The following is a 72089-nucleotide window of genomic DNA, read 5'->3' as shown; positions in this document are numbered from 1 at the left end:
TTGCAGCTAGATTTATTATTATTATTTTATATTTTTTTTGTGTGCACTTCATAGGCATGTTAGATAAAGGTCCTTAGATTGCGTGTAGAATGTTTCATGCAAATTGCAAAAAAAATCCTAGAATAAAAACGGGTTTAAGCGTTTTACAAACTGCTCAAAATTATATAGCGCCCCCCTTTGGCCATTTGGGGTAAGATTGGTTTCAGTGATATTTGAACTAACCCTCTACACTATTTTGTCATGAAAATGTGACTTTGTATGTATGTTTTAGAGGCAGAAGAATAATTTGCATAAAACTGCAATATTGTTTGAATTATTTAAAAAAGCATGTTTCAATGTTAAAGAAATCCGATCTGACAGATCTTTAGATATCGGTCCAAAGTTCACGTAAAAAAAGTTTTGTGCACGTGACGCGAAAATTCCAGAATAAAAGCGGGTTTACGCGTTTTACAAACTGCTCAAAATGGCGGAAAATCGAAGGGCGGAGCTTACTTAACAACAACACAGATGTCTTCCGCTTGAGTCAAAGCACGCGTGTAACAAGTTGCATGTCTTCAAACGAAACGAGTCATGACTTATGCCTGTTTGAAGTTTGAATTTTCAGACGCTTCGTATAGCGCCCCCCTTTGGCCAATTGGAATAAAATTGGTTTCAGTGATACTTTGACTAACCCTCCACATCTTTGCCAAATGCCATGAACGTGTAACTTTGCATGTATGATTTAGAGGCCGAAGAATAATTTGCATAAAACCGCAACATATATTGAATTATTAAAAAATCATTATTTAACATACAAACTTCTCACCACATAGCCTGTGTAGATATAGGTTCAAAGTTCATGTGAAAAAAGGTTTCGTGCACTTGACGCGAAAATCCCAGGAGGAGATAGATTTTTACTGTTTTTCATATAATTCCGAATTGTGGGAGACCTAAAGGTCAGAGGTCAAAAGTTAGAGGGTAAAAGTTGTTCGGCATGAGGAGACGCATACGTGTATACAGGTTTCATGGCTGTACCTAAAACACAGCATGAGCTATACCTGTTCAAAGATCGCACTTTCGAAGGCTTCCTACAGCGCCACCATTTGGCCGATTGCTATAGAAAATGATAGCACACTTCGCCACTGTAAACTGAACACATTGATGTTTTTATTTTCATTTTCTCACTAAGTATGTAGGAGTAGAAAGGAACCGAAAATCCCGTCTACTTACTAGATAAACAAATAAATAAATAAATAATGACAATATCTAAAGTGTGCTCGCCAGGTACTGGCGAGCCCACAACTAGAAAAATATTGTTCCTTCGAAACAATTGTGGGCTCGCTTCAAGCCAGAAAACAATGGCTATAAAAGCACAAAATGTCAAGATCGCAGGCAGTGCTCTCTTTGACGTTACTGACGTCAAAGATTGGTCCATTTTGTTCCAAATATGTGTTATGCAAAAGTTGACCCGCTGGTGGCGCTATAACAGGCCAATGTGAGAAGGTTGGTATCTGTTCTTTGACCTATTGGGAATGTGCTTGCAAGATTTCACGCACATCCCAGGCTGTGTTCATGATTTGAGGTGTTTTTGGCTTTGGACACTTTATCGCTGCTTGCAGCTATATTTATTATTATTATTTTATATTTTTTTTGTGTGCACTTCATAGGCATGTTAGATAAAGGTCCTTAGATTGCGTGTAGAATGTTTCATGCAAATTGCAAAAAAAATCCTAGAATAAAAACGGGTTTAAGCGTTTTATAAACTGCTCAAAATTATATAGCGCCCCCCTTTGGCCATTTGGGGTAAGATTGGTTTCAGTGATATTTGAACTAACCCTCTACACTATTTTGTCATGAAAATGTGACTTTGCATGTATGTTTTAGAGGCAGAAGAATAATTTGCATAAGAATGCAATATTGTTTGAATTATTTAAAAAAAGCATGTTTCAATGTTAAAGAAATCCGATCTGACAGATCTTTAGATATCGGTCCAAAGTTCACGTAAAAAAAGTTTTGTGCACGTGACGCGAAAATTCCAGAATAAAAGCGGGTTTACGCGTTTTACAAACTGCTCAAAATGGCGGAAAATCAAAGGGCGGAGCTTACTTAACAACGACACAGATGTCTTCCGCTTGAGTCAAAGCACGCGTGCAACAAGTTGCATGTCTTCAAGCGAAACGAGTCATGACTTATGCCCATTTGAAGTTTGAATTTTCAGACGCTTCGTATAGCGCCCCCCTTTGGCCGATTGGAATAAAATTGGTTTCAGTGATACTTTGACTAACCCTCCACATCTTTGCCAAATGCCATGAACGTGTAACTTTGCATGTATGATTTAGAGGCCGAAGAATAATTTGCATTAAACCGCAATATTGATTGAATTATTAAAAAATTATATTTCACTTTAAAAAAAATCTGGTTGATCAATCTGACCGTATTGGTCCAAAGTTCATGTGAAAAAAGTTTTGTGCACTTGACGCGAAAATCCCAGGAGGAGATAGATTTTTACTGTTTTTCATATAATTCCGAATTGTGGGAGACCTAAAGGTCAGAGGTCAAAAGTTAGAGGGTAAAAGTTGTTCGGCATGAGGAGACGCATAAGTGTATACAGGTTTCATGGCTGTATGTATAACACAGCATGAGCTATACCTGTTCAAAGATCGCACTTTCGAAGGCTTCCTACAGCGCCACCATTTGGCCGATTGCTGTAAAAAGTAATAGCACACTTCGCCACAGTAAACTGAACACATTGATGTTTTTATTTTCATTTTCTCACTAAGTATGTAGGAGTTGAAAGCGGACAAAGTATTGAGGAGAACTTGATATGTCTGATAGATAAATAACTAGTAAAATATTGTTCCTTCGAAACAATTGTGGGCTCGCTTCAAGCCGGAAAACAATGGCTATAAAAGCACAAAATGTCAAGATCGCAGGCAGAGCTCTCTTTGACGTTACTGACGTCAAAGATTGGTCCATTTTGTTCCAAAAATGTGTTGTGCAAAAGTTGACCCGCTGGTGGCGCTATAACAGGCCAATGTGAGAAGGTTGGTATCTGTTCCTTGACCTATTGGGAATGTGCTTGCAAGATTTCACGCACATCCCAGGCTGTGTTCATGATTTGAGGTGTTTTTGGCTTTGGACACTTTATCGCTGCTTGCAGCTATATTTATTATTATTATTTTATATATTTTTTGTGTGCACTTCATAGGCATGTTAGATAAAGGTCCTTAGATTGCGTGTAGAATGTTTCATGCAAATTGCAAAAAATATCCTAGAATAAAAACGGGTTTAAGCGTTTTACAAACTGCTCAAAATTATATAGCGCCCCCCTTTGGCCATTTGGGGTAAGATTGGTTTCAGTGATATTTGAACTAACCCTCTACACTATTGTGTCATGAAAATGTGACTTTGCATGTATGTTTTAGAGGCAGAAGAATAATTTGCATAAAAATGCAATATTGTTTCAATTATTTAAAAAAGCATGTTTCAATGTTAAAGAAATCCGATCTGACAGATCTTTAGATATCGGTCCAAAGTTCACGTAAAAAAAGTTTTGTGCACGTGACGCGAAAATTCCAGAATAAAAGCGGATTTACGCGTTTTACAAACTGCTCAATATGGCGGAAAATCAAAGGGCGGAGCTTACTTAATAACGACACAGATGTCTTCCGCTTGAGTCAAAGCACGCGTGTAACAAGTTGCATGTCTTCAAACGAAACGAGTCATGACTTATGCCCGTTTGAAGTTTGAATTTTCAGACGCTTCGTATAGCGCCCCCCTTTGGCCGATTGGAATAAAATCGGTTTCAGTGATACTTTGACTAACCCTCCACATCTTTGCCAAATGCCATGAACGTGTAACTTTGCATGTATGATTTAGAGGGCGAAGAATAATTTGCATAAAACCGCAATATTGATTGAATTATTAAAAAATTATATTTCACTTTAAAAGAAATCCGTGAAGACAGTTTGACCGTATTGGTCCAAAGTTCATGTGAAAAAAGTTTCATGCGCGTATCGCAAAAATCCCAGGAGGAGATAGATTTTTACTGTTTTTCATATAATTCCGAATTGTGGGAGACCTAAAGGTCAGAGGTCAAAAGTTAGAGGGTAAAAGTTGTTCGGCATGAGGAGATGCATAAGTGTATACAGGTTTCATGGCTGGACCTCAAACACAGCATGAGCTATACCTGTTCAAAGTTCGCACTTTCGAAGGCTTCCTACAGCGCCACCATTTGGCCGATTGCTATAATAAATAATAGCACACTTCGCCACTGTAAACCGAACACATTGATGTTTTTATTTTCATTTTCTCACTAAGTATGTAGGAGTAGAAAGGAACCGAAGTTTTTTGATACTTGCACTAGTATAGAAATAAACTAGAAAAATATTGTTCCTTCGAAACAATAGTGGGCTCGCTTCAAGCCGGAAAACAATGGCTATAAAAGCACAAAATGTCAAGATCGCAGGCAGTGCTCTCTTTGACGTTACTGACGTCAAAGATTGGTCCATTTTGTTCCAAAAATGTGTTGTGCAAAAGTTGACCCGCTGGTGGCGCTATAACAGGCCAATGTGAGAAGGTTGGTATCTGTTCCTTGACCTATTGGGAATGTGCTTGCAAGATTTCACGCACATCCCAGGCTGTGTTCATGATTTGAGGTGTTTTTGGCTTTGGACACTTTATCGCTGCTTGCAGCTATATTTATTATTATTATTTTATAATTTTTTTGTGTGCACTTCATAGGCATGTTAGATAAAGGTCCTTAGATTGCGTGTAGAATGTTTCATGCAAATTGCAAAAAAAATCCTAGAATAAAAACGGGTTTAAGCGTTTTACAAACTGCTCAAAATTATATAGCGCCCCCCTTTGGCCATTTGGGGTAAGATTGGTTTCAGTGATATTTGAACTAACCCTCTACACTATTTTGTCATGAAAATGTGACTTTGCATGTATGTTTTAGAGGCAGAAGAATAATTTGCATAAAAATGCAATATTGTTTGAATTATTTAAAAAAGCATGTTTCAATGTTAAAGAAATCCGATCTGACAGATCTTTAGATATCGGTCCAAAGTTCACGTAAAAAAAGTTTTGTGCACGTGACGCGAAAATTCCAGAATAAAAGCGGGTTTACGCATTTTACAAACTGCTCAAAATGGCGTAAAATCAAAGGGCGGAGCTTACTTAACAACGACACAGATGTCTTCCGCTTGAGTCAAAGCACGCGTGTAACAAGTTGCATGTCTTCGAACGAAACGAGTCATGACTTATGCCCGTTTGAAGTTTGAATTTTCAGACGCTTCGTATAGCGCCCCCCTTTGGCCGATTGGAATAAAATTGGTTTCAGTGATACTTTGACTAACCCTCCACATCTTTGCCAAATGCCATGAACGTGTAACTTTGCATGTATGATTTAGAGGCCGAAGAATAATTTGCATAAAACCGCACTATTGATTGAATTATTAAAAAATTATATTTCACTTTAAAAGAAATCCGCCGAGATTAGTTTGACCGCATTGGTCCAAAGTTCATGTGAAAAAAGTTTTATGCGCGTATCGCGAAAATCCCAGGAGGAGATAGATTTTTACTGTTTTTCATATAATTCCGAATTGTGGGAGACCTAAAGGTCAGAGGTCAAAAGTTAGAGGGTAAAAGTTGTTCGGCATGAGGAGACGCATACGTGTATACAGGTTTCATTGCTGTACCTCAAACACAGCATGAGCTCTACCTGTTCAAAGTTCGCACTTTCGAAGGCTTCCTACAGCGCCACCATTTGGCCGATTGCTATAATAAATAATAGCACACTTCGCCACTGTAAGCTGAACACATTGATGTTTTTAATTTCATTTTCTCACTAAGTATGTAGGAGTAGAAAGGAACCGAAGTTTTTTGATACTTGATATGACTGCCTGCCTGATAGATAAACTAGAAAAATATTGTTCCTTCGAAACAATTGTGGGCTCGCTTCAAGCCAGAAAACAATGGCTATAAAAGCACAAAATGTCAAGATCGCAGGCAGTGCTCTCTTTGACGTTACTGACGTCAAAGATTGGTCCATTTTGTTCCAAAAATGTGTTATGCAAAAGTTGACCCGCTGGTGGCGCTTTAACAGGCCAATGTGAGAAGCATGGTATCTGTTCCTTGACCTATTGGGAATGTGCTTGCAAGATTTCACGCACATCCCAGGCTGTGTTCATGATTTGAGGTGTTTTTGGCTTTGGACACTTTATCGCTGCTTGCAGCTATATTTATTATTATTATTTTATAATTTTTTTGTGTGCACTTCATAGGCATGTTAGATAAAGGTCCTTAGATTGCGTGTAGAATGTTTCATGCAAATTGCAAAAAAAATCCTAGAATAAAAACGGGTTTAAGCATTTTACAAACTGCTCAAAATTATATAGCGCCCCCCTTTGGCCATTTGGGGTAAGTGATATTTGAACTAACCCTCTACACTATTTTGTCATGAAAATGTGACTTTGCATGTATGATTTAGAGGCAGAAGAATAATTTGCATAAAAATGCAATATTGTTTGAATTATTTAAAAAAGCATGTTTCAATGTTAAAGAAATCCGATCTGACAGATCTTTAGATATCGGTCCAAAGTTCACGTAAAAAAGGTTTTGTGCACGTGACGCGAAAATTCCAGAATAATAGCGGGTTTACGCGTTTTACAAACTGCTCAAAATGGCGGAAAATCGAAGGGCGGAGCTTACTTAACAACGACACAGATGTCTTCCGCTTGAGTCAAAGCACGCGTGTAACAAGTTGCATGTCTTCAAACGAAACGAGTCATGACTTATGCCCGTTTGAAGTTTGGATTTTCAAACGCTTCGTATAGCGCCCCCCTTTGGCCGATTGGAATAAAATTGGTTTCAGTGATACTTTGACTAACCCTCCACATCTTTGCCAAATGCCATGAACGTGTAACTTTGCATGTATGATTTAGAGGCAGAAGAATAATTTGCATAAAACCGCAATATTGATTGAATTATTAAAAAATTATATTTCACTTTAAAAGAAATCCGCCGAGACTAGTTTGACCGTATTGGTCCAATGTTCATGTGAAAAAAGTTTCGTGCGCGTTATGCAAAAATCCCAGGAGGAGATAGATTTTTACTGTTTTTCATATGATTCCAAATTGTGGGAGACCTAAAGGTCAGAGGTCAAAAGTTAGAGGGTAAAAGTTGTTCGGCATGAGGAGACGCATAAGTGTATACAGGTTTCATGGCTGTACGTATAACACAGCATGAGCTATACCTGTTCAAAGATCGCACTTTCGAAGGCTTCCTACAGCGCCACCATTTGGCCGATTGCTGTAAAAAATAATAGCACACTTCGCCACTGTAAGCTGAACACATTGATGTTTTTATTTTCATTTTCTCACTAAGTATGTAGGAGTAGAAAGGAACCGAAGTTTTGAGGAGAACTTGATATGACGGTTAGATATTGTCACTAGAAAAATATTGTTCCTTCGAAACAATTGTGGGCTCGCTTCAAGCCAGAAAACAATGGCTATAAAAGTACAAAATGTCAAGATCGCAGGCAGTGCTCTCTTTGACGTTACTGACGTCAAAGATTGGTCCATTTTGTTCCAAAAATGTGTTGTGCAAAAGTTGACCCGCTGGTGGCGCTATAACAGGCCAATGTAAGAAGGGTGGTATCTGTTCCTTGACCTATTGGGAATGTGCTTGTAAGATTTCACGCACATTGCCAGCTGTGTTCATGATTTGAGGTGTTTTTGGCTTTGGCCACTTTATCGCTGCTTGCAGCTATATTCATTATTATTATTTTTTTGTGTGTGTGTGCACTTCATAGGCATATTATATAAAGGTCCTTAGATTGTGTGTAGAATGTTTCATGCAAATTGCAAAAAGAAATCCTAACGGGTTTAAGCGTTTCACAAACTGCTCAAAATGATATAGCGCCCCCCCTTTGGCCAATTGGGGTAAGATTGGTTTTAGTGATATTTGGACTAACACTCTACATCTTTGCCAAATACCATGAACATGTTACTTTGCATGTATGATTTAGAGGCAGAAGAATAATTTGCATAAAACTGCAATATTCATTGAATTTATTTAAAAAAAGCATGTTTCAATTTTAAAGAAATCCGATCTGACAGATCTTTAGATATCGGTACAAAGTTCACGTAAAAAAAGTTTTGTGCACGTGGAGCGAAAATTCCAGAATAAAAGCGGGTTTACGCGTTTTACAAACTGCTCAAAAAGGCGGAAAATCGAAGGGCGGAGCTTACTTAACAACGACACAGATGTCTTCCGCTTGAGTCAAAGCACGCGTGTAACAAGTTGCATGTCTTCAAACGAAACGAGTCATGACTTATGCCCGTTTGAAGTTTGAATTTTCAAACGCTTCGTATAGCGCCCCCCTTTGGCCGATTGGAATAAAATTGGTTTCAGTGATACTTTGACTAACCCTCCACATCTTTGCCAAATGCCATGAACGTGTAACTTTGCATGTATGATTTAGAGGCTGAAGAATAATTTGCATAAAACCGCAATATTGATTGAAGTATTAAAAAATTATATTTCACTTTAAAAGAAATCCGCCGAGACTAGTTTGACCGTATTGGTCCAAAGTTCATGTGAAAAAAGGTTTGTGCGCGTAACGCAAAAATCCCAGGAGGAGATAGATTTTTACTGTTTTTTATATAATTCAAAATTCTGGGGGATCTAAAGGTCAGAGGTCAAAAGTCAGAGTGCAAAAGTTGTTCGGCATGAGGAGACGCATACGTGTATACAAGTTTCATGACTGTACGTATAACAGAGCATGAGCTCTATCTGTTCAAAGTTCGCACTTTAGAAGGCTTCCTACAGCGCCACCATTTGGCCGATTGCTGTAAAAAATAATAGCACACTTCGCCAATGTAAGCTGAACACATTGATGTTTTTATTTTCATTTTCTGTCTAAGTATGTAGGAGTAGAAAGGAACCGAAGTTTTGAGGAGAACTTGATATGACGGTTAGATATTGTCACTAGAAAAATATTGTTCCTTCGAAACAATTGTGGGCTCGCTTCAAGCCGGAAAACAATGGCTATAAAAGTACAAAATGTCAAGATCGCAGGCAGTGCTCTCTTTGACGTTACTGACGTCAATGATTGGTCCATTTTGTTCCAAAAATGTGTTGTGCAAAAGTTGACCCGCTGGTGGCGCTATAACAGGCCAATGTAAGAAGGGTGGTATCTGTTCCTTGACCTATTGGGAATGTGCTTGCAAGATTTCACGCACATTGCAGGCTGTGTTCATGATTTGAGGTGTTTTTGGCTTTGGCCACTTTATCGCTGCTTGCAGCTATATTCATTATTATAATTTTTTTGTGTGTGTGCACTTCATAGGCATATTAGATAAAGGTCCTTAGATTGTGTGTAGAATGTTTCATGCAAATTGCAAAAAAAAAAATCCTAACGGGTTTAAGCGTTTCACAAACTGCTCAAAATGATATAGCGCCCCCCTTTGGCCAATTGGGGTAAGATTGGTTTTAGTGATATTTGGACTAACACTCTACATCTTTGCCAAATGCCATGAACATGTTACTTTGCATGTATGATTTAGAGGCAGAAGAATAATTTGCATAAAACTGCAATATTCATTGAATTTATTTTAAAAAGCATGTTTCAATTTTAAAGAAATCCGATCTGACAGATCTTTAGATATCGGTCCAAAGTTCACGTAAAAAAAGTTTTGTGCACGTGGAGCGAAAATTCCAGAATAAAAGCGGGTTTACGCGTTTTACAAACTGCTCAATATGGCGGAAAATCGAAGGGCGGAGCTTACTTAACAACGACACAGATGTCTTCCGCTCGAGTCAAAGCACGCGTGTAACAAGTTGCATGTCTTCAAACAAAACGAGTCATGACTTATGCCCGTTTGAAGTTTGAATTTTCAAACGCTTCGTATAGCGCCCCCCTTTGGCCGATTGGAATAAAATTGGTTTCAGTGATACTTTGACTAACCCTCCACATCTTTGCCAAATGCCATGAACGTGTAACTTTGCATGTATGATTTAGAGGCCGAAGAATAATTTGCATAAAACCGCAATATTGATTGAATCATTAAAAAATTATATTTCACTTTAAAAGAAATCCGCCGAGACTAGTTTGACCGTATTGGTCCAAAGTTCATGTGAAAAAAGTTTTGTGCGCGTAACGCAAAAATCCCAGGAGGAGATAGATTTTTACTGTTTTTTATATAATTCAAAATTCTGGGGGATCTAAAGGTCAGAGGTCAAAAGTCAGAGCGTAAAAGTTGTTCGGCATGAGGAGACGCATAGGTGTATACAGGTTTCATGACTGTACGTATAACAGAGCATGAGCTCTATATGTTCAAAGTTCGCACTTTCGAAGGCTTCCTACAGCGCCACCATTTGGCCGATTGCTGTAAAAAATAATAGCACACTTCGCCACTGTAAGCTGAACACATTGATGTTTTTATTTTCATTTTCTGTCTAAGTATGTAGGAGTAGAAAGGAACCGAAGTTTTGAGGAGAACTTGATATGACGGTTAGATATTGTCACTAGAAAAATATTGTTCCTTCGAAACAATTGTGGGCTCGCTTCAAGCCGGAAAACAATGGCTATAAAAGCACAAAATGTCAAGATCGCAGGCAGTGCTCTCTTTGACGTTACTGACGTCAAAGATTGGTCCATTTTGTTCCAAAAATGTGTTGTGCAAAAGTTGACCCGCTGGTGGCGCTATAACAGGCCAATGTGAGAAGGTTGGTATCTGTTCCTTGACCTATTGGGAATGTGCTTGCAAGATTTCACGCACATCCCAGGCTGTGTTCATGATTTGAGGTGTTTTTGGCTTTGGACACTTTATCGCTGCTTGCAGCTATATTTATTATTATTATTTTATAATTTTTTTGTGTGCACTTCATAGGCATGTTAGATAAAGGTCCTTAGATTGCGTGTAGAATGTTTCATGCAAATTGCAAAAAAAATCCTAGAATAAAAACGGGTTTAAGCGTTTTACAAACTGCTCAAAATTATATAGCGCCCCCCTTTGGCCATTTGGGGTAAGATTGGTTTCAGTGATATTTGAACTAACCCTCTACACTATTTTGTCTTGAAAATGTGACTTTGCTTGTATGTTTTAGAGGCAGAAGAATAATTTGCATAAAACTGCAATATTGTTTGAATTATTTAAAAAAGCATGTTTCAATGTTAAAGAAATCCGATCTGACAGATCTTTAGATATCGGTCCAAAGTTCACGTAAAAAAAGTTTTGTGCACGTGACGCGAAAATTCCAGAATAAAAGCGGGTTTACGCGTTTTACAAACTGCTCAAAGTGGCGGAAAATCGAAGGGCGGAGCTTACTTAACAACGACACAGATGTCTTCCGCTCGAGTCAAAGCACGCGTGTAACAAGTTGCGTGTCTTCAAACGAAACGAGTCATGACTTATGCCCGTTTGAAGTTTGAATTTTCAAACGCTTCGTATAGCGCCCCCCTTTGGCCGATTGGAATAAAATCGGTTTCAGTGATACTTTGACTAACCCTCCACATCTTTGCCAAATGCCATGAACGTGTAACTTTGCATGTATGATTTAGAGGGCGAAGAATAATTTGCATAAAACCGCAATATTGATTGAATTATTAAAAAATGATATTTCACTTTAAAAGAAATCCACCGAGATAAATCTGACCGTATTGGTCCAAAGTTCATGTGAAAAAAGTTTTGTGCGCGTAACAAAAAAAACCCAGGAGGAGATAGATTTTTACTGTTTTTCATATAATTCCGAATTGTGGGAGACCTAAAGGTCAGAGGTCAAAAGTTAGAGGGTAAAAGTTGTTCGGCATGAGGAGACGCATAAGTGTATACAGGTTTCATGGCTGTATGTATAACACAGCATGAGCTATACCTGTTCAAAGTTCGCACTTTCGAAGGCTTCCTACAGCGCCACCATTTGGCCGATTGCTGTAAAAAGTAATAGCACACTTCGCCACTGTAAACTGAACACATTGATGTTTTTATTTTCATTTTCTCACTAAGTATGTAGGAGTAGAAAGGAACCGAAGTTTTTTGATACTTGATATGCCTGCCTGATAGATAAATAAATAAATAAATAATGACAATATCTAAAGTGTGCTCGCCTTATAGGCGAGCCCACAACTAGAAAAATATTGTTCCTTCGAAACAATAGTGGGCTCGCTTCAAGCCAGAAAACAATGGCTATAAAAGTACAAAATGTCAAGATCGCAGGCAGTGCTTTCTTTGACGTTGCTGACGTCAAAGATTGGTCCATTTTGTTCCAAAAATGTGTTGTGCAAAAGTTGATGCTATAACAGGCCAATGTAAGAAGGGTGGTATCTGTTCCTTGACCTATTGGGAATGTGCTTGCAAGATTTCACGCACATTGCAGGCTGTGTTCATGATTTGAGGTGTTTTTGGCTTTGGCCACTTTATCGCTGCTTGCAGCTATATTCATTATTATTATTATTTTTGTGTGTGTGCACTTCATAGGCATATTAGATAAAGGTCCTTAGATTGTGTGTAGAATGTTTCATGCAAATTGCAAAAAAAAATCCTAACAGGTTTAAGCGTTTCACAAACTGCTCAAAATGATATAGCGCCCCCCTTTGGCCAATTGGGGTAAGATTGGTTTTAGTGATATTTGGACTAACACTCTACATCTTTGCCAAATGCCATGAACATGTTACTTTGCATGTATGATTTAGAGGCAGAAGAATAATTTGCATACAACTGCAATATTCATTGAATTTATTTAAAAAAGCATGTTTCGATTTTAAAGAAATCCGATCTGACAGATCTTTAGATATCGGTCCAAAGTTCACGTAAAAAAAGTTTTGTGCACGTGGAGCGAAAATTCCAGAATAAAAGCGGGTTTACGCGTTTTACAAACTGCTCAAAAGGGCGGAAAATCGAAGGGCGGAGCTTACTTAACAACGACACAGATGTCTTCCGCTTGAGTCAAAGCACGCGTGTAACTAGTTGCATGTCTTCAAACGAAACGAGTCATGACTTATGCCCGTTTGAAGTTTGGATTTTCAAACACTTCGTATAGCGCCCCCCTTTGGCCGATTGGAATAAAATTGGTTTCAGTGATACTTTGACTAACCCTCCACATGTTTGCCAAATGCCATGAACGTGTAACTTTGCATGTATGATTTAGAGGCTGAAGAATAATTTGCATAAAACCGCAATATTGATTGAAGTATTAAAAAATTATATTTCACTTTAAAAGAAATCCGCCGAGACTAGTTTGACCGTATTGGTCCAAAGTTCATGTGAAAAAAGTTTTGTGCGCGTAACGCAAAAATCCCAGGAGGAGATAGATTTTTACTGTTTTTTATATAATTCAAAATTCTGGGGGATCTAAAGGTCAGAGGTCAAAAGTCAGAGCGCAAAAGTTGTTCGGCATGAGGAGACGCATACGTGTATACAAGTTTCATGACTGTACGTATAACAGAGCATGAGCTCTATCTGTTCAAAGTTCGCACTTTCGAAGGCTTCCTACAGCGCCACCATTTGGCCGATTGCTGTAAAAAATAATAGCACACTTCGCCACTGTAAGCTGAACACATTGATGTTTTTATTTTCATTTTCTGTCTAAGTATGTAGGAGTAGAAAGGAACCGAAGTTTTGAGGAGAACTTGATATGACGGTTAGATATTGTCACTAGAAAATATTGTTCCTTCGAAACAATTGTGGGCTCGCTTCAAGCCAGAAAACAATGGCTATAAATGTACAAAATGTCAAGATCGCAGGCAGTGCTCTCTTTGACGTTACTGACGTCAAAGATTGGTCCATTTTGTTCCAAAAATGTGTTGTGCAAAAGTTGACCCGCTGGTGGCGCTATAACAGGCCAATGTAAGAAGGGTGGTATCTGTTCCTTGACCTATTGGGAATGTGCTTGCAAGATTTCATGCACATTGCAGGCTGTGTTCATGATTTGAGGTGTTTTTGGCTTTGGCCACTTTATCGCTGCTTGCAGCTATATTCATTTTTTTTTTTTTTTGTGTGTGTGCACTTCATAAGCATATTAGATAAAGGTCCTTAGATTGTGTGTAGAATGTTTCATGCAAATTGCAAAAAAAAAAATCCTAACGGGTTTAAGCGTTTCACAAACTGCTCAAAATGATATAGCGCCCCCCTTTGGCCAATTGGGATAAGATTGGTTTTAGTGATATTTGGACTAACACTCTACATCTTTGCCAAATGCCATGAACATGTTACTTTGCATGTATGATTTAGAGGCAGAAGAATAATTTGCATAAAACTGCAATATTCATTGAATTTATTTAAAAAAGCATGTTTCAATTTTAAAGAAATCCGATCTGACAGATCTTTAGATATCGGTCCAAAGTTCACGTAAAAAAAGTTTTGTGCATGTGGAGCGAAAATTCCAGAATAAAAGCGGGTTTACGCGTTTTACAAACTGCTCAAAATGGTGGAAAATCGAAGGGCGGAGCTTACTTAACAACGACACAGATGTCTTCCGCTTGAGTCAAAGCACGCGTGTAACAAGTTGCATGTCTTCAAACGAAACGAGTCATGACTTATGCCCGTTTGAAGTTTGAATTTTCAAACGCTTCGTATAGCGCCCCCCTTTGGCCAATTGGAATAAGATTGGTTTCAGTGATATTTTGACTAACCCTCTACATCTTTGCCAAATGCCATGAACGTGTGACTTTGTATGTATGATTTAGAGGCAAAAGAATTATTGGCATAAAACTGCAATATTGAGTGAATTATTAAAAAATTATGTTTCCCTTTAAAAAAAATCTGGTTGATCAATCTGACCGTATTGGTCCAAAGTTCATGTGAAAAAAGTTTTGTGCGCTTAACGCCAAAATCCCAGGAGGAGATAGATTTTTACTGTTTTTCATATAATTCCAAATTTTGGGGGATCTAAAGGTCAGAGGTCAAAAGTCAGAGCGTAAAAGTTGTTCGGCATGAGGAGACGCATACGTGTATACAGGTTTCATGGCTGTACGTATAACAGAGCATGAGCTCTACCTGTTCAAAGTTCGCACTTTCGAAGGCTTCCTACAGCGCCACCATTTGGCCGATTGCTATATAAAATAATAGCACACTTCGCCACTGTAAGCTGAACACATTGATGTTTTTATTTTCATTTTCTGTCTAAGTATGTAGGAGTAGAAAGGAACCGAAGTTTTGAGGAGAACTTGATATGACGGTTAGATATTGTCACTAGAAAAATATTGTTCCTTCGAAACAATTGTGGGCTCGCTTCAAGCCGGAAAACAATGGCTATAAAAGTACAAAATGTCAAGATCGCAGGCAGTGCTCTCTTTGACGTTACTGACGTCAATGAAATTGGTCCATTTTGTTCCAAAAATGTGTTGTGCAAAAGTTGACCCGCTGGTGGCGCTATAACAGGCCAATGTAAGAAGGGTGGTATCTGTTCCTTGACCTATTGGGAATGTGCTTGCAAGATTTCACGCACATTGCAGGCTGTGTTCATGATTTGAGGTGTTTTTGGCTTTGGCCACTTTATCGCTGCTTGCAGCTATATTCATTATTATATTTTTTTTGTGTGTGTGCACTTCATAGGCATATTAGATAAAGGTCCTTAGATTGTGTGTAGAATGTTTCATGCAAATTGCCAAAAAAAAAATCCTAACGGGTTTAAGCGTTTCACAAACTGCTCAAAATGATATAGCGCCCCCCTTTGGCCAATTGGGGTAAGATTGGTTTTAGTGATATTTGGACTAACACTCTACATCTTTGCCAAATGCCATGAACATGTTACTTTGCATGTATGATTTAGAGGCAGAAGAATAATTTGCATAAAACTGCAATATTCATTGAATTTATTTTAAAAAGCATGTTTCAATTTTAAAGAAATCCGATCTGACAGATCTTTAGATATCGGTCCAAAGTTCACGTAAAAAAAGTTTTGTGCACGTGGAGCGAAAATTCCAGAATAAAAGCGGGTTTACGCGTTTTACAAACTGCTCAATATGGCGGAAAATCGAAGGGCGGAGCTTACTTAACAATGACACAGATGTCTTCCGCTCGAGTCAAAGCACGCGTGTAACAAGTTGCATGTCTTCAAACAAAACGAGTCATGACTTATGCCCGTTTGAAGTTTGAATTTTCAAACGCTTCGTATAGCGCCCCCCTTTGGCCGATTGGAATAAAATTGGTTTCAGTGATACTTTGACTAACCCTCCACATCTTTGCCAAATGCCATGAACGTGTAACTTTGCATGTATGATTTAGAGGCCGAAGAATAATTTGCATAAAACCGCAATATTGATTGAATCATAAAAAAATTATATTTCACTTTAAAAGAAATCCGCCGAGATTAGTTTGACCGTATTGGTCCAAAGTTCATGTGAAAAAAGTTTTGTGCACTTGACGCGAAAATCCCAGGAGGAGATAGATTTTTACTGTTTTTCATATAATTCCAAATTGTGGGAGACCTAAAGGTCAGAGGTCAAAAGTTAGAGGGTAAAAGTTGTTCGGCATGAGGAGACGCATAAGTGTATACAGGTTTCATGGCTGTATGTATAACACAGCATGAGCTATACCTGTTCAAAGTTCGCACTTTCGAAGGCTTCCTACAGCGCCACCATTTGGCCGATTGCTATAAAAAATAATAGCGCACTTCGCCACTGTAAACTGAACACATTGATGTTTTTATTTTCATTTTCTCACTAAGTATGTAGGAGTAGAAAGGAACCGAAGTTCCCGTCTACTGTCTGACTGACTGATAGATAAATAATGACAATATCTAAAGTGTGCTCGCCTTTAGGCGAGCCCACAACTAGAAAAATATTGTTCCTTCGAAACAATTGTGGGCTCGCTTCAAGCCAGAAAACAATGGCTATAAAAGTACAAAATGTCAAGATCGCAGGCAGTGCTCTCTTTGACGTTACTGACGTCAAAGATTGGTCCATTTTGTTCCAAAAATGTGTTGTGCAAAAGTTGACCCGCTGGTGGCGCTATAACAGGCCAATGTGAGAAGGTTGGTATCTGTTCCTTGACCTATTGGGAATGTGCTTGCAAGATTTCACGCACATCCCAGGCTGTGTTCATGATTTGAGGTGTTTTTGGCTTTGGACACTTTATCGCTGCTTGCAGCTATATTTATTATTATTATTTTATAATTTTTTTGTGTGCACTTCATAGGCATGTTAGATAAAGGTCCTTAGATTGTGTGTAGAATGTTTCATGCAAATTGCAAAAAAAATCCTAGAATAAAAACGGGTTTAAGCGTTTTACAAACTGCTCAAAATTATATAGCGCCCCCCTTTGGCCATTTGGGGTAAGATTGGTTTCAGTGATATTTGAACTAACCCTCTACACTATTTTGTCATGAAAATGTGACTTTGCTTGTATGTTTTAGAGGCAGAAGAATAATTTGCATAAAAATGCAATATTGTTTGAATTATTTAAAAAAGCATGTTTCAATGTTAAAGAAATCCGATCTGACAGATCTTTAGATATCGGTCCAAAGTTCACGTAAAAAAAGTTTTGTGCACGTGACGCGAAAATTCCAGAATAAAAGCGGGTTTACGCGTTTTACAAACTGCTCAAAGTGGCGGAAAATCGAAGGGCGGAGCTTACTTAACAACGACACAGATGTCTTCCGCTTGAGTCAAAGCACGCGTGTAACAAGTTGCATGTCTTCAAACGAAACGAGTCATGACTTATGCCCGTTTGAAGTTTGAATTTTCAGACGCTTCGTATAGCGCCCCCCTTTGGCCGATTGGAATAAAATTGGTTTCAGTGATACCTTGACTAACCCTCTACATCTTTGCCAAATGCCATGAACGTGTAACTTTGCATGTATGATTTAGAGGCCGAAGAATAATTTGCATAAAACTGCAATATTTATTGAATTATTAAAAAATTATATTTCACTTTAAAAGAAATCCGCCGAGATTAGTTTGACCGTATTGGTCCAAAGTTCATGTGAAAAAAGTTTTGTGCGCGTATCGAAAAAAACCCAGGAGGAGATAGATTTTTACTGTTTTTCATATAATTCCGAATTGTGGGAGATCTAAAGGTCAGAGGTCAAAAGTCAGAGGCTAAAAGTTGTTCGGCATGAGGAGACGCATACGTGTATACAGGTTTCATGCCTGTACCTCAAACACAGCATGAGCTATACCTGTTCAAAGTTCGCACTTTCGAAGGCTTCCTACAGCGCCACCATTTGGCCGATTGCTGTAAAAAGTAATAGCACACTTCGCCACTGTAAACTGAACACATTGATGTTTTTATTTTCATTTTCTCACTAAGTATGTAGGAGTAGAAAGGAACCGAAGTTTTTTGATACTTGATATGCCTGCCTGATAGATAAATAAATAAATAAATAATGACAATATCTAAAGTGTGCTCGCCTTATAGGCGAGCCCACAATAAATAATGACAATATCTAAAGTGTGCTCGCCTTATAGGCGAGCCCACAATAAATAATGACAATATCTAAAGTGTGCTCGCCTTATAGGCGAGCCCACAACTAGAAAAATATTGTTCCTTCGAAACAATTGTGGGCTCGCTTCAAGCCAGAAAACAATGGCTATAAAAGCACAAAATGTCAAGATCGCAGGCAGTGCTCTTTTTGACGTTGCTGACGTCAAAGATTGGTCCATTTTGTTCCAAAAATGTGTTGTGCAAAAGTTGACCCGCTGGTGACGCTATAACAGGCCAATGTGAGAAGGTTGGTATCTGTTCCTTGACCTATTGGGAATGTGCTTGCAAGATTTCACGCACATCCCAGGCTGTGTTCATGATTTGAGGTGTTTTTGGCTTTGGACACTTTATCGCTGCTTGCAGCTATATTTATTATTATTATTTTATAATTTTTTTGTGTGCACTTCATAGGCATGTTAGATAAAGGTCCTTAGATTGCGTGTAGAATGTTTCATGCAAATTGCAAAAAAAATCCTAGAATAAAAACGGGTTTAAGCGTTTTACAAACTGCTCAAAATTATATAGCGCCCCCCTTTGGCCATTTGGGGTAAGATTGGTTTCAGTGATATTTGAACTAACCCTCTACACTATTTTGTCATGAAAATGTGACTTTGCTTGTATGTTTTAGAGGCAGAAGAATAATTTGCATAAATATGCAATATTGTTTGAATTATTTAAAAAAGCATGTTTCAATGTTAAAGAAATCCGATCTGACAGATCTTTAGATATCGGTCCAAAGTTCACGTAAAAAAAGTTTTGTGCACGTGACGCGAAAATTCCAGAATAAAAGCGGATTTACGCGTTTTACAAACTGCTCAAAGTGACGGAAAATCGAAGGGCGGAGCTTACTTAACAACGACACAGATGTCTTCCGCTTGAGTCAAAGCACGCGTGTAACAAGTTGCATGTCTTCAAACGAAACGAGTCATGACTTATGCCCGTTTGAAGTTTGAATTTTCAGACGCTTCGTATAGCGCCCCCCTTTGGCCGATTGGAATAAAATTGGTTTCAGTGATACTTTGACTAACCCTCCACATCTTTGCCAAATGCCATGAACGTGTAACTTTGCATGTATGATTTAGAGGCCAAAGAATAATTTGCATAAAACCGCAATATTAATTGAATTATTAAAAAATTATATTTCACTTTAAAAGAAATCCGCCGAGATTAGTTTGACCGTATTGGTCCAAAGTTCATGTGAAAAAAGTTTCGTGCGCGTAACGCGAAAATCCCAGGAGGAGATAGATTTTTACTGTTTTTCATATAATTCCAAATTGTGGGAGACCTAAAGGTCAGAGGTCAAAAGTCAGAGGGTAAAAGTTGTTCGGCATGAGGAGACGCATACGTGTATCCAGGTTTCATGACTGTAACTCAAACACAGCATGAGCTATACCTGTTCAAAGTTCGCACTTTCGAAGGCTTCCTACAGCGCCACCATTTGGCCGATTGCTATAGAAAATAATAGCACACTTCGCCACTGTAAACTGAACACATTGATGTTTTTATTTTCATTTTCTCACTAAGTATGTAGGAGTAGAAAGGAACCGAAGTTTTTTGATACTTGATATGACTGCCTGCCTGATAGATAAACTAGAAAAATATTGTTCCTTCGAAACAATTGTGGGCTCGCTTCAAGCCAGAAAACAATGGCTATAAAAGTACAAAATGTCAAGATCGCAGGCAGTGCTCTCTTTGACGTTACTGACGTCAAAGATTGGTCCATTTTGTTCCAAAAATGTGTTGTGCAAAAGTTGACCCGCTGGTGGCGCTATAACAGGCCAATGTAAGAAGGGTGGTATCTGTTCCTTGACCTATTGGGAATGTGCTTGTAAGATTTCACGCACATTGCAGGCTGTGTTCATGATTTGAGGTGTTTTTGGCTTTGGCCACTTTATCGCTGCTTGCAGCTATATTCATTATTATTATTTTTTTGTGTGTGTGTGCACTTCATAGGCATATTATATAAAGGTCCTTAGATTGTGTGTAGAATGTTTCATGCAAATTGCAAAAAGAAATCCTAACGGGTTTAAGCGTTTCACAAACTGCTCAAAATGATATAGCGCCCCCCTTTGGCCAATTGGGGTAAGATTGGTTTTAGTGATATTTGGACTAACACTCTACATCTTTGCCAAATACCATGAACATGTTACTTTGCATGTATGATTTAGAGGCAGAAGAATAATTTGCATAAAACTGCAATATTCATTGAATTTATTTAAAAAAAGCATGTTTCAATTTTAAAGAAATCCGATCTGACAGATCTTTAGATATCGGTCCAAAGTTCACGTAAAAAAAGTTTTGTGCACGTGGAGCGAAAATTCCAGAATAAAAGCGGGTTTACGCGTTTTACAAACTGCTCAAAAAGGCGGAAAATCGAAGGGCGGAGCTTACTTAACAACGACACAGATGTCTTCCGCTTGAGTCAAAGCACGCGTGTAACAAGTTGCATGTCTTCAAACGAAACGAGTCATGACTTATGCCCGTTTGAAGTTTGAATTTTCAAACGCTTCGTATAGCGCCCCCCTTTGGCCGATTGGAATAAAATTGGTTTCAGTGATACTTTGACTAACCCTCCACATCTTTGCCAAATGCCATGAACGTGTAACTTTGCATGTATGATTTAGAGGCTGAAGAATAATTTGCATAAAACCGCAATATTGATTGAAGTATTAAAAAATTATATTTCACTTTAAAAGAAATCCGCCGAGACTAGTTTGACCGTATTGGTCCAAAGTTCATGTGAAAAAAGTTTTGTGCGCGTAACGCAAAAATCCCAGGAGGAGATAGATTTTTACTGTTTTTTATATAATTCAAAATTCTGGGGGATCTAAAGGTCAGAGGTCAAAAGTCAGAGTGCAAAAGTTGTTCGGCATGAGGAGACGCATACGTGTATACAAGTTTCATGACTGTACGTATAACAGAGCATGAGCTCTATCTGTTCAAAGTTCGCACTTTCGAAGGCTTCCTACAGCGCCACCATTTGGCCGATTGCTGTAAAAAATAATAGCACACTTCGCCACTGTAAGCTGAACACATTGATGTTTTTATTTTCATTTTCTGTCTAAGTATGTAGGAGTAGAAAGGAACCGAAGTTTTGAGGAGAACTTGATATGACGGTTAGATATTGTCACTAGAAAAATATTGTTCCTTCGAAACAATTGTGGGCTCGCTTCAAGCCGGAAAACAATGGCTATAAAAGCACAAAATGTCAAGATCGCAGGCAGTGCTCTCTTTGACGTTACTGACGTCAAAGATTGGTCCATTTTGTTCCAAAAATGTGTTGTGCAAAAGTTGACCCGCTGGTGGCGCTATAACAGGCCAATGTGAGAAGGTTGGTATCTGTTCCTTGACCTATTGGGAATGTGCTTGCAAGATTTCACGCACATCCCAGGCTGTGTTCATGATTTGAGGTGTTTTTGGCTTTGGACACTTTATCGCTGCTTGCAGCTATATTTATTATTATTATTTTATAATTTTTTGTGTGCACTTCATAGGCATGTTAGATAAAGGTCCTTAGATTGCGTGTAGAATGTTTCATGCAAATTGCAAAAAAAATCCTAGAATAAAAACGGGTTTAAGCGTTTTACAAACTGCTCAAAATTATATAGCGCCCCCCTTTGGCCATTTGGGGTAAGATTGGTTTCAGTGATATTTGAACTAACCCTCTACACTATTTTGTCATGAAAATGTGACTTTGCTTGTATGTTTTAGAGGCAGAAGAATAATTTGCATAAAAATGCAATATTGTTTGAATTATTTAAAAAAGCATGTTTCAATGTTAAAGAAATCCGATCTGACAGATCTTTAGATATCGGTCCAAAGTTCATGTAAAAAAATGTTTTGTGCACGTGACGCGAAAATTCCAGAATAAAAGCGGGTTTACGCGTTTTACAAACTGCTCAAAGTGGCGGAAAATCGAAGGGCGGAGCTTACTTAACAACGACACAGATGTCTTCCGCTTGAGTCAAAGCACGCGTGTAACAAGTTGCATGTCTTCAAACGAAACGAGTCATGACTTATGCCCGTTTGAAGTTTGAATTTTCAAACGCTTCGTATAGCGCCCCCCTTTGGCCGATTGGAATAAAATTGGTTTCAGTGATACTTTGACTAACCCTCCACATCTTTGCCAAATGCCATGAACGTGTAACTTTGCATGCATGATTTAGAGGCAGAAGAATAATTTGCATAAAACCGCAATATTTATTGAATTATTAAAAAATGATATTTCACTTTAAAAGAAATCCGCCGAGATAAATCTGACCGTATTGGTCCAAAGTTCATGTGAAAAAAGTTTCGTGCGCGTATCGAAAAAAACCCAGGAGGAGATAGATTTTTACTGTTTTTCATATAATTCCGAATTGTGGGAGACCTAAAGGTCAGAGGTCAAAAGTTAGAGGGTAAAAGTTGTTCGGCATGAGGAGACGCATAAGTGTATACAGGTTTCATGGCTGTATGTATAACACAGCATGAGCTATACCTGTTCAAAGATCGCACTTTCGAAGGCTTCCTACAGCGCCACCATTTGGCCAATTGCTATAAAAAATAATAGCACACTTCGCCACTGTAAACTGAACACATTGATGTTTTTATTTTCATTTTCTCACTAAGTATGTAGGAGTAGAAAGGAACCGAAGTTTTTTGATACTTGCACTGACTGCCTAGTATAGAAATAATGACAATATCTAAAGTGTGCTCGCCAGGTACTGGCGAGCCCACAACTAGAAAAATATTGTTCCTTCGAAACAATTGTGGGCTCGCTTCAAGCCGGAAAACAATGGCTATAAAAGCACAAAATGTCAAGATCGCAGGCAGTGCTCTCTTTGACGTTACTGACGTCAAAGATTGGTCCATTTTGTTCCAAAAATGTGTTGTGCAAAAGTTGACCCGCTGGTGGCGCTATAACAGGCCAATGTGAGAAGGTTGGTATCTGTTCCTTGACCTATTGGGAATGTGCTTGCAAGATTTCACGCACATCCCTGGCTGTGTTCATGATTTGAGGTGTTTTTGGCTTTGGACACTTTATCGCTGCTTGCAGCTATATTTATTATTATTATTTTATAATTTTTTTGTGTGCACTTCATAGGCATGTTAGATAAAGGTCCTTAGATTGCGTGTAGAATGTTTCATGCAAATTGCAAAAAAAATCCTAGAATAAAAACGGGTTTAAGCGTTTTACAAACTGCTCAAAATTATATAGCGCCCCCCTTTTGCCATTTGGGGTAAGATTGGTTTCAGTGATATTTGAACTAACCCTCTACACTATTTTGTCATGAAAATGTGACTTTGCTTGTATGTTTTAGAGGCAGAAGAATAATTTGCATAAAAATGCAATATTGTTTGAATTATTTAAAATAGCATGTTTCAATGTTAAAGAAATCCGATCTGACAGATCTTTAGATATCGGTCCAAAGTTCACGTAAAAAAAGTTTTGTGCACGTGACGCGAAAATTCCAGAATAAAAGCGGGTTTACGCGTTTTACAAACTGCTCAAAGTGGCGGAAAATCGAAGGGCGGAGCTTACTTAACAACGACACAGATGTCTTCCGCTCGAGTCAAAGCACGCGTGTAACAAGTTGCATGTCTTCAAACGAAACGAGTCATGACTTATGCCCGTTTGAAGTTTGAATTTTCAAACGCTTCGTATAGCGCCCCCCTTTGGCCGATTGGAATAAAATTGGTTTCAGTGATACTTTGACTAACCCTCCACATCTTTGCCAAATGCCATGAACGTGTAACTTTGCATGTATGTTTTAGAGGCAGAAGAATAATTTGCATAAAACCGCAATATTGATAGAATTATTAAAAAATTATATTTCACTTTAAAAGAAATCCGCCGAGATAAATCTGACCGTATTGGTCCAAAGTTCATGTAAAAAAAGTTTTGTGCGCGTAACGAAAAAAACCCAGGAGGAGATAGATTTTTACTGTTTTTCATATTATTCTGAATTGTGGGAGACCTAAAGGTCAGAGGTCAAAAGTTAGAGGGTAAAAGTTGTTCGGCATGAGGAGACGCATAAGTGTATACAGGTTTCATGGCTGTACCTCAAACACAGCATGAGCTATACCTGTTCAAAGATCGCACTTTCGAAGGCTTCCTACAGCGCCACCATTTGGCCGATTGCTGTAAAAAGTAATAGCACACTTCGCCACTGTAAACTGAACACATTGATGTTTTTATTTTCATTTTCTCACTAAGTATGTAGGAGTAGAAAGGAACCGAAGTTTTTTGATACTTGATATGACTGCCTGATAGATAAACTAGAAAAATATTGTTCCTTCGAAACAATTGTGGGCTCGCTTCAAGCCAGAAAACAATGGCTATAAAAGCACAAAATGTCAAGATCGCAGGCAGTGCTCTCTTTGTCGTTACTGACGTCAAAGATTGGTCCACTTTGTTCCAAAAATTTGTTGTGCAAAAGTTGACCCGCTGGTGGCGCTATAACAGGCCAATGTGAGAAGGTTGGTATCTGTTCCTTGACCTATTGGGAATGTGCTTGCAAGATTTCACGCACATCCCAGGCTGTGTTCATGATTTGAGGTGTTTTTGGCTTTGGACACTTTATCGCTGCTTGCAGCTATATTTATTATTATTATTTTATAATTTTTTTGTGTGCACTTCATAGGCATGTTAGATAAAGGTCCTTAGATTGTGTGTAGAATGTTTCATGCAAATTGCAAAAAAAATCCTAGAATAAAAACGGGTTTAAGCGTTTTACAAACTGCTCAAAATTATATAGCGCCCCCCTTTGGCCATTTGGGGTAAGATTGGTTTCAGTGATATTTGAACTAACCCTCTACACTATTTTGTCATGAAAATGTGACTTTGCATGTATGTTTTAGAGGCAGAAGAATAATTTGCATAAAAATGCAATATTGTTTGAATTATTTAAAAAAGCATGTTTCAATGTTAAAGAAATCCGATCTGACAGATCTTTAGATATCGGTCCAAAGTTCACGTAAAAAAAGTTTTGTGCACGTGACGCGAAAATTCCAGAATAAAAGCGGGTTTACGCGTTTTACAAACTGCTCAAAATGGCGGAAAATTGAAGGGCGGAGCTTACTTAACAACAACACAGATGTCTTCCGCTTGAGTCAAAGCACGCGTGTAACAAGTTGCATGTCTTCAAACGAAACAAGTCATGACTTATGCCCGTTTGAAGTTTGAATTTTCAGACGCTTCGTATAGCGCCCCCCTTTGGCCAATTGGAATAAAATTGGTTTCAGTGATACTTTGACTAACCCTCCACATCTTTGCCAAATGCCATGAACGTGTAACTTTGCATGTATGATTTAGAGGCCGAAGAATAATTTGCATAAAACCGCAATATTGATAAAATTATTAAAAAATTATATTTCACTTTAAAAGAAATCCGCCGAGATTAGTTTGACCGTATTGGTCCAAAGTTCATGTGAAAAAAGTTTTGTGCGCGTATCGAAAAAAACCCAGGAGGAGATAGATTTTTACTGTTTTTCATATAATTCCGAATTGTGGGAGACCTAAAGGTCAGAGGTCAAAAGTTAGAGGGTAAAAGTTGTTCGGCATGAGGAGACGCATAAGTGTATACAGGTTTCATGGCTGTATGTATAACACAGCATGAGCTATACCTGTTCAAAGATCGCACTTTCGAAGGCTTCCTACAGCGCCACCATTTGGCCGATTGCTGTATAAAGTAATAGCACACGTCGCCACTGTAAACTGAACACATTGATGTTTTTATTTTCATTTTCTCACTAAGTATGTAGGAGTAGAAAGGAACCGAAAATCCCGTCTACTTACTAGATAAACAAATAAATAAATAAATAAATAATGACAATATCTAAAGTGTGCTCGCCTTATAGGCGAGCCCACAATAAATAATGACAATATCTAAAGTGTGCTCGCCTTATAGGCGAGCCCACAATAAATAATGACAATATCTAAAGTGTGCTCGCCTTATAGGCGAGCCTACAATAATGACAATAACTAAAGTGTGCTCGCCTATAGGCGAGCCCACAATGACAATATCTAAAGTGTGCTCGCCTTATAGGCGAGCCCACAATAATGACAATATCTAGAGTGTGCTCGCCTTATAGGCGAGCCCACAATTATTGATTAATTTGTAAGCCTACACCATGTGAATAGATATCATTTAATACTTTGTATGTCTGTTGGTCCAGTTTTTTTTTTCTTTTTTCCTTCTTCTTATTAAACTAAACTTAAGTTCTATTAAACATAAAAAAGAAAATCTATTTGGATCACTGTGCAATCTCACTTCACATTGAGGGAACTTCCCTCAGGGAAGACAGTAGTCTAGTAGCCAGCCCATAGAGCCCCATTGTAACCACCGGATGCTAACTTGTATATGTTGAGCAATTTTCATAATCAGCCGCTAGAGTTGGTGTCCCATTAACTTTACATTACAGGAAAAATAAGCAAAAAATTAATCTGCTTCAAGTAGCATATGAGGGGTCTAACAAGGGGTATTTCATGATTCTGAATCCATTGCAAGCATCCGTTTTGCACGAAAAACATTCCTTGGCGAAAAAACGGCCTTGGTTTAGTGATGAAAAGTGCCGAGTCATCACTTTTCACATGTTTCTGGGGTCCGTTTTAGCCCAAGGAATGTTTTTCATGCAAAACGGATGCTTGCAATGGATTCAGAATCATGAAATACCCCTAGTTAGACCCCTCATATGCTACTTGAAGCAGATTAATTTTGTGCTTATTTTTCCTGTAATGTAAAGTTAATGGGACACCAACTCCAGCGGCTGATTATGAAAATTGCTCAACATATACAAGTTAGCATCCGGTGGTTTTTACATGCTGGGGACCCATACTCAACATTTCTAACATAAAACATTGGGGTACTCAAAATGTCTGGGTTCACATTCTGGCTACAGAGCATGCAACGAAGACAACCATTTGGGTCAAGGTTAAACGGTGGGAAATTGAGATCCTATGCTCTTTTCGTAGCCTAATATGTCTTAGTGAATACTTGGATGACTTTAGCAAATGCTTTTATGGGAATTCAGAGTTTGAGTAGGCTAGAACATCCATTCGCATGTTAAAGAATGAAAATATAAATATGCGTGTTAAAGAACAAATAGTGATAAAAAAAAAAAAAAAAAAAGATTCAATTATTCAATGTTTCCAACGAGCGTAGAATCGCCTCATCAAGCTGGGCTTCATCCTGATCTTGAGATTGAAGTGATGGTGATGTTGCTGATGATGATGATTGTACTGGGGTCATTTCTTCTGGGAGTACTGGGGATAGGGCAGTCAGGGTGAGTGAGGATGGTGTGTAGGTGAATGTGAATTCTTCTTGTTCAATGAAGTGTTCTTCGATGGCTTTTGGGTTTTCGGAAATGTGTAACAGATTGTTTTGGGTGAGGTATGTGTATATCGTCGAATATGGGGTGGAAAGTTTGATTTCTTTATGATTATGATTTAATGATTGCATTGAACGTGTGCCGTTATGTTGGTTCCTTGTATGTTACCGCGTGATGTATGGGATATTGTTTGAAATATTGGCGACAATGCGATGATGGATGGTGGTATGATGAGGTCTTCTCGTGGGGTTATTATTGATCCTGTAGTGCAGTTTATGGATGTGGATATTGACGGATCTTGTGGTTTGTAATGTATATGCGCGCATCTGTAATTGAGTAAAAGTAGTACTAAATGTTTGAGAGAGCAGATCTTGCTCACAACATGCTGTGATGCCATGTGTTGTGAGCTTGTAGATCGGCCATTATCACATAGCTTAGGTAGGCTATAAAATAGGGCTAAAGTGGTTTATGCATGTTTATAACATTGCAATTAATATTTGCAAAGTAACTAGTTGGGCTACTACAGTTTTCAAATAAATGTAGTGGACTAAAAGTACAATCATTGGACCCTAGCCGAAAATCAAATTGCAATTTTTTTTCTATCTGATTGTATCACGTCAAACTGACCAATATTGCAGCTCTATGGAAAGCTTGAATTATCCCCTTTCTATCTGTTAAGTATTTATTCCACCATAGACATGTTATGAGCTAGTTTGACCATGTTATTTTTTTCCTTTTTTTTCCAGAAGCGCTCGTCTTCTATAATGTCATGTCTCGCTGCCTCCTGCATTATGCGACATTTAGAAACAGGTGGTACACAGGACCGCTTAGTGATTTCCCAGGGAGCGCTTCCAAACTTCAGCACTAGAAAAATAATCACCTGAACCAAATTTCTTGACAGAAGATAAATAATAAATAGCTCATAACATGTATAGATTTTTCTGACACAAACAGTTTGCAGAGTTTGCAAGGAGGATAATTCAAGCTTTCCATAGAGCCACAATAAAATACAGTTTGAAGTTTTTTTTGAATCTAGTGTTGCAATTTACGGCTAATTGAATCAAAGATGTAGTGCAGTACGTAAAATGATTGGAAATATTCAAGTATGAAAACCTCGAAATTGTACTTGTATATGAATACATGCATCTACTTAGTTACTTTAAAGACGGTTTACCAATCCATTTTTTATCCCATCGTAGCTCACACTTATAGGGACCAAGCCCCGAGCGCCATGTTCCCTATTTGCAAGGGTTCGAGCACAGCGAATTATTTAACCCCATACGACTACACCATCATTCAGATTTCACAAAGTGCTTAATAAATTCTCACACCTGTCTAAATACGATACGGCATTCTATAATTAAGTATACTCTGTGTATTTTAATAAGAAGCCTTTTTAGCGGATAATACTGATACATCCTGTCTGTTTGTCTCAATTAATGGGGTTGGTCATTTGCCATATAATTCTTTGTAAAGCTACAGGCAGCCACTAGAGAGACATGCATGTCTCCTGAGCAGCGGGTTTCAGAGCAGAGCCCTTCAATAAGCAGCATATCAGCAGATTAGACTGAAATCCTCTATCTATAAATGTTTCAGGCCAGGGACCCCCAGGAGATATATACTGTATTTAATTAAATACATAAATAAATAAAATAAACAAATAGTTGCAATGTACGGAGCCCTGGATCGGCCCTTCAAGGGTAAAAAAAAAAAAAAAAGCTACTTCGTGGCCACGAAGTAGTTATTCATGCCCACGAATTACTATATCGTGGGCATGAATAACTACTTCGTGGCCATGAAATAATTAATTCATAGCCACGAAATAGCTTTAATCAAGGGAACGATTAAACGTTTTCGTGGCCACGAATAAGGCGGAGTCTCGGTAGGAGCGCCCGGGTGCTGCAAGAGCCGGTGGAGTGGAGAGCATATGGATTACTCTAGTCTGGACAGCAGTACTGCAGTAACCTTACCAGAGACGAGCACGCTGAAGAGGACCACCTCACATGTAAGTTTGGAGTTGATCATTATTAACTTGATCATTATTAACTTAGTAGTTTGTGAAAGTAGGCTGTTCCAAAACAGAACCATAATAGCAGCCGTGACTGTTTGAAGTCTGTGTTTATGTTAGCACAATGCAGCTAGCTAGCTAGCAAGCTAGTCAGGCCAGTAGTTGCGTTCTGAGGAATCCACTTGAATTACCCAATCGTGCAGGCACTGTTGTGAATCTAAAACAACTCTTTCTTCTCCCCTTGAATCATAAATGCCGTGCCTGTTTGAACAGTTAGCATTAGTGAATGCTAAATGCAGCTAGCTATCCAGACCATTGTATATAGCCTAGCCTACCGGAGGCTAGTTGCAAATAGTTGACGACGTACCAAAAAATAGCCGATCTACATGCTCACAAGACGTCGCGTCGCGACGCGTTGTGAGCTTGTAGATCAGCTATTTTCACATGTCCTACATAGGGTTACAAGTGGACCACCTCACGTTCTTCAAATTGACATAAATGCAGCTAGCTAGCCTGGCCAGTATAGACAATCCACGGAGAGGTGGAACTGTGAAAAAGTACTCAAATGTTTTACTTGAGTAAAAGTATCAATACTGCAACGTTCACAGACAACGTAGTTCCAAGTCAAAGTCCTGTGTTCAAATGTTACTTGAGTAAAAGTACAAAAGTATTGGCATCAAAATATAGTTGGAAGACAAGTAGCCTACTACCAAAAGTACAAGTAGGCTACTGAAAGGTCTGAAAATAGCCGATCTACAAGCTCACAACATGTCGCGATGCGACGCGTTGTGAGCTTGTAGATCAGCTATTTTTCACATTTTCCTACACAGGGCTAGAAGTGATTCGTTTATGTTTTATGATTGTAATGTTTGATACTGATCACACTCAGAGCATAAGCTCTTATTGTGAAGTTTGAGATACACGTTATGAGACACCTTATTGTACAAGCACTAGACCGGATGTCAAGTGATCCCCGATACTCCCAGAGAGACAGTGAATAAACAAGAGCTCCCGCGTTAAGCTAAAAGTTATATTTGTACCTGTGTCTATTATTATATAGTTGGCTATAGTACACGTTGTATATATACCATCACAACAATAATTGTATCTGTAAAGTGACTAGTAACTAAAGTTTGTAAATAGTTGTAGTGGAGTAAAAGTACAATATTTGGATCCGAGATGTAATGGAGTAGAAGTAAGTGTTTTAATTACGTCTCACTGACTAGTGTTCCAGTGAGTGTTCTGTTATGCTTATGCATAATGATCCTCAGTTCGATCGTGCGGCGCTTGACTGTTTTGCCTGGCCTGTTGTTGTGATGTGTGGGAATTATCTGGGCTCGATTGCTAATGTACGTTGTCACACTGTTTTGGTTGTTGCTGCTGCTATACTGAAAAGTTAAGTAAAGTTTGTTAGAAAAGTCTGCAATGGTCTGGTCTGATCCTTCATAATCATCATAATAATTAGGTTTAGACCAGTGGGTTTCAATCTTTTTCATATCAAGGTCCATTATTTATTGGGCATTTGAGCCACAGACCACCATTTGATGAAATGTAGCCTCATACATGTTATATCTAGTCTCACGAGTGTTTTGTTATACCTTTGTTATGCTTATGAGTTATGAGCCTGTTGGTTTGATTTGCAGGAATTCTTGGGGATGGATCGATCGATTGATTGATTGACTGAAGACTTTATTAGAAGTTTGCATAGGAAAAGGTACAGTTTCATCATGACAGTACAGTTCACTGGTACAAAGGTAAATTCAATTCAAAGGAGCCTTATTGGCATGAGAAAACATACGTTTACATTGCCAAAGCAAGTATATCAAATACAACAAAAACAGTTGAAAATGGGGAACATAATTATATACAGTTGAGTTGGAGGTGGTACAGCATTGTGTTAACAGAGCTGTGTGTGTGTGTGTGTGTGTGTGTGTGTGTGTGTGTGTGTGTGTGTGTGTGTGTGTGTGTGTGTGTGTGTGTGGTGCTCAGAAACAACCATGGCATTGTCATACTGTATACTATTACATGTACATTAGGTGATGATTTTCTTCTTCTGCTTCAGAAAATGCCAACCATTGTGTGAACCTGTTCTATATGGCCGTTGACGTTAACCCAAACTGCAAAAAGTCGAACGTCGCTGTAATCTGACCCAACACAAGAGCAGGTGAGTGGTGCATTGTGTCATGACAACACATATTCAGTCAATTCAATTCAAAGGAGCTGTATTGGCATGAGAAAACATATATTTACATTGCCAAAGCAACTGTTACAAATAAAATAAAAACAGTTGAAAATGGGGAATATAATATACAGTTGGAGGGGGTGCAGCATTGTGTAAACAGAGCTATGTCGCATTGTGACATTTTATATACTGTACAGGGTATAAAGCTTTTGGAACAAATGGCTGCATTATATTCTCAAAAAATTCATTAAAATTCATTTCTCTTTCTCGCTCTCTGTCTCTCAACCTCTATGCTTCACATCAGGTCGTCTCGGAGGGTCTGAGAGAAACGCATCTGTCGTCCCCAGGGACAGTTTCTGAAGCACCAAGGAGGTGAAGAGACTCAAAGGTCAGAGGTCACTCATCATTATGTAGTTGCACACACAGATATAAAAAGCTAGATACCTCGTCCACCGCTGCAGTTGATTGGAGCGATCCGTCCAAGTTGATAGGCAGAAAAGCGGAAGTGTCGGACCAGTTACCCATATATGGAGACCCCTGCAGCTGTTTTTAAGAGCTGTGTACGAAAAAAACGCCCCCACCTGCCTCTGATTTGCCTACCGACCTTCTGTGTCTGTTACGCACACGAAGAATTCCAAGCCTGTCAATCAGAAATGCCTATCAATGCGAGACGGGTACCAGAGAGCCGGAAGAGGCGTCACCTTTTTATGTCTGTGGTTGCACACGTATGGGTTGGGATCCTCAACCAGATTCAACATTGAGGAACCGGAATTATGGTTCCGTCACATTTGGAACCTTTTTTTCCGTTTTAGCACACTGTCGGAGCTGATATGTGGACTTCACGTCTCTTATACAATTACAATCCTTCTCAAAATGTTTTAATTTAATAATTGTATACTCTCAGAGATACGTGGACCTTGACATTGAAATGTTAGGGAAGCACTGCTTTAATCAATTTGGATACCTTCCTTTTTGTTGTGCACGAACGTCATAGATTCCATACAATATATGTTTCTAAAAACAGGGACATGTCTTTTCAATGAGCTTTTAGTGAGGAGTTTAAAGTTGAATAGGCGTATATATGTGACAAAGTGAATTAATATTTTCAATTATAAGTCCCCTTATGTTTTACCCCACCCATTGCACATGGCCACAATCATTTTGCTATGCAATACACTGTACACATTTGCAGTTTATATGCAATCATGTCAATTATTGTTTGTAATTTATACTGTTAAATCTCTCCAGGGTACGATCATGGATGATGAGCTCAGGACAAATGAACCGGAACCTTGCGGACGAGCTTATAGCTAAGCTGGAGGATGAAAATGTAAGGCACTTTTATTCATGATACATCTATAATAAAAATCTTTATTGTCCGCAAAGGGACATTTTTCTTCACAAGTCTGTTCAACACAAAACAAAAACACAAAACCATAGAACACAAAACATCAGGTCCCCACTAGTCACAGAAAACCATCCTAGCGACGGGGGCGCTTGCTTAGCAGATTGCTTAAGGCAGTGATGGCTGAGGAGACAAAACTCTTGTTAAACCGTACCTTGTGCCTCGCCAAGGTTCTGTATCTACGCCCTGATGGCAAGAGGTCAAAGTAGCGATACAGAGGATGATCAGTGTAATTTGTTATTGAGAGTGCTAAGCGTGTGATGGCCTTATCGTTCATATCAGCAAGTGTGGGTGGGGGAATTCGATGATCTTTGGCGCAATACAGGTAATACTGTAAAGTTTGTTTCTGTTAGGAATGGACAGTATAGTGAAGAAACATGCTGAGCAATACACCAGAATAGGTTGAATAATGCTTTTGTATAGTAATAACAAGATTGGGGGCAACAGACAGTGATCTTAACTTACGGATTACATGAAGTCTTTGCTGAAAACGTTTATGGATAGATGTAATGTGTTGATCTTGGCCAGTGATGTATATCGGACCAGTTACCCAAAGCTCTGGAACGCCCTCCCCCTGGACCTTAAAACGGCCCCCTCCGAGGCTTCCTTTAAGAGGCTGAAAACACCTGTTCAGACAGGCCTTTGGTCACTTATAGGCATCCCTGATTTTACTGTTCTTTTGTTCTTGTGTATTCTCTGTTACTGTTGTTTTTATACTGTATATGTAAAGCACTCTGTGCATTCGTGCTGTGAAGTGTGCTATATAAATAAAGGTCATTCATATATGGAGACCCCTGGTACCCATATGTGGACATCCATGTACTGTATATGGTACATCCCTTTTATGCCCATACATGGAGATCCCTATCTGAACCAGCCCACAGATATGGGCCATGTCTTGGGCATCTGGCCAGTAATATATATCGATGACATCAGGGATCTTCATAATTGGATATAAACGGGATTCTGGGGAATACCCATATATGGACTTTTACATAGGTGATATCACCTGTGACCTTCAGCGAGACACGGATACGTGGACAAGATGTTCCGGATGTGTCATCACAGTTACATCAGAGCAGCAAACCCATAGACCGTAAAAATGTGTCTACATCTGGACAAGTTGTGACATTTCTCATGGTGTTGGTCGCAACCAGGCTTAACTTGAAATGGCTGCCATGAAAGTCATTTAAATCTAATCATATTTCCTGTTTTCTTTTTCTTTTTCCCCAGATTGATGCGTCTGTAATCCCTGCCATGACGGATGGTGACCCAGCTAAATACATCCCTAAAGCTGGAGATGGGAGTGCTGTAGTTGCCTTGGGGAACCAACGGATCCCAAGACTCCATAATCGCAAGGCTGAAAACAAAACTGTTGTCTCAAGAGGTACCAGAGGTACCAGCAAAGTCAGACGCAGATTCAGATTAGGAAAAGGAAATAGCATTGCAGCCAAAACAGTTAGGCGGATAGAGCTTTGATGGATGGATTTTGTGGAAAAGGAGATGCGGTACAAACAGGTGAAGTCAGTCAACGGTGGAGGAACAAAATGGTAAATGGTGCATTTATATAGCGCTTTTATCCAAAGCACTTTACATAGATTGTGCATCACATTCACGCACACATTCATACACCGGTGGCGGAGGAAACCATGCAAGGCACCAACCTACTCACCGGGAGCAATTAGGGGTTCAGAGTCTTGCCCAAGGACTCTTCGACATGAACTCGGGGGGAGCCCGGATTCGAACTGGGAACTCTTCGGGAACCCTTCGTGTTGTAATAACGGTTTCTCTACCCCTGAGCTATGCCCAAGACACCTAACCATCGCAAAGGAGGAAACTGTAGAGGAAATCAAGACTATGGCTGAATATCTGTTCTTTCCTAATGGTCTGTCCAAAAATAGCTGTCTTATTATACTACTGAAATTGATTGTGATCAAGTAGACATCAGTGATTCTAGCAGCAGTACAGCAGTACCACTGGACATGACATGTTGAGTTATCTTTAGACTGAAACAAACAGTATCAATAATGCAATAGCCTGCTCAAATATTTGTTGGCGGATAATATCCCTTAATAACACATACAAGTCAAGTGCTTGTGACTATTGTCTTACTATACTACTGAAATTGATTGTGATGAGTGCCTAATTTGATTCAACAGTAAAGGACTAGATTCGCATCAAGCACTGGAACCTTCTAGTTCAGGCTCAAAGTGCTTGTTATGAACATTCTTAAAACATTTTGAACTATAAAAATAAAGATACAAAGGAACATTTGTGTTGTACTGTTGCACTGTCATTTCCCTGTGATTAAATATTTGTACATGGTTTAAAAGCAAGCATTAGGTGTGTATATGGTTCACAAAATTCAGTTAATTGTACAGCTTGTTTCATACAATTCTATTCTAATGTGCCTTAGTTAAATAAATGAATAAAATAGCGGTTTATTTTATTTGGCAAGTGACATAATAGTATTTGTAACCTGATTTCGCCAGATGGTGGCAGCATATGCTCAACGCATTGCTGCCACCATCTGGCGGAGTCAGGAAATGAATTCACTTTCTGTTCTCATTATTGATGTAATCAATAGCCTTTTTTGCTTGAAGTGTAGTTATTTTTTATTGATCCAAAATAATGTCTACATCCCTGAAAACATCTGATCAGCTGTCAGTTTCTTAATGTGCAACATTGTTTTCTCACTCAACAGTAAATAAACAGCCTATACGGGGTATCTGCACATTTAGCATGTGTCTCATTTGACTGGCAGAATACTGCTATTTCATGAGCCATCTCCCAAGAATAACATCCTAAATGAATCGTACATGCTATTTAATGGTAATAAACATGGCAAAATATGTATTCATTCACATGAGACATTTAGTCCTGTCTTTCTCAAAAGTAAAGGCTATAGAAGGAACACATTACAAGAATAATTAAATCTATTACAGTTGTATTAACAATCTTAAAGAATACAAATAGGGGAATGGAAATGTAGAAAATGACTAGGCCTACCATAACTATTACTGAATAAAATGCAATACATTGGCTGGTTGATCTTGTGGTTTTATTTTAAAACTTGTTTTTCCAAATTACATTTTGAATCACTAGACATGAGTGGTGTAAAGTAAATAAGAACATTTACTTGCATTTGTACTTTACTGGAGTATTTCCAATACATCTGAGACAAATATTGTACTTTATTAGAAAGCTTTAGTTGGCACCGGTAGTTACTTTGCAGATCTAAATTATTATAAAACATGCATTAACCACTTAAGCCCTATTGTATACATAGGCTACCGGTATTTGAAAATAGCCGATCTAACTCACTTGAGCTTGTAGATGAGCTAGCCTAAAGGTAAAATAGGGGTGGTTAATGTGTAATTAATTAAGTGGTTAATGTGTGCTTTATTATATTAAAATGTATATCTGTATAGTAAATGGTAACTAATGTTTTAAAATAAATGTAGTGGAGTAAAAGTACAATATTTGCATCCGAGATGTAGTGGAGTAGAAGTAAAAGTATTGGAAATTGGAAATACTCAAGTTAAGTAAAAATGTATGCGTCTGTAATCCCTGCCATGACGGATGGTGACCTTGCTAAATACATCCCTAAAGCTGGAGATAGGCTTGCTGTAGTTGCCTTCTGCCGTCAGGCCAACGGATCCCTTAACACCAAGAGCAGGAAAGACTCCATAATTGTAAGGCTGAAAACAAAACTGTTGTCTCAAGAGGTACCTGCAAAAATGGTCAGATGCAGATTCGGAACAGGAAATATCAATGCAGCCAAAACAGAAAGGCGGATGGAGCTTGGATGGATGGATTTTGTGTAAAAGGAGAAACGGTACAAACCACCTAACCATCGCAAAGGAGAAAACTGTAGAGAGAAATCAGGATTCTGGCTGAATATCTGTTCTTTCCTAATGGTCTGTCCCAAAATAGCTGTCTTATTATACTACTGAAATTGATTGTGATCAAGTAGACATCAGCGATTCTAGCAGCAGTACTCAGTACCACTGGACATGACATGTTGAGTTATCTTTAGACTGAAACAAACAGTATCAATAATGCAATAGCCTGCTCGAATATTTGTTGGCGGATAATATCCCTTAATAACACATACAAGTCAAGTGCTTGTGACCTATTAACTGTGAACCTCAAGCCTGACTCTTCCATAACCATAGTACACAAGTCAAACATGTCCTCATCACATGGAACTGAAGTTAAGAACTGGTTGGTATTCCTGAAGGGACATTGAGGTTCTTGCTGGGCTGGATGCGATGTGCATTCCAAACATCCTTGATCTCATTTAAGTCCTCCTACAGCAGAGAGAGAGAGAGAGAGAGAGAGAGAGAGAGAAAAAGATGTGGGGTGATTAATTGTCATATTTCAGGAATTAATGAGGAAAATAATTCTAGTGATGATCACAAGATGATTACTGAGGTAGCCTACATTAGTGGTTCACAACCTGTGGGTCCCCAAATGATTGTATAGATGGTATCTGCACATTTCTAAAGTGACAATTTAAGGACTTTTTAATACCTCTAAAATGACAAATTAAACATTGGTCAAATTGTCAAATATAAGAGGCAGAAATTGTGAAAATAGCAGATCTACATGCTTACAACGCCTTGTGTTGCGAGGCGTTGTGAGCATGTAGATCTGCTATTTTCACAATAGAACCGTGTTATACAAAATGTAATGCCTCAACTCTTAGTGCTCGTCAGGGTTGGGGGGGTCCCCAGTTAAAATTATTATTTGGGGGGCCGCGGCCTGAAAATGTTGAGAACCACTGGCCTACATGACAGTACATTCTTACAAGGATTCCAAAAATGTGGTGCGTGCAACATCATCCCTGCGATGCGTAAGCTGTCCCTGGGGGAGTGCATGACATTTGTAGAGTATTGGTGGTGCTCTTGCCCTGTTCCAGCCTAACTTCCTCTACCATTCTATGCCCGAGAAAGATTGGGTCTGGAACTGGTCGGTTGGGGGCGGACTTCCGTGCTCGAGTTCGAAGGCGAGCCAACCAGGGCCCTGTATGCAAATGTAGGGCGTTTTTCATACAAGGCATGCATGGGCTGTGATGGTGTAATGTTTACCTGAATAATTGCCATGAAGCAAAACTGAATGAGTGCTTTATCCACAAAGTCACCACTGAAGATCCCTTCATCCTTCAGTTCTCCCTGGAGTAGCTGGATCCAGTATTCAACCCCTTCTCTTCTCATAAGTCCTACCAACTCTCTATTCTCTGGTTTGATGTGCTTTTTCCTGTATTATACCTGCTTTCTCCTGCTCTATCATCTTCATTTCGACGCAAATACAATTGCAAGTCTCTATCACAGCATTCTCTGTACCCATGTCTGTGCGTAAAAGCCTCGGGTAAGCACAACCTCCTCTATTGCTTCAACAAAGTAGCCTCCAATTACCTTATCAACTGTTATTATCAGCTGGCACAGGCAAAGACCAATTATTTTACCTTACCTCTCCACGTGCTTGGTGCTTCCGAAATTGTCCCTGGCGATGACAGCTGCTTTTCCCTGAGACCCCTCCTCCACCTCAATGACCTGCACGCAGAGGTTGAGAGACACAAAGAGACAGTTGCTTTGGCAATGTAAACGTATGTTTAAAGCTCACAGCGCGGCACCGAGTGCCGCGCTGCGAGCTTGTAGATCTGCTATTTTTTTTAAATCGTGAAAATTTGAATTTTGACCCGATTCTATAAGTGTCTTTTGAATCCTTCTTAGATTTTTGGAAAAAAACCATGTTTCTATTGTCAGCAATCTGGCCAGCCATCGTCAAAGAAAAGGTCCTTTTCACTTAACTGGAGCTCAGTTAGTCTGTTCTTGAGAGACTACTATGTCAGTGGTGCTCAAACCTTTTCATGTGAAGGACCTGTGTGAGCTTGTATATCTGCTATTTTTCACTGGTTAAAGCATTCAATAATTCTAGGCCTAAATGGGTTAATAACGAGAATGACTAATGAGATCTCAATTCATACTGGATGATACAGTAATTGTAGGATATAAAACAGCAGTGACAACACTCAAATGTAAGGGGAGGAATCAATTGATATACATTTGACTGAACCACTGACCTGCTCTTGTGCACAACGTTGGGTGGTAATGGGCAGCACCGTGGCAAAGGAGTGTCAAGATTACAGCGGCGTTCGTCCTTTTACAGTTCTGGATAACGTCAGGAGCCATGTAGAAGAGGTTCACACAATGTTTGGCGTCTTCTGAGGCAGAAGAAAAAAAATCATCACCTAATGTACATGTAATAGTATATGTAGATGCAGAGCACCCCAGCCAAGATGGTGCAGGCTAATCGATTAGTTTTATCTTTCATAACACAATTGTAATATAAAAAAAATCGCTGTAAACGTTAGCCGTTAGCCTCAGCGCCACGACCGATTTGACTGTAGCACCGGTGAACACAGTCCGACGGGAAACACAGACCGGAACTTCCGGCCGAACATTGGTTCCGTCCACCTTAGCATTAGCTATACACGTTCGGTAATACACTTACCGTGCTTCCCAGACGAAGTATAAGTACTCATTCGAACCGGAAAAATGCCACCGTTCTAACCGTGCCATCCATTCGTGCCATCCGAGCCCTTGATAGCGATCGGCAGGCTCGGAAGTGTTATAGCATGTTAGCAAAAAGGCCTGGCCAAAATGTAAACAGCTAGGCCACTATCAAAAAAAATGGATCAAGAAAAAAGGCCATTGCACTCTAGAGAACACACAGTCCCATTGAGAGCATAAACATATCATAATGATCAAGACATCTTACACATGTTCTATTGAAGCCCAAATCTAATGATAGGATATATATATATATATATATATATATATATATATATATATATATATATATATATATATATATTAGTGCTGTCCAACGATTAAAATTTTTAATCGCGATTAATCGCATGATTTCTGTAGTTAATCGCGCGATTAATCGCATAATAAAAATATATTTTTTATTGGCTCAAACTTGCATAATATGTTGTATATTTGGTGCAGGATGCATCCAAATGTATTTTTTTATAATTATACTATTATGTATCCAATACATTATAAACTCAATGTTATTTATTTCATTATATTATAAATGATAACCCCTCTGCACTACATATTTTAAGGCAGTGTTGGTTTTCAACCAGTGGTCCTTGAGGGGGTTCCAGCTAAACAGTGGTGTAAAGTAACTAAGTACATTTACTTAAGTACAATTTTGAGGTATTTGTACTTTACTTGAGTATTTCCAATTTTCCAATACTTTTACTTCTACTCCACTACATCTCAGATCGAAATATTGCACTTTTACTCTACTACATTTATTTGAAAACTTTAGTTACTAGTTACTTTTCAGATATACCGGTAAGTTATAATATTTAAAACATACATGAACCACTTTAGCCATGTTGTATACTTAGGCTGTTTGAAAATAGCCGATCTACAAGCTCACAACATGTCGCATCGTGACGCGTTGTGAGCTTGTAGATCTGCTATTTTCAACACTTTCATACTTTTACTCAAGTACATTTTGAATTCTGGGCTTTTATAATTGAAACAGAGTATCTCTACATTGTAGTATTGGTTTTACTTAAGTAAAATATGTGAGTACTTTTTCCACCACTGCAGCTAAATGATGGAGAGTTGGTAAACCAAATGGACCCTTATAGATCTTATTTTTGGGGTCTGGGAGAATAAATCTAATCAAATGGTGGTCTGTGGCTCAAATGCTGACTAAACACACACACACACACACACACACACACACACACACACACACACACACACACACACACACACACCATTTCGTTCCTACAGTGTTCAGCTGGGGGCTGCCGCTAACATACTGTAGCCTACTACAGACAGTAGTCCTGGCTATCTGGAGGCTAACTGTTAGCGAACTTGCTAACAGGCTAACAGCAGGGGGAGGTTGCTTTCTAAAGGCACCTGTAGATGAGTAATTCCACTGTGTTTTTCATCATTCATTCAACCCAGCTTCCAGACAAACACACACACTCATGGTCTCACACACAGTAAGCTTGAGCTCCGTTCCTGACTTTGAGCTGAGCAGCTGCTCTGGGCTAGCTAATGTTGACACTCTGAGATGCGGAGCGCAGACTCCGCAGAGGGAGCGCTACGGAAGCCTCAAAGGTTAAAAAAAAAAAAGGCAAAAAAAAACAAAACAATTTGCATTAATTGCGTTAAAATTTTTAATCCCGTTAATAGGCTAGTGCGTTAACTCGTTAATAACACGTTATTTTGGACACCATTAATATATATATATATATATATATATATATGTGTGTATGTATATATATATATATATATATATATATATATATATATATATATATATATATACATACACACATATATATATATATATATATATATATATATATATATATATATATATATATATATATATATATATATATATATACATGTTTTCCTTTGTAAGAGGGGTAGTGTGGCTTTCGATAGAAGCATAGATTTATATATGTAATTTAAGTACAAAATATGATTTTGGCCCACATAAAAAGGTAAAATTAAACAAAATGGATGGCACCAGTTTTGGAGATTTTTTATAAAGGGTGGCATTCAGTGAGATTTAAGGGGATACTTTGAAATGTTAAAGTTTGAGAAACACTGATCTACTGCACAGTACTGTGTTCTATCCGTCTGTCATTCAATGTTATATGAGATTTCCTGTGGAAATAATCCACGTGCTTTTCTAGGATCTCCTTTTAGTTGACCTTGTACCAGTGAACTGTACCATCATGAAACTGAACCTTTTTCATTATAATAAAGTCTTCAATCAAACAATCACCGTCATGTAACTGAACCTTTTTCTATGCAAACTTCTAATAAAGTCTTCAATCAATCAATCAATCAATCAATCAATCAATATCAAACAACTAAACAGCAGTGCAGTGTGACAACGTTCATCATCAATCAATCTCCGAGAATTCCAGCAAATTACAACAGGCAAAACAACACTAGTCAAATGATACACACATCGAACTGTGCTTCACTCGTCAGTGAGACATAACACATATGAGGCTAAATGTCATCTAATGGTGGTCCGTGACTCATTGCCAATAACGTACCTTGATATGAAAAAAGGTTGAAACCCACTAAACCTAATGTCTCAATTAAAACACGTAGCCTACTTCTAATCCATTACATCTCGGATCCAATATCGTACTTTTACTCCACTACAACTATTTACAAACTTTAGTTACTAGTCACTTTACAGATACAATTATTGTTGTGATGGTATATACAACGTGTACTATAGCCAACTATATAATAACACAGGTACAAATATAACTTTTAGCTTAACGCGGGAGCTCTTGTTTATTCACTGTCTCTCTGGGAGTACCGGGGATCACTTGACATCCGGTCTAGTGCTTGTACAATAAGGTGTCTCATAACGTGTATCTCAAACTTCACAATAAGAGCTTATGCTCTGAGTGTGATCAGTATCAAACATTACAATCATAAAACATAAACGAATCACTTCTAGCCCTGTGTAGGAAAATGTGAAAAATAGCTGATCTACAAGCTCACAACGCGTCGTATCGCGACATGTAGATCGGCTATTTTCAGACCTTTCAGTAGCCTACTTGTACTTTTGGTAGTAGGCTACTTGTCTTCCAACTATATTTTGATGCCAATACTTTTGTACTTTTACTCAAGTAACATTTGAACACAGGACTTTGACTTGGAACTACGTTGTCTGTGAACGTTGCAGTATTGATACTTTTACTCAAGTAAAACATTTGAGTACTTTTTCACAGTTCCACCTCTCCGTGGATTGTCTATACTGGCCAGGCTAGCTAGCTGCATTTATGTCAATTTGAAGAACGTGAGGTGGTCCACTTGTAACCCTATGTAGGACATGTGAAAATAGCTGATCTACAAGCTCACAACGCGTCGCGACGCGACGTCTTGTGAGCATGTAGATCGGCTATTTTTTGGTACGTCGTCAACTATTTGCAACTAGCCTCCGGTAGGCTAGGCTATATGCAATGGTCTGGATAGCTAGCTGCATTTAGCATTCACTAATGCTAACTGTTCAAACAGGCACGGCATTTATGATTCAAGGGGAGAAGAAAGAGTTGTTTTAGATTCACAACAGTGCCTGCACGATTGGGTAATTCAAGTGGATTCCTCAGAACGCAACTACTGGCCTGACTAGCTTGCTAGCTAGCTAGCTGCATTGTGCTAACATAAACACAGACTTCAAACAGTCACGGCTGCTATTATGGTTCTGTTTTGGAACAGCCTACTTTCACAAACTACTAAGTTAATAATGATCAAGTTAATAATGATCAACTCCAAACTTACATGTGAGGTGGTCCTCTTCAGCGTGCTCGTCTCTGGTAAGGTTACTGCAGTACTGCTGTCCAGACTAGAGTAATCCATATGCTCTCCACTCCACCGGCTCTTGCAGCACCCGGGCGCTCCTACCGAGACTCCGCCTTATTCGTGGCCACGAAAACGTTTAATCGTTCCCTTGATTAAAGCTATTTCGTGGCTATGAATTAATTATTTCATGGCCACGAAGTAGTTATTCATGCCCACGATATAGTAATTCGTGGGCATGAATAACTACTTCGTGGCCACGAAGTAGCTTTTTTTTTTTTTAACCCTTGAATGGCCGATCCAGGGCTCCGTAGCAATGTAATAAAAAAAGAAGAAAAAAAAAGAAAGTGATGTGCTGTGAGCTTGTATATCTACCATTGTTGATATCCAACATATGAATGGATAAAGTGGTTAGAATGATTATGATGGGCCTGGCTGCTAGTGTAGCGGTCCAGGAACCACACTGCTAATTCAGCCTGACAGCGTCTCGTGGGTTTGAGTCCCGATGACCTTTGCTGAGTGTCACTCCCCATCTCTCTCTCCACATGTCCTGTCAGTCTACTGATCACTATCAATAGGCAGAAAAAGACAAAACGACATCTAACATATAATTTTCCGAATGTCTGTCTGTCTGTCTGTCTGAGTGTCTGTCTGTCTGAAACCGCGTTTCTCCTCAGTGGCTGGAGCAATTGATCTGAAATCGCATCACCATCAGCATATGAACACACCTGACATAACTGTGAAGCCCGTTTGTCACTTTCACAAATCGTATGCTGTATAATTGCATTTTTATGGTGTATCTATATCTATTTAGCCTACAGTACCTTTTGTGACCACACATGTTAAGGGAGGGGCGCTGTTGTTCAGGCCATGCACAATCACACACAAACACACACACACACACACACACACACACACACACACACACACACACGGGGGGGGGGGGGGGGGTGTGTGTGTGCAGGCGGGCAGGCGGGCAGGCGGGCAGGCGGGCGGGCTGGCGGGCGGGGGGGGGGGGGGGGGGGGGGGTGGTTCTGGCCCTGTTACAGATGTTGTCCAAAATCATGCAGATCGGTACACAGTATCTCTGTAGCCGTTAAATGGAACGGGTATTTCTTACATTGATGCTCCTACATATTAGCATGCAAGCACCAGTTAAAGTTACTTTCCATCCCTCATATACTGTGCACAGTGCACATCCCATAATCCACACACTGCACATCATTTCGGAGCTCATATCTTTGAACGGGTAAGGGCTAGTCTTAAAAAAGAAAGAAAGAAAGAAACATCATGATTGTGATGCTATGTTAAATAAATAATGTAACGTGTAGTAATAGTTTTAAGTACACTAATATGCAGACTAAAATGAAAGAATAGTGATAGTTTAAATGTAAAAGTCGGGTCAAGTATTGTCTGTGGTTAAATTAAATGTTAAATACCTCTATATTGTGATAGTACTCATTGCTGTGGAGTGTTTGCTCATTGATCATACTGAACATTTGTTTTCAGGTCAGGATGCAAATTGTATCCAATCAGGATAGAGAACTCAGTCAGGATACATATATAAATAAGACAGAGACAGGGAGACTACTTACACATTAAGAGGTGAACCATGCATTTGATTGAACATTTCTGTTATGTATAATACAAATAAAATACCTGTAGCAGTGAAAACCTTTTTATCTACTTTATTGGCATTTCATAGGAAAGTACAGTTCAATACAAGGTGGACCCAACAAAGCATTATGGCTTCCATTGGGGTCCTTTGTACTCAATTAATTGAAACATTAGCAGACCTGCCAACCCTGGCACATTTTTTTGAGTACTCATGCAATTTTTGTTGTTTTCCCGCAAAACAGCGTATATTTGGGGGGGGTTCCATGCACCTTTTTGGGTGGGACCTTTACAGTTATGTTAACAAAATTTCACACCAGAAATGTAGCACATTGCATGTCTTGACTTACACTAATAGGAGGAGGCAAGATGTTAGAACAACCTTTTAAATAAAAATGCCATTTGGTCTGGAGAAAAAGTAGGCTAGTATTACCAGGCAATACAGTAATGTTGCTTTGGCAATATTGTTGACAAATCTTTAATAAAATATACTAACTGCACTTGCTCAGAGTTAGTTAACAATAGACTGGCAAAACAGTCTCACCAGTGACTTAATGAATGAACATACATCAACATAATCATGTTATTCAAATAGCAAAATAGCTTTACATTGTCAGGTAGGCTATTTACCTTGAAATATTTACCTGTGTCTTTGTTAAACATTGTTAATTGAGCAGCCTAAATAAAACCACCTTTCTGTGCATGATTTGCATGAAGTTGAAAGTATTCAACTCATGTAGGTTTCTATTGCATTCATTAATTGATACATGCCTACTATAGATCACATACCGTCTAGTCTGTATATTCATTCATAGAGGATACAGGCTACTCATTGTTAACAAACCATTAATGTCTTCATATATTCACAGGTGATAAATAACTTGTTCACCTTTAATGTTTTTGACAATAGAGATAGTGGAACAGGGAGCCCAGTATTTTATTTTGGATCTTTACTCTAAAGCCTGATCATGGTCAATTATCTATGACTACAGTTCATTGTACCTGGTCACAAGTTTTGACATTTCCCGACTTCGCTCACGTGCAACACCGTCGTATGACGAAGTATAACACAGGCTTCATACACAACAAGCTGTCGCTGAGGCGGCCGCAGTTTAATAGTATAATATTATTGATTCACTTGATTAAAACCGCGGTCGCATCGCGGAGAGGAGCGACAACAACATAACAACCATTTCATTCTCACCATCGTGGCTGCTGACATGTGAATTCACGGTGAATTCACAGGGCTGCCAAGTCTCACGCTTTGAGCGTGAGAGACACGCAATTTAACCTCTTCTCACGCCACACGCCACACTTGTCATTTCTCACGCATTTTTACAGCCATCCCACCGACCTCTCCCGAAAGTTGCGGGGGTTTTCTCACTCGGTAAAAGTCGCACGGAGAATTCTAAGCGCAGTGAATGCAGCTGCACTGCTCCTCCACTCTATCTCCCCTCTACACATACACACATGCAGGCGACGGAGCGAGAGAGAGAGAGCCCTACAGACGGCCGTTGCTGCGAGCTAGCGGGGCCGGGGATCGCGCCGCCCCGCGGGGCCGTGGTGGAGAAACACACTCGCTCCGCGAGTAAACGCCGAGCGATATTTCACAAAGATGACCACAATCCAGCTCTTGCCTCCCGCGAGCGCATGCACGAACGAGCCCACGCGCAATAATTTCATGGGTTAACACGTATATCCACTTGTCTTCAACCCTAATATCCCCTATTCTGAGGAGGGCTTTAGAAGAGATAGGGCGGTTTTGAACCAACACTACTACCGGTACTCTACTGGAGGGAAGAATCCCAGTAGCCCAGTGGTTCTCAACTTGTGGGTCGGGACCCCCAGTGGGGTCCCCAAATTATTTTTGGGGGGGTCGCCATGATTAACTTAATGTGCAACATTGTTTTCTCACTCAACAGTATGCTAAACAAACTAACATAACGTTTAAGTGTATAGAGGGCATCTGCACATTTCTAAAGTGACAATTTAAGGACTTTTTAATAGCTCTAAAATGACAAATTAAACTGTCAACTGTACACATTGTCAGGTATTAGAGGCAGACATCGTGAAAATAGCAGATCTACATGCTCACATGTATCTGCTATTTTCACAGTAGAGCCGTGTTATACAAAATGTTGCCTGAACTCTTATGGGGGGGGGGGGTCCCCAGTTAAAATATGATTATTTGGGGCGCAGGCTGAAAAGCTTGAGAACCAACTACTGATGAGAGTTTTAAATGTTTGATAAATACACAGTGCTGTCAAACAAGTCTATGGAGCTATCTATGACATCTATTAAGATTTCATTTGCAACATAATTTTGATACAATATGTAGTGGGGGTCCTGCTTCATCTCCCTTAGCTAAGGGGTCCTTGACTTGAAAACATCTTCTTGCCTGCAGTGCCTGCCTGGCAGCCCTGCTTTTGTATTGTTTTGTTCTGGTCATAATTTTGAAACTTGAACTGAATAAGGTGCTATTGGTTGACATTTTCTAATAAATGTATATGTATTGGTCATTCTTGTTGCAAGTTTATTTCTACTTGTGCTGGTCACTCAGTTTGAATGCTTTATAAGCATGAGGTAGTGACCCCGTCTGCGCCAACCAACTTAAGCCCCACACGCCACGAAATCGCTCTAAATCGATGTTAAAAAGGCCAAAAAATTCAGTGGTGCCTGGGAGGAACTACACGGCAGGTTGCAAACATCTTCGCCTCGTTTGCTGCTGCAGAATGTGTTGTTATATTATACCACGTCGCGCCCATCCCCCGAAATTGCGTAGCAATGAGGGGGAATAGCGTACCTGCGTACAGAGCCTTAAAATGCGTATAAAACAAAAAAAAAAAAAAAAATAAAAAAGTATAAAACAGTCAGAAATCATATACAAGATAATGACAATCAACAGAGAAATGGTTTATGGTTTAGCTGTTTTTCCAAAGCTTAGAAGAGAAACAAATGAATTTAATGAAGTGAGTGTGTGTGTGCGTTCCCTTCCTCCTCTTATGTCCTCCCATTCTCTTAATTCTCAACAAATCTCTATAATTCAGATTTTACTACAATCAGCAGAAGTGAGGGTTTCAATTCCTTGTGTCAATTGCGTTTACCGTTGAGATGTTAAGTCTGTATTAATACAATGATTTGAATAGTGTGGCTGAAGAGTTAATGTGTAACACAGCAGCACTAATTAATAGTTTGTGATTGTCATGATATTCTCTAGAATCAGTAACATGTGGGTGATAGCCTACTTACAGTATGTGTATCAAATGTGGTTTTTATAATGCAAGCATTGGGATTGCAACCATATGTGATTATGGCCATGCAAGCATTCGGACATTTCTCCTTTCAATATGATGTTTCTTACTCTTTTGGTCTCACAGCTTAACGCATGTCTTGCACTGATCTTAACCCTTCTTGTGCCTATCCCGGACAAGTTCGGCTTTTTTTCAATCCAATACAATGTTTTTTTTGCTATTGTACTTAGCATGAGCTGCTTGTAGACATGTGGGTGGTCCTGGCTCGTCCTACGCTTTCCAACGAGTGATTCTAGATGGTCCGACGATTTATTCCATTGAAAATGGTTTAAAATAAAGTTTAGAGCCCCCCCCCAAAAAACTCAATCTATACTGTCGACGGCGCGACGTATTCCAGGGTGCCGTACTAGTCCGGGATATTTAATAAAATGAATTAATTAATCGGAGGCCTCAACGAAGCCCCGGTCTAGCCCTGGATCCAAGCCGCCTACCAAGCTCTCATTCCACCGGCCCGTAATCGGGCAACGCCGCCACACCGCGCCGCCCACTCCAATACAAACTCACATCTTTAGAGATCTTTTTCTCTGAACTGTGTTCCCAGACCAGCGACCAAGTTTTATTTACAGCTGAATCGCCGAAAATCGATCTTCTAAAATGAATGATAGCCTATAGCAACATTGTTGCTCTCTTCATCCGTGTCACATTGATCACATGCACCAACGTGGACAGGCGCTTCACTGCTCTGTGGCTCCCTGTATGTTAGACTGGTTGTCAATGAGTCTATCCCTGGCACTCTAGCGGCCTCTTGTGGCATGGCACAGAACTTGTTAAAAGGAATAGCAGCTGATACTCTGATTGGTTGCATCATGGGATATGTAGTGTTTTCGCTCACCAGCCGCTACTGCAGGTACTGTTTACCTAGTAACCTTGGTAACCAGATAAGACGCCTCGAAATGTCTTAAGGGGGAATCGGATACCATTAAACTTAGACCTTAAGAATCCTCTGGACGTCTTAGGCAACAATTGTGTTAAGACGTCCATAATAACACTGTATGAATCCTCATTATCTTGACCAAGTATCAGCTAAAGGGCTTGTCCGTCTGTATGAGTCCTTGTGTTTTCTTTCAAAATGTTTCCCTTGCATGAAATATGTGTTTTAGATTACCCATTTAAACAAAGCCTTTACCACAAACTGTACAAGCAGATAGAGAGCTTTTCTCACTCTGTACGAAACCTCATATTATGCAAGGTTATAGCCTGCATTTGATTACAGCCCCAAACTAGACGTGTAAAATGCTTTCCTCTGTATGAGTCCTCATGTGTCTTTTCAAATTACTCATTTGACTACAGGCTTTACCACAAACGGTGCAAGTAAAGGGTGTTTCCCCTGTATGAGTCCTCATGTGGGTTTTTAAATGATCACTACGACTATATGCTTTACCACAAACTGTACAGGTAAAGGGTTTTTCCCCTGTATGAGTCCTCATGTGGGTTTTTACATCACCACTATGACCAAAGCCTTTACCACAAACTGTACAAGTAAAGGGTTTTTCCCCTGTATGAGTCCTCATGTGTACTTTTAAATCACCACTATGACCACAGCCTTTACCACAAACTGTACAAGTAAAGGGTTTTTCCCCTGTATGAGTCCTCATGTGTACTTTTAAATTACCACGATGACCACAGCCTTTACCACAAACTGTACAGGTAAAGGGTTTTTCTCCTGTATGAGTCCTCATGTGTACTTTTAAATCACCACTATGACCACAGCCTTTACCACAAACAGTACAAGTAGCAGGTTTTTCTCCTGTATGAGTCCTCATGTGTACTTTTAAATTACCACTATGACCACAGCCTTTACCACAAACAGTACAAGTAGCAGGTTTTTCCCCTGTATGAGTCCTCATGTGTACTTTTAAATGACCACTATTACCACAGCCTTTACCACATACTGTACAAGTAAAGGGTTTTTCCCCTGTATGAGTCCTCATGTGTGTTTTTAGCTCATCACTTTGACTACATGCTTTACCACAAACAGTACAAGTAAAGGGTTTTTCCCCTGTATGAATAACTGTGTGCCTCTTCAGGTTTACCTTTTGCTTAAAGATTTTGCCACACTCTGTACAACTGAAACATTTCTTCCCTGTGTGGTTCTGTGTGGATTGAGTTTGTTTTGACGGTGTTTGTCCTTTTTGTGTCTTGTGTGAATCCAGTGTCTTTACAACCGACTGACCTTCCCTTCTCTCCTCCCGCTCATCACGGTCTTCAGTGATGTCAGATTGAGAACAGTGTGGAGAGAGGAGCTGGTCACCACTAGTTGGTTGTGATGTTCCACAGTCCTCTACATCAGCTGGTGTTTTCATGTGTTCAGTTGAGGTGCTGGCTACAGCCTCTGTCTCTCTGTTTTCATCATCACCTTCACTTTTCACTGCTAGTAATGTCAACGTTGATCTATCAGCCTCCTCTTGTAGAAGCTCCTCCTGTTCCTCTTTAATCTGTGGAGGTTGTGGTTCCTCCAGACTGGGACTCCTCTCCTGATGTTCAGGGAAAAGCTCCTCTTTACACACAGGGAGCGAAACGACTTCTAGGGGAGAATAAAAAGATAAAATGAAAGTAAAACCATTAAAGATTTGAACTTTACATTATTTCATGCAGTGTTTCCTGTTGTATAGCTGTGGTAGTTGGAAAAACATCAGCTGTAAAAAACATGTTCCATTCAATTTTCCAAGTCTATTCTCGTTCATAAAAAAGGCCATTTGCTGCAAACATTCTAATATACCGACACATGCTTGAAGCATATTCCAGTTTGGATTGATTGATTGATTGATTGAATTATTTATTTGGACAAAAACATGAATAACATAGACAAGTACATACAACACATTTGTGCAGCACAGGCAGTTTAAAACATCCAGTCCAAAAAGGAACATCCCAATAAGACCTCTTACAGCCATGTTTACGTTGGAAGCCCTTCATACCAATTCATCGTAAAATAGTGCTAGCACAACACTCAATGCACTAAAAAATACATCCCATGTACGGAGTAAAGATTACATTCACTGTACAATAACTATAAAATACAGTTCACACCGGATATGTGACTACCTTCTCCTCTGGTCACCTGATAGGTGGATTTTCAGGGCAGCCTTGAAGGGGCCCAGCGAGCTACATGTCTTAAGGGAAACAGTCAAGGAGTTCCACACCTGAGTAGCAGTATTGTAGAAGGAGAATTTACCCATATTTGTGCCAAATGGCTGTATTATCAGGTTGTTGTGTACGCTTCCTCTGGTGTTATAGCTGTGGGTGTCGCTAACTTTCTGAAGGTGATTGGTCAGATATGCAGGTACTTACTCTTCTTCCCAGCCCCATGCAAGATCTCACTATTTCCATAGATAATGCATTGGTGACTTCAGTTCCTACTGCTAGAAACCTTGGTGTGGTCCTGGACAGCCAGCTATCATTCAAGGCACACATTGCATCAGTCACCCGGTCCTGTAGGTTCACACTCTATAACATCCGTAAAATCAGACCCTTCCTCACCCAGGAGGCAGCCCAGCTCCTCATTCAGACATCTGTCTTATCAAAGCTTGACTATTGTAACTCTCTCCTCACTGGTCTCCCGGCATGTGCACTTAAACCTCTCCAACTGATCCAAAATGCCGTGGCACGACTGGTCTTCAACCAGCCTAAGTTCTCACATGTCTCTCCCCTTCTCCGCAGCCTCCACTGGCTCCCGGTTGCGGCCCGCACTGAATACAAAACACTGATGCTGACCTTCAAAGCAGCCAAAGGTATGGCTCCTCCATACCTCCAAAACCTGATCAACCCCTACACCCCCACCCGTTCACTTAGATCAGCTAACACAGGGATGCTGACAGAACCCTCGCTAAAAACTCCAGGGCAAAAATCCACTCGTCCAAGACAGTTTGCCCTCCTGGCCCCCAAGTTGTGGAATAAACTCCCTGTCGCACTTAGAACAACGGACTCACTCGCTAGCTTTCGCCGTGGACTGAAGACTCACCTTTTCAGACTCCACCTAAACCCTTAGCACTACAGAAAAAATCAATGACCATACATGAAGCTAGTTAGCAGTTGTTTTTGTTTTTAGGTTTTTAGAACTGTGATTATATTGTGTTTTTTCTAGATAGATATACATTTGCATTTGTTATATTGTTGATGATGTACTGACATATTATCTTGTTTATTATTGTGATGTTATCTGCTTATTGTAAGTCACTTTGGATTAAAAGTGTCTTCTAAATGCCTAAACTGTAAACTACTGTGGGGGTTGAGGGCAGATTTCCATTTACTATTTTGAAAGACAGTCCCATTTTTAGTTGCTTAACCCTGTCGTCTACATTGAGCCACCCTAGGCTAGCAAAGTGTGTCGGGGAAACGTGGGTCATGGGCCCCAAGTTAAGGAGTAGTCGAATCAGTTTGTTTTGAGAGGTTTGGAGCTTAATCTTTAATGTCATTTTGGTATTGGAGTACCAGGAGGTGCAGGCATAGTCATAAAGGGACTGAATGAGGGCCATCGCGAGAGTCCTGAGGGAACTCTTGTTGATAAAAGCAGACATTCTACCCAGGAATCTCGTTCTTTGATTTAACTTTTTTATCACCATTGTTGCCATGCTATCTCCAGACAGGTATTTATCCAAAATACAGCCTAAATAGGTAATCTCTTCCTTGCTACAGATCACTGTGTCATCAACTTTGATCTTGAAATCGTTTACATTTATCTCTCTTGAATGTCTTGTCCCAAAAATAATAGATTCTGTTTTGCCAAGGTGTAGTGACAGTTTGTTATCGGTAAGCCATGTACAGATTTTGGTGACTTCTGAGCTAAGAGCTTCCTCAACCTGCAATTTGTCCTTTCCTGAGATCAGGAGTGCCGAGTTGTCGGCGAACAGGAATAGTTTGCAGTTACAGGCCGCGTTCATGTCGTTAATATAAACGAGGAATAGTAACGGCCCTAGAATACTTCCTTGAGGAACGCCACAGCTCACGGTTAGGGACGAGGACATGGTTCCATTTATGTCAACCACTTGTTCTCTTCCTTCAATGGGCATGCTCATTTTGTTGGTTGATAAGAGGATAACCTTACAATAAAACAGAATGAAGAGAGAGAGAGAGAGAGAGAGAGAGAGAGAGAGAGAGAGAGAGAGAGAGAGAGAGAGAGCATGAAACGTACTGATGTCCAGGTGGTCTTCAGTTTCCTGTTTAACAGAAACACTCCAACTCATCTTCACCTTCAGGCTGGACTCTGCACACTGGTCTGCAATGAAGGAAACAAATAAGGACAAGAACGCAATTTACTATATATCGGCACTAACGTCAGTCCCCCGCCCACTAGGCTCCGCGACCGAGTATTTCCCGGTGAACCTAAGCACAACGGTGGGGGCTTGGGAGTGTGTGGAACACGAACACGCACCACTGACTATTGCTGATGATGGAGAGGTTATATAGCTTAGCCTTTATGTATTGAGAATGAGGGGCACTCTTGCCGATTTAGTAAGAGACTCGTCGCCAATTGCAAGATATTTAAAAGTTATTTGGGGCCATGATGATAACCTTTTCTTCCCACAACCAGCTAAGGATTTATATTGTCTGTGTCATTGTTTACAACCACAATTATTCACGTGTGGCAAGATCGCGGTTCACTAGTTTTAGTAGGCTATAGTGTAGGCTTAGAAGCCTTTTCAGAAGTTAATTTAATGTTTTCCATTTAATGATTTCCTTGACCTTTATCCTCATCTAATCTTGTGCTAATGCACGCAACTGTTTTTGCCATGTTTTAAGGCCGTGTAGGCTTTTCAGAAGTTGATTTAATGTTTTCCATTTAATGATTTCCTTTATTGTCATCTTCCGCTAATGCACGCAACCGTTTTTGCCAGGTTTTAAGGTCTTATTTTAGTTGTTTCTCATAAGCTCGCAACCCTCCTTGCCCATCGACCTCCACCTTTGCGCACAGGTTCACCGGGAAATATGCGGTCGCCTAGGCTCAATGCACTGCAGCCATATTAGAACGATATTGGGCCTCTTCTTTACTTTCTTCACAGGTGTTGCTAATGATAATAATGAAGGCTCGGTTCCATTCTGGTCAAACAGAGTCAGGGTGCTGATATTCTGCATGTTGGCTCACTGGAAACACTCTGCTATACCAGTGGGCCTCAAGGTGTGGTCCAGGGACCCTGGTTCCTTGAGGGGGTTCCAAATGGCCCCTTATGGATGTCTAAGTCTGTGAGTGTACAGATGGAACCAAATCAACCTGTTGGGGTCCATTTGGTTCCATTTGTACACTCTCATAATAATAATAATTATAATAATTGTCGTAAGAATTAAGGGTAGCTGGAACGCTCAATCCAAAACATAGTCAGCTCCATTTCTTCTGTGGAAGGAATAGGTTTGCGAGGTTTGGGAATTTACTGACGTTAGGAATAAGGTTTGGTTTAGACCTAGTTTTACTAAGGTTAAATTTAGGAATAAGTTTAGGCATAGACATAGGGGTTGCTTTTAGGAATTCCTGGTGGTGCCCGTTCCGATATCGTCTGCATTTGACACGGGGCAAGCATGTTTTGGGCTTGAATTCTTGTATTCAATAAAACACAACAAACCTATCCTGTGCAACTTTACTATAGGTTTAAACCACAGTAAATTAAACAGTACATACCCATCCTGTACGACTTTACTACAGGTTTTAAAGTAAACTAAACAGTACATACCTATCCTGTACAACTTTACAACAGGTTGCATCGTTGCATCAAACAGTCCACGTCCCTTGTCCGCCTCTCGCTGTTCCTCTGACAACGTTGAATATGTTTGGGAGGCCATCTCTCTAGACTCTGTAGACCTCTCCCTGTGGTGCGCTGTGGAAATCACCAGTAGAAAGAACTTTTGGTTATCATTCAGCAACCGTATATTATACCATGACGTAATTAAATCAAACTATAGACATTTACCGTGTTTACTTGTTTTAAGAGCTAAATTAATTGTCCTCATCCTGGTGTAAATACCAGGTAAAATAAAATAGAATTTTAATCCGGGGAAAAAGAAAAAAAGAGAGAAGACGAAACAATCTACAAGCTCAACATGTGGGACACTGTGAGCTTCTAGATTGTCTATTTTCGCTACTATAGGTCAAGAGTTCAACGGTAAGACTTAGGCCTATTAGGCTATTAGTGGCGTTTGATCATGTGATCAATATATACAGTAGTCTATGGTAGTGGTTCTCAACCAGTGGTCCGGGGACCACCAGTGCTGGTCCTTGAGGGCATTCCAGGTGGTCTCCAGTTAAATGGTAGAGAGGTGATAACCAAATGGATCAAGATGAAGACTAGCACTTCAAAGGCATTAAAACAAACATCTTCAGACCTAACAGATAATTGCCATTACAACATCACGTCGCCTTGCAGCCTGCTCTCCTACTATGATCAACTTTATTCCAAACGAGCTTCCAAACCATCAACGATGCAGGCTTCTCTCTCATAATCGCCTCCTCCTGGCTCCAACAGGTCTGAGGTATGCCAACGGATACAGGATAGGTGTGCAGGACATGGGCACCAGCAATGTAAAAAGTGCTGTTTTCAGTTTTGTCCAAAATATTAAATGAAATATTTGATAAATGGTCTGGAGTAATGTAAAGTAAGCCTGTGGTAGGTAGGCCTATGACAAATTATCAATAATGCCATATGAAAGTCTATTCAATGTTAAAGATGAGTTCATAAAATAATATAGGCTTCCCTTAGAATATAGCTATTTGAGCTGTGAGTGGCCAGTGATAATAACCTGTAGGCTGGTATCGATGTGGTTATGTAGCTTAATGGCATGCCATCCTTGGAGCACAAATCATGAGAAAAAAATAAATAATAATAACGCATTGTTCTGGTGGCATTAGGCTCTCATAAGGTTTTACACAATCAGGCAGTAGCCTTCATAATAAATAAATACCAAGTTGTGTATTTCTATGGCTATTTCTAAGGCTTTTCCTGGCTGATAGGCCTATAAGATAAATAAATAGGCCTATTAACACCTTCTAAGCCTGGCCGTACTCCCTCGGACTTCCTACTGGGTCCCATCAGCCACGCCGTCTATTCCCGGACTTTTGATATAAATTATAATAAAAAAAAAAAAAACATCGGAAATTCTTCTCTGTGTCTTTTTGGAGCGATCTGAAAGGGTTAATATGCTCTGACAGTCATTTTCTGGTGCTGGGTGTGATACTCCTAATATCCAGCAGGCCACGCCGTTGACTCACATTCTGGATGGATGGCTGGCCAGGAGGAGCCTCATCCTCTCCCCAGTGTTGAAACTCAGCAAGAAGCTCAAACAAGATGGCTGGTCTTTGTCTCTGTTCGTGGATCGCGGTTTCAATCACGTTCGGGCGCCGCTTCTCTATCGCTCCTTTCCCTGCTTCGCCGCACGTAAACGAATGGAATTGATCTCCCCTCCGCCTCGCCAAAGTAAGATCGCCGACCTCTGCAGGATGAATATGTACGCTGTGTCGAGCACTCCAGTACGTGTTGTTATCATGTGGGCTTTGTTTTTTTAAAACATGTTTGTAAATAAATGGCTTATTTCTTCGGCGCTACCTCTGTTCAGAGGGTTCTGCCGCGGCTTGCAACGTGTTAATTTAACAAAAATGATGTTTTAACATTTATATAATTATAGAGAATATATGTGTGTTTATTTATGTCCTCTCTAAGTGTAATAGCTCTGGATTAAAAGTGTCTGCTAAATGCCTATATTGTACATTGTATAATATTTTTATATTGTAAAATGCATGTTATGCCTTTTTTATCCTCTGTTGTACAAAGAAAACCGATATACAAGTTAACAGTGCGTCACATTACGACGAGTAGTTAGCTTGTAGATCTGCTCAAGTTGTGGTGTCAAATGACTAAACACGCCCACCTGGTGTAGAAGTTGATTAGAATAGCAGGCTGGTCTCAGATCAGTTTGATCAGAAGTTGGCAATGCCCCCCGCAACTTTATCATCAATTTTAACATAAATGGGACCATATTTGCACAAAATTAATGCATATCATGGTGATTGCAAGGCAATTTTTCACTAGCGACACGGACCATAAAGTAGTTATGAAATGTTTATTACGGTTAGAAAATCAAAGTGGAAAACAAATAGGGTCCAATGGAGAAAAAAAAAATCTTTTGGTACCAGCCAGGGGGAAAACAGCGCAACTAGCGGCCAATCATAGGAACTTTCTCTTCTGTGTTACTTCAAAAATACTCCAGGAAACTGCACCCCTGGGCGAAAATGGACACCAGATTTTTTTTTAAAACAATACTGAAGATACTGCTACTTGTACCCACCCAGTAACATTAGTAGCCTATATATATTTTAATTCAAGCTTCTGAGCGTCATGTAGTCTAGACTCTAGAGTAACGCTAGAGTAACGCGTAAATCTGCTATGCTGGCAAATGGGCGGGGATACACAACCCGGCGAATCTCACCAGGAGTCTCCGGCCAATAGCATGTGTTCTCCTCCCCCCACCCCCCTCTACTCAGCGCGGAGAACGCTGCTGCGTCATGACGTCAACAAATTCCGTGCAACACCTCCACTCTGATTGGTTAGGGAAATTCTACACTTCCTACAACAGTGATTTTAACTTGATCGCCCAGGCTTTGTTTTTCTACCGATCGCCAATTAAAGGCTGGGTTTCCGAAGTGAACCCCTAATAAGACTCTGAACCCCTAATAAGACTCTGAACCCCTAATTGCCTCCGGTGAGTAGGTTGGTGCCTTGCATGGCTTCCTCCGCCACCGGTGTATGAATGTGTGTGTGAATGGGTGAATGTAATGCACAATCTATGTAAAGCGCTTTGGATTAAAAGCGCTATATAAATGCACCATTTACCATTTACCATTTATGTGATCCATGGCTAGTAACTAGCTCTGGTCCAGAGTGTCAGCTCCACAGACGCTCTGACAGACCCGTCGGCAAATGACTAGACCGGTATTTCTCAGCCCCTATGAGCGCTCAACTTGAGACAAAATAAACAAAACTACTTTGCTACTAACCAAACAAAAGGTACTTTTGCGTTGTTCTCCACGGTGGTGAACCTGTCAGCACCCCACCCACCATAGGCGCCGGCAGGGGTAAAATAGTGAGGGGACGGTGGTGTGGGCGTGGCCATGTGGTGACGTCATAACCATAACAAAACGTACACCTCGGACTTTTATAACTATCACAATCACTAGCACAATGTGTTGTTAGATGACAATTGTATAAGTAGCTCTGGATAAATATTTCAATATTAATTATTTTGCCCTACAATGTTGTAGGCCTATTATGCCTTTTGTAATCTTGGCATTATGAATGAGCTAGGGCTCTGCTACCCTCAATGTATTTTCGAGAAAATAAATTATGTTTAAATGTGAATAAAGGAAGGGAAATTCAAGCTACTGTAGGCTATAGTGAAAGTTAGAACTCAGAAATGAACTGTTTTGCATCGCACTGACTACAGTGAGTGAGGAGAGAGAGAGAGTGAGCGAGCCGACGCTTGATTAGCAGCCTGGCCATCAGTGAAGAAAAAAGAAAACCTACTCACATGTTTTACTTAAGTAACTAAAAGTAGAAATACTCTGTTAGAAGTCCCATGTCCAAAATGTACTTGCATAATGACGTTTTGTCGCATTGTGATTTTGTATTTTCATTTCTAATGGCCTAAATATAATCGAAATCTGCAAAGTAACTTAGCTGTTTTCAAATATTTGTAGTGGAGTAAAAAGTAGCCTACAATACTTGCCTCTGAGAAAGCCTCAAAATTGTACTTGGCCTACAGTAGGCTACTTGAGTGAGTATAATGTAATTTGTTACTTTACACCACTGCAGCCTGTCCCATCAGAACCGGTTGAACATGACAGCAGACAGACTTGTGTATTGGAAGCAATTAGCATGAGTGACTGGGGGTCGCACTCGCAACAACCTCCAGCAGCGATTTAGCAAGACAATGGGTGACATTGGGACCATAGCGCCGTTTTGGGGGAAAAACGGACCAAAAGACAGAAGAGATAGGTCGATAGCCTGAAAAGTGGGGTGGCAGTCCGGTCCAAAAAGACCCGGCTCCGGCGCCTATGCCACCCACTCTGTAAAATACATTATTTTTGTCATGAAATAAAACGCACCCACCTCGAGCCACCGCAGACACAATGGTTCACGACCCGGAAATAAGCAGCGGTCGAGTTGGATGCACTTTATTTAAAAATAAAAATAGAGTATTTTGTAGAGTGGGTGGGGTGCTGAGAGGTTCACCACCGCAGACACTTTCAACAACGCAAAACTACCTTTGGTTTGGTGAGTAGCGAAGTAGTTTTGTTTATTTCGGCTTGTATTAAATAATCTCTCATGTTAGTTGAACCCTGATTGTGCCTGCAGTCTAAATTCTTCCACACATCCCACATGTAGTAACATTAAGACATTATAGCTTATGTTTCACCTTCCTGATAATAATCAATTAAGCTAATGCACAGTAATAAAACATCTTGCGCGTGCGTGTGTGTGTGTGTGAGAGAGAGAGAGAGAGAGAGAGAGAGAGAGAGAGAGAGAGAGAGAGAGAGAGAGAGAGTGCGAGTGTGCTATAGAGTGGTGAAGTCACTGACTCGCTCATCCCCCGGTTTGCGGAAGTAATTTCTCTTTGGAGAATTACACAGTCTTCTTAAAATCTTCTCATATAAGCATTGTGGTCCAAAAAATAACGGTATCCACAATATTGTCGGGAGGTGTTTCTGTAAGGTTTATGATAGTCATTGACTCATATTTGATACAGTCTGTTTCTAGCGAAAATGTAGCTAATTCGGCGACAGTAACATTAGCATTTTCTGACCATCAGTGTGTAGTGTGGTGTTGTGTGTGTAACAGACATACCTGCAGTGTGTAGTTGGGCGTTGTGTAGCGTCTCCATCTCTCTCTGGAAGAGGTTGCACATGACCTCTGCGGCCGCACGGAGGCGCTCCAACACAAACACTCTAACATCGAGCTTCACACGACAAACATCAACACTTTGTTGCTTTTCCAAAACACACAATATCTCCTCTCCCACCGACGTCATGTGTTCATTTATCTTCAGCCGTACAGACTCCATTTGAAGCGTTTTAACTCCTTTTAATATGAGAAGCTTTTCACCACGCGCTGTGTGTGTCCCAACCAGCAACCACCATGAAACACCAACACTTACTTTGTTGTGGAAACACAACGCCTGCTTTGATATACGCGAGACACCGCTGCCGAGTGAGTCTCGGTGTGGAGCGCTGTGAAGTCCGGCCCGTCCGAGTTATGTCCTGATAGGGACAGAATAGTACATCTTCACACAGTGGAGCTCCTTGTCCCCCGGCAACCACCGTTATGCTTAGGTTCGTTGGCAAACGCCAGGTCGCGTCCCAAAACCACCATGAAACACCAACAGTTCCTTTGTTGTGGAAACTCCACACGAGAAACATTCTACTTCCGGAAGATCCGGCTTCCGGATCAACGTGTTAAACGCATGCGCAATAATGGATCCAGGCAGTGTTGTTTAATGTCTTTCGCCCCCTGGTGGAGGAGATGTATAGACCTAACTGTCACTGAATGACAGACAGACATATACAAATACAGGATGCGTGTGGTGGGGAAGAAGAATCATTTCGCATTTTCTTAAAGAAAACAATGATTCTATGACCAAATGCACACCGGCTCCAAATTCGCCATGCGGCAGTGTGTTTTTTTCCCCTTTAGATTCGCGCGTTTTGTCGTATGCGGTAAAAAACTCATCACTCCTTTTATGACTCCTTTTTGGATCCGCAGGCTGCAGCACAGATTCCGCACAGCATTGCACACCAAAACCAATGTGTTTTAATCATGCAGCAAACGTAAAAAACGCAATTGTTGAAAATCGCGCCTGTACATTGGGGAGAAAGGGAGGTAAAAAGAAAACAATGTAGCCTATATCAAACCTTTTTTCTCCCCTTCCTTTTTGTGTGTGAAATATGATCATGATAATGATCATTAGACTCAGAGCAGTAACTCACCTTTCTCCCAGACTCACTCCCCAGTCAGTTTCAGAGTTTGATGTGCAATTATGTGCAGGATGTAATTTTCACACAGATGTGAGGGGACTTCATAATTGATTACATTGGGGGAAAAGGGGGGGAGGGGGGGATCAATATCAGATGCACCTTCACATTGTGCACTTGTAGATCACAACGTGAAGGTGTCAGACAGGACAGGGCCAGGAATGGGGCCTTTATCTCTTCACAGAAAAATAAAAATAAAATCAGGGAGCCACACACGGCATTGATTGAATACTTTAACATATTTATACAAAAGGATGCTAAAAGGATGACCCCAGAAATCCCAGGGCTTATTTCCATTGATATCCTTTGTATTCAATTCATCGAGACATTTAATGACAAAAAATAATAAATAATATGCAAAACAACGTATACGAGTAGTCAATATAAACGTAAAATGTACAGTAATCAGATTTGTTTATTTATTTATTTATTTATCAGGAACAAAGCACATTAATCAACATGTCAGCTTTCACATCAATGTAAATGAGCCAGAGTTAACAACTCGTCACAGTGCTATCACAAGTATTACGGAAAACTGTTGGGCAACATACGGTTGATACCGTTAATCAATTTGTTGAGAAAAAAAAAACATATGAAAAAAGAAACTCAAATACTCAATTGATTAATCAGAAAATAAATATGTAGATTAGGCTAATGACTTAATATTATAATTCTCTCCGCCAGGCCAGAAAGGCATGTTGTTGCCTGCTAACACATATTTTAGTTGCTGATCAAGTTTAAAATGAGTAATGCACGGACGCCATCTTGAATGAGATTCAAAATTGTGTGGTTCTTTAAAGGTTGGTATAATAGACAAGCTCTTAGATCTGCTATTTTCAAATTACTAAACAGGGTTAATGTTATTGGCTTCTTCATTTAGATGTGAGAGTTGTGTCACTGTCACAATATAGAGCTATTTAACATTTGGTTCCATTAATTGTTACAGCTACACTCTCTCAGAGTTACAGACCTGTAAGGATCCATTTGGTTCCATTTGTACACTCAGAGTTACAGACCTGTAAGGGACGGGTCCATTTGGTTCCATTTGTACACTCTGAGTTACAGACCTGTAAGGGACGGGTCCATTTGGTTCCATTTGTACACTCAGAGTTACAGACCTGTAAGGGACGGGTCCATTTGGTTCCATTTGTACACTCAGCGTTACAGACCTGTAAGGGTCCATATGGTACCATTTGTACACTCTGAGTTACAGACCTGCATGTAAGGGTCCATATTTGGTTCCATGTGTACACTCTCAGAGTTACATATGTAAGGGTCCGTTGGTTCAATTTGTACACTATCAAGTCTCATAACTCTGTTGTTCAACAAGTTTGAAATTAGATGACAGACTGAAAGACATGTTTCAAATAAAGGGGAGGTTTCTTTCATACACACAATCCTGTTTCTCATCCCCAGTGGAAAGCTCATGGTGAGATCCTGGTTTGCTGTAAAGCTAAAGACACTGTGCCAGTGCTGTGGTCTCCTGAACTCTACTCTCCTCATTCCCTATGCTGGATCACATAGATGTCCACATATTAGCATGATCCAGAAATGCTTGCTGCATTTCGTTCCTGCTCTTAATGGTTAATGATGGTTGTATAATTGTGCTGAACAGGGAGAAAAATGTAGAGGAGCATCCACAAAAATGTACCCCCACCCGAACCAATGGGGGTATGTTTATTGTAATCTTAACCAACTTAACCAACCAATCGCAACTCGATTCACACAAACAAATTCAGTCCTGTCTGTTTTTTCTATATTCTATTTCTATTTCAACTCCAGATGTTGTGAGCTTGTATTAAATAATCTCTCATGTTAGTTGAACCCTGATTGTGCCTGCAGTCTAAATTCTTCCACACATCCCACATGTAGTAACATTAAGACATTATAGCTTATGTTTCACCTTCCTGATAATAATCAATTAAGCTAATGCACAGTAATAAAACATCTTGCACGTGCACGTGTGTGTGTGTGTGTGTGTGTGTGTGTGTGTGTGTGTGTGTGTGTGTGAGAGAGAGAGAGAGAGAGAATGCGAGTGTGCTATAGAGCGGAGAAGTCACTGACTCGCTCATCCCCCGGTTTGCGGAAGTAATTTCTCTTTGGAGAATTACACAGTCTTCTTAAAATCTTCTCATATAAGTATTGTGGTCCAAAAAATAACGGTATCCACAATATTGTCGGGAGGTGTTTCTGTAAGGTTTATGATAGTCATTGACTCATATTTGATAGTCTGTTTCTAGCGAAAATGTAGCTAATTCGACAGTAACATTAGCATTTTCTGACCATCAGTTGATTCTTCACATCCATATGAGTCAAACCGCTGAGATAATTTGTTTATGTTTTGAACACAGTTCTTATATGACACGATATGAAAAAAAGTCTATGGGAATTCAGAATGGGGGGGAAAAGAAAAACGCAAACCAGATAGGATTTGTATCGTCAAACTTCACTGCTCTATTAGGGCCTTGCAGTTGGCACGTGTTTTAATTCACACTGGGTGTAATAATTACAGTCATAATATATTATCAACAATACATGTATCCCCCTTTCAGTTAATCATTGCATAATATAATAATTAACATCATTTAAATGGATTGATTGAATAATTGGGGTGTCATGATTTTTTCTCCCCCTAAAACATGATGATCAGGTATTATGATTATACGAACATATATATTTTTTCCCAAAAAGTGTACAGAAAGTGTTAACATTGTGTTTTTATGTGGCAACACCCACCAGTTCATTAAACATGCCTGGTTGTCAGGTGGGTGGTGACCAGGCTGAAATTAGCCACACCCACAGTGTTGGGTGTATGGTAAAAGGGTTGGGGGCATTAGTTTATGATGTCATTAAATATGTTTTTCGATCTGGCCTTTTGACTCGGTGGCTTCAGCTTTCAGGAAGAAACCAAAAATACACAGGGAAGGCAAATTTGCACATTATAACCCCAACCGGTGGTCTATTAGAATAATGTTAACTCCATAGACACATACAAAACAGAAAAAGTACAAAACTATGGCACCACCTCTTTAACAGTTTGAACAAAATGAAAGAAAGCACAGTGGCACAGTTATACAATGAAGCTAAAAGGATAATACAACAAGCCCTGGGGTCTTGTTTCCATTGTGGTCCTATGGTGCTCTGTTGGGTTGGAGCAAAGCAAGATTACATTATAACACCAGATATGTAAAATGCACCAATTGTACCATGTATGATCTGCAGGTTTATGTTCTACGTTCCCAAGTATTTCTGAGTCTTCTGAGTCCTTGCAGGTCTCCACAAGCAAACAGTCCATCACATCCACTTGCATGTTGGTTTGTAGATGTATTTTTTGTGTGCTCCATACTATAGCTTGTTTGTATGTGCATGTGAACTCTATCCTCTAACTGATCAAATTAAATTTAAAGAATGCACACGCGAGGCAATTTAATTAAAAAAGCTGTCAATGAAAATCAAAAGTTGCCTTGTGTGTAACAATGGTTGTTTTAAGCCATGATTCATTTCATTGTGTTGTGGCAGTCACTTTGAAGACAAGGATGGTTATTAAAGTGCATTTCATCAACCTATGAAGCTCCTATACACTCACACTAAACCTAAAGCAGTGAAAGACAAGCCTGATAACCGTGTACTTGCACAAACACAATCAGGTGAAATGTTAACTAGCACTCACACACTCATGTTGGTATCAGTCTAGAGCAGGGTTTCTTAAGGGGGGCGCTGTGGCACCCTAGGGTGCCTTGATGCCAGTACAGGGGTGCCTCAGAATACTTTGATGATATGTTGAATTCATCAATATCACTTCAATTTAACCACTTAGACCCTCTATCTATACTTAATCTAGTAAAACAGACCTGGGATAAACAGTACTTTTACTCTTTTTCAGCCAAGAAAAACTATCTTCACCAACAAATAGCAGATCTACAAGGATGAGCTATTTTTGGGGAATTAAAGGCCAAGTATAAAAGTTTTGTATAATGGAAAACAAAGTCAGAATTGAAACAGATGTTCTTTTCAGTTTTCCTTGTGATATACTGTGGGGGACATATTGACTTATTTATGTATCATTAACATGACAAAAGGTTTAATAAAGTAACATTGTAATTCAGGGGTACCGTGGATGGAAAAAGTTATTTACAGGGGTGACCTGAGCCAAAAATGTATTAGAACCACTGGTGTAGAGCCCTGCTCAGTCTAAAATACAGAGATTGATAGTCAGGAGTTTTCTTTCTAACTTTGTCACACTTTAAATAGTTTTGTAATTTAATTTTGTTTGTATATTTCATCATTGTGTGGGCAAATAATTAAGGATTACACATAAACACCCCCCTGGACAAGTCCTTAATGTCAGACTCTGGATCCTTAAAGGGTATCATTGTTGTAAACTCCATTTTAACCACGATAGTTTCATTAAAAACAGACTTTTTTTTTCCCTGGTGACTCATACTACCCTCCTAATACGTGAGCAGGCCATGTTTTTTCCATAACGTTTTTCATGTATTTTTAATAATTCTTTGGGAAAATGGTAATAATTAAATACAATAAAATAGACCATACAATGACAAAAGGTTTTTTTGAAAGTGGAATATCCCTTTAAGCAAAAAAAAAGGGAAAAAAAAGAAAAGAAAAAAAAGATCAAAGTAAATGGTTACCTTTACAACAGACTGAGGAAATTAAGACTTACACAAATTAACTGGAGAAAGTCCAACAAGTCCTAGGAGTGCTATAAATATCCATACATGGTGTTTTATCCTCTTTCCATCCAACATGAAGTGTAAGTAAACACATAAGTACTGCCTTGCATTCAAATACATTTATTATTATTTTCCATGATAAATGCCAACCAGATCCACCTGCTGGGCAGAAGGCGGCGCCACTGTCCCCCCTAAAAGACTCTCTTAGATTGTTTACTCTGGACCTTTGCAAAGTTGTATACGTTGTCAATTGTTTGGGTTCTTTAATTACATAACAGTTCATAATTCATGGATTAAAATGTATATTTCATGTTTGCTAAAGGAGATGCATAATTCAAATACCTACACTTCATGTTTGCAAAAAAAAAAAAAGAGTTGATACAAAGAGTAACTTACCTTTCATTATTGTTGTTAATAAGTTAAAATATTAATTTAATTGTAATTAAGATTAGCCATTTCATGTTGTTTGCACTATTAAAGGAGATAGTTATTTTGGTTTAAAAAAAATCATGTTGAGTAATTGTAACTCGCAGACATATTGTCAACTGTTATTGATTCTTCTGTATTTTTTGGAATTATTATAGAGCATAAAGTTTTATGTAGTATTATATAGTATTAACTATTGTGCCGCTGGTGACGTTTCAGGGCACCTGAATCAATGAGCCTCTTTTCACAATGTTCGCACTGGAAAGGTTTTTGTCCAGTGTGGATAATCTGGTGTGACTTCAGCTTAAATGAAATGCTGAAACTCTTGTTACAGCTTTGACACTGGAAAGGTTTTTCTCTTGTGTGGATAGGCTCATTAGGACTGCAGCTAACGGTTATTGTCATAATCGATCAATCAGTAGATTATTTAAACGATTAATCGGATTATGGCACTTATTTAGCCATTACCTTATGCATTAGATTTGATGGCATTTATTTAGCCATTACCTCATACATTAGATGTGATCCTTTTAGACATGTTTTAACTAACATAAAAGACATTAAAGATGAATAATTCATTCAAAAATACATGTATTATTACATTTTGCTCAGCTGCCGATTAGGTTGCTACTAAAAGACAACAAATAAATACCTTTTTCTGACTGCATACTGATTAAAGAATAGCTACACAATTGTCAGGCTAAAGGGTAACAGTACTCTTTTCAAATAGGTAATTTAAAAATAATTCAGTCATATCCTTTGTTCTTGACCCTATATTCCTGCATGGTATTAATATAAATTCCAGCGATTAGGTGCCAATTCGATTACGATTACTATATTAGTTGGCAACTAATTGAACAATCGATTTGATTACGATTAATCGTTGCAGCCCTAACACTCATGTGTCTTTAGATTACATAAGTTATTGAAAATCATGAGACAATGTTTACAGTGGAAGGGTTTTTCTCCAGTGTGGATACGCTCATGTGTCTTCCAGGGCACCTAACTGAATGAAACTCAGTGTTTACACTGGAAAGGTTTTTCTCTTGTGTGGATAAGCTCATGTGTCTTTAGATTGCCTAACTGATTGAAACTCTTGTCACAATGTTTACATTGGAAAGGTTTTTTGCCTGTGTGTATACGCTCATGTGTCTTTAGATTACCTAATGTATAGAAACTCTTGTCACAATGTTTACAGTGGAAAGGGTTTTCGCCTGTGTGGATACGCTGGTGTATCTTTAGTGTATATGAATGGCTGAAACTCTTGTTACAGATTTTACAATGGAAAGGTTTATACTCGAAAGGTTTTTCTCTTGTGTGGATACGATCATGTTTCTTTAGATCACCTAACTGATTGAAACTCTTGTCACAATGTTTACAGTGGAAAGGTTTTTCTCCATGGACACGCTGGTGTGTCTTTAGTGTATATGACCACCTGAAACTCTTGTTACAGATTTTACAATGGAAAGGTTTTTCTCCAGTGTGGATACGCTCATGTTTCTTTAGATTACATAACTCACTGAAACTCTTGTAACAATGTTTACAGTGGAAAGGTTTTTCTCCAGTGTGGATACGCTCATGTGACTTTAGCCGATATAAATGAATGAAACTCTTGTCACAATGTTTACAATGGAAAGGTTTTTCTCCATTGTGGATACGCTTGTGTTTTTCTCCAATGTGGATACGCTTGTGTGACGTTAGATGATTCAACTGAATGAAACTCCTCTCACAAATTTTACAGTGGAAAGATTTTTCTCCTGTGTGGATACGCTCATGTGACTTTAGCTGACTTAACTGAATGAAACTCTTGTCACAATGTTTACAGTGGAAAGGTTTTTCTCTTGTGTGGATAAGCTCATGTGTCTTCAGGGTACCTGACTCACTGAAACTCGTGCTACACAATCTACACTGGAAAGGTTTTTCTCGAGTGTTGACACCTCTACTTGAAAACATCTCCCCCCAATCACTGTCTTCACTGACTTCAGGGTCAGATTCAAGTTTAACTTCAGAGCAGTGTGAAAAGATGGCAGCATCAACTTCACTTTTAACTGCTAGTAATGTCAACATAGATCCATCAAGCTCCTCTGGTCTTTGAAGTATTTCCTCCTGTGCTTTAATGTGTGGAGGCTCTGGTTCCTCCTGTTCCTCTTTAATGTGTGGAGGCTCTGGTTCCTCCTGTTCCTCTTTAATGTGTGGAGGCTCTGGTTCCTCCTGTTCCTCTTTAATGTGTGGAGTCTCTGGTTCCTCCTGGAGAAGACTGGAACTCCTCTCCTGTTTAATAGAATCCTCCTCTTTACACACAACCATGTGCAGGATGTCTAGGAGCAGAAAAATAGCATGATAGTCAACACAGGATTCCTAAAATGACAAACCTTTTCTCTACCATGTTCCATGTACAAAATGAGCCATCACCTACTTAAAGGAGTGCTTCGCCACTATTTAAGGGCTTTTGTATGATATTCGAAAATGGGAAAAAATATGCATTTTATTTGGGTGATCCAGTGAGTGATAATGGTGTTTTTTTTTTAACTCCACTCCCGGAGCTCACTCTGACCTCACTTCTTACAGCACCTATAACGCTTTGCGCGAGCAGCGCAACGACAGCCAAAGCTAAGCTAACAGCATAACGGTCATGATAACATCCCCTCTCGCCTCGCTGCGCTGCTGCTTTAGTTAGTGTGTTGCTGTTTGTTGTAAGTCACATAGTAAGAAGATGGGATGTTATGACCGCAGTGATGCTGAAAGTAGTTTTGAAAAGTTTTGAAACGTGTGCAACTGTGTTGGTGAAACAAAATGTCATTGTTGTTTTACCGTGGTGTGATGACTGAAGCCAAAAGCCCCGGGTGCTGCTGACTGCTGAGAACCAAACTCCATATGCCCAGAGATAACTCGCTATTAGTCACTAAATTTGCTGAACCGGGGCTAAGAGACCAATGTGACTTCAACAGCTATGGGACATGAATCCTCGGCTGTGTAGTGAACATTTCACAACAGATGACTTCCACCGAGATATAATGACATAATTGAAGGACACAATGCAAAGCTAAGAAAACAAAGACTACAATAAAGGAGAATGTGGTTCCATCTGTATTCCCCCAAATATGGTGAATGAATAACTGCTGAACTGTCTCTTGTAAAAATAATCAGAACAGAAGTATGTACAGTATGTTTGGAATTAAAATGCCATTCTACAAATCATATAATGTATAATGTTCAAGCAAAGGTTGCAACTTGATTCATTGTAACACTTATTGTGTTGTCATCTCTTGTCTTTAGAATCATCCATGGTGGAGAAGCTTCACATCATGGTGTATTCTGTCAAGAGGTAAGACTACTATTTAGGCCTGTCCTCGACTCAGGATTTTTGAAGTCGACTCGACTCGAGGGGTTCATTCCGACGCGTCGACTAATCGTTTTATAGTCTAGTTTGTGTAAAAAAAAAGAAAAAGTGTTGCTTTAAACCACATCAACATAGCCTAATACAATAATACATTAAGATGAATTGAATACACAGTGTTTTCGGTGTAATAAAACATCTCCACTGTTCAACTCTGCCCCGTCTCTGCAGCGTGCCGTGCAGTAGAGATGAGACATTCGCGAACGATTCCACTCTCTTGAACGGCTCTTTTAAATGAACAATGGGATCCAGTCCGCAGTCACGGGACACAGAGCACTGACAGAGTAATGAGTCAGTGTCGAGAACGGATTCATTTCAGAAACAGATCATAAACAGGCAGAGGCACAGCTCCCACCTAGAGCCAGCAGTGTGGACATGTCATGGACGCAAACACAATCATTCATCATGGATTACAACACTGGAACAATTCAGAAGCACTTTAATTAGAAAATGTAACTTGTAGCCTACACTTGTGTATGTTAATTTGACTTTAGAAGATTGTTTACTTCGTGGACGTGCGTTTGTGCTGTGGCAGGTTATTTAATATGGGATTTTGACAGCGTGGTTCTCCTCCTCTTAACGGAACACCGCCCGGCTCCGAATGTTTTAACGAAGCGGCGGTTCTGGCCGCTCCGTCTCACTTCCACCCCTACGCTGGTGTGAGACAATAAATAACTGTTCGCCAATTGCTACTTCTCTCAATTGGAAGTACATGACACCAGTCCAGCAGTAGGCTAACTGGTGATATAAAAAAATATATATTTTCGCCTCGACTCAAACAATTAGCGTCGATTCCCGGGGCTTAAAACGACGCGTCGATTCGTCGATTTTTAGAGGACAGGCCTACTACTGTTAGGCTATTGTTATTGCTAGCGATGCTAATCTTTAGCCTGCTGTCACGTCGTGCCTTTGAGCTGCATAACTACATCAGTGTGGTTCCTACCGTAATGTAAATGTGTGGTGATGCATACCCCATTAGAGAAAAATTGGACTATATTATAATGTATGAAATTTTACAAACAAACCCCCCAGTGGCTGGCTATTATAAATTATGATGATAATAATCTGTTCAAAATATGGAGATAAGAGGTTTCTGCCCGAGAGCAACCCCCCAACATTACATGAAAGATGTAACATGGTAAAATGCAGAGTTACTGTTGTTAGCTTATAGATCTATTATGCATTTCTTTTTTAGCAAACTGGTTTAGGATTCATATTATTACTATAGGCCTGGAAATGGAGTAAAAGCTATAGCAAAGTTTATTTAATTGTAAAAAATGTGTGTGAACCCTGAAACTTGTTTCCTCCTCTTTGTTGTCTATAATTGCATAAGGAGCTGACACATCAGTGGCAGTTCATAATCCACCATGTCCAAGCTAGCAGTCCTGTGGGAGGACAGCGGTACAACTGTCTACATTGCCCTCTGAATGAAGAGATGCAGCAGAAGAAGCAGCTTAAAAGGAACTCTTAGACTACTCTAAAGCCACTTTCAACTCTAATGATGCCTGGTCTGCTCTGTACACTCAGTAATGACAGTCAAGAGACTTGAGAGGCTTGTGAGCTTGTTATTTTAATAAGTTAAATTGGGAAACAAGATAAAAGTGTGAATAATGTTCCAATTCGTAGGGAGAAAAATAATAATTTACAAGAATCGTGCAGCCCTTCTGCAGATATAAGTGTCTGCTAAATTTCTAAATTAGATCAGCTAACACAGGGAACATGTCAGAACCCTAAAACATCCGGGACATCCGGGACAACCCTCCACATGTCCTAGCTCTGGTCCAGAGTGTCAGCGATTCTCACTGACACTCTGACAGGCGGCTGACTCAAAGACGAGACCAGGATTTCTACGAGGGCTCAACTTCGGTCAAAATAAACAAAACTACGTCGCTACTCACCTAACCAAAGGTAGTTTTGCGTTGTTGAAAGTTTATTCTCCGCGGTGGGAAGCCTC

At 39.6% G+C, this 72089-nt stretch overlaps 2 long non-coding RNA genes across 2 annotated transcripts; one reads left to right on the top strand and one right to left on the bottom strand.

The window, feature by feature from the left end:
• Positions 1–31367: 31367 nt before the first annotated feature.
• Positions 31368–35418, top strand: LOC308289532. The gene is made up of 5 exons (XR_013962239.1): positions 31368–31438; positions 31787–31888; positions 32211–32294; positions 33155–33236; positions 34545–35418. It is a non-coding gene; the product is annotated as an uncharacterized lncRNA (long non-coding RNA).
• An 831-nt stretch (positions 35419–36249) lies between these two features.
• Positions 36250–41428, bottom strand: LOC308289666. Its single transcript, XR_013962250.1, has 4 exons — positions 41352–41428; positions 39400–39540; positions 38787–38869; positions 36250–37624 (listed from the first exon to the last, which is right to left on the bottom strand). It is a non-coding gene; the product is annotated as an uncharacterized lncRNA (long non-coding RNA).
• Positions 41429–72089: the final 30661 nt, after the last annotated feature.

This window comes from Nannobrachium achirus, assembly GCF_963921795.1.
Source record: "Nannobrachium achirus genome assembly, chromosome: 8".
NCBI classification, from domain to species: Eukaryota; Metazoa; Chordata; class Actinopteri; order Myctophiformes; family Myctophidae; genus Nannobrachium; species Nannobrachium achirus.
This window is presented reverse-complemented; position numbering and strand designations above follow the sequence as displayed.